This window comes from Carassius carassius, chromosome 10, assembly GCF_963082965.1.
Source record: "Carassius carassius chromosome 10, fCarCar2.1, whole genome shotgun sequence".
Taxonomy (NCBI): domain Eukaryota; kingdom Metazoa; phylum Chordata; class Actinopteri; order Cypriniformes; family Cyprinidae; genus Carassius; species Carassius carassius.
Window position 1 is genome coordinate 28,592,826 of NC_081764.1, and position 61,879 is coordinate 28,654,704.

Here is a 61,879-nt window from a genome sequence, read left to right on the forward strand (position 1 = left end):
TAGATGAGGCTGAAATCAAGGCTTTATTAAGCAGGGAGGAGTGATAGCCTACTCTTGACTATAAATCTGATATAGGTTGTGGGCTTGGAGTCTAAACTTAAAAAATAGCCCTTCGTTTGATGGTTTATCTAAAATACTATAAATGTGCATGTGGACTCAAAAGTTCACTCATGTACCTGTGAGAATCCATTCACCAGACTACCACCACTGATGGAACAACAGTACTGATGTTGAAGTCAAGTCAACATTGCAAGTGAAACGTTCACATTCTGTAATTAACATATGGAAACAGGGAAATCTTTAGTTCATTACTCTCAGAACAACATGGCTCAGAAATGTAAAGAATGTAAGGAAGTTGATTATTTACAAACAGAATTTCTGCATTACTTCTGTTAGTTCTGGTTAATAGTGACATTACTCAGACAGACATAGATTGCATGTCTTAGTGTTTCATCTGTGTGTGTGGGTGTGTGTGTGTGTATGTGTGTGTGTGTGTCATATGCAGTTGCTTGACTCCATCAATGTTAATCCTCTGTGCCGTTTAGGAAGGACACCTGTGTTTGTGTGTAAGAAGAGTGGGGTGATAACTTTTTCTCACTGAGCAACTAAATTTGTGTGTGTGTGTGTGTGTGTGTTGCAGGACCAGCACTGTGCTCAGAAGATGAGACAAGATTAGTAAAGACTCTGTTTACCGGATATAACAAGGTTGTTCGTCCTGTTAGCCATTTTAAGGATCCAGTAGTGGTTACTGTGGGACTACAACTCATTCAGCTTATTAGCGTGGTAAATTATATCTCTGTTCATTTTTGTTTCTTGAATTCAGATTCTTATTTTATTTAAAAGTTTACATTGCACAATTAAACTTTTTGTTTTCTCTCACCTTCCATTATCTTTCCTGTCTTTCTTATTTACAGGATGAAGTTAATCAGATTGTCACCAGTAATGTACGGCTAAAGCAGGTGCGAGTTTCAGCTGCTGTTTCAGTTCTTGTGTGCTGCTATCAAAGTAGATATCAGTAGATATCAAGGTGTTTACTGTGGGAAAATGTATCTATATTAACAAAAACTGAGATTTAGACAATGTTTATAACACTTAAGATTTGGTACTATAACAAAAATTATTTTCATTTGCCAAGTACTTTCAAAAATGTCATGAAACCTGACAAGAAATGTTGAGGTCACATTTCAACTTCAGCTTATAAGGAAAAGTAAGAAATCATATTTTGCAGTGACTTTGTGATTTTGCATAAATCTTTCAATTTTTACATGACAGTACCTACTTGGAGCAGTCATGAGTCATTAATACAGATATCTTTTTCTCCTTATCTGATGTTCAGCAATGGAAGGATGTGAATCTGCAGTGGAATCCTGATGACTACGGTGGCATCAGGAAGATCAGAATTCCCTCCACTGACATCTGGAAACCAGATTTAGTCCTTTATAACAAGTATGAGTCACCTTGTCCAGAACTTTCACTCTTTGCATCTGTAGTATGTTAGTGTGAATCAATCAGGTGATATAAATATCTTAAATATATCCTTGATGTGATATCTTTCTTTATTTGTGTATGTGTATGTTCAGTGCTGATGGAGACTTTGCCATCGTCCATGAAACAAAAGTCTTGTTGGAGCACACGGGTATGATAACATGGACTCCCCCAGCAATCTTTAAGAGCTACTGTGAGATTGTGGTCCTTCACTTTCCCTTCGACCTGCAAAACTGCAGTATGAAACTTGGAACGTGGACTTATGATGGCAACCTTGTCATTATCAACCCAGTAACTATAACACCACACAAACGTGATCACCAATCATGACCATCTGTAGAAAAGGCCCCAAAGTTATGTTAGTGTTGCTATTATTTAGTACAGTTGACCATATCGTGCTTTATGTTTCACGCTTACTCCGTTTATTCAGTGCTTGTAACAGGGTAGCAAAAGTGCGTGCCGGTTTGTATAGTATATCTGACGCCACGCAGTTAGTATGCAGTACGATAGAGATAGTAAGTCGGTTGTCAAACAGTTAGTATTCAGTATGACAGAGATCGTTGGTCGGTTAGATTAAAATTGTGAGTGACATTTTTCCTCAGAGTGTGCGTGAATGAGAAAAGTAAGTATATCTGCCGCATTACTCGTGATATTGCATTTCTTTGTCAGCTGTTATTTCTGATATTTGATATGGATGAGAGTTAGGAGTTTAGGGATCGCTACATGACCGTTTTGTTAATTATATCCATGTTTGTATGTTAATTTCTAGCTTTGGTCCACATATTCCAGTACGTCAGGTTTAAATCTGTCACATCGCGTTTAGATATGTTTTAATTTATTCAATACTTGTTGTTATGAATGTTAAGTACTTTATGGCTGAGTAAAATCTGCAGTGGTGTTAAATATCATTATCTGGACCGCTATTGAGGCTTTAAAGTATACCATAGACAACAGTAAGTTCTATCTACGTTATTAGTAACTTAATGCATGGTAAAAAATCTGAGAAGTGTTTGAATCCTTTCTCTCTTCTTACATTTAGAGTTTAAGGGAAATATAGTCATTTTCTGACTACTGTTTATTTTATGTTTGTAATGTGTATTAGTGCTTAAAGAGGAATAAGTGTATGCATATGTTCCTTTATTCATTTGTATTTGTTTCCCTCTTTATAGAAACCACACTCAAATTATACTCACCTTTAAAATCACTCATACAAGAAAGAGGAAGGAATAAACAGAATAATAAGAATTATTTCTCCGGTCTTCATTTCATACTCTGGAATATTTGGCCTTAAGTGGTGTTCTGGCCGACACACCTGAGTGAACCTAGTGATAAACACAGAATTAGCACCTAGACTGAGCGTCTACCCATTACCTTTACTTCACCATCAGAATGATGCAATAAATTATTATTGTATGTATCTGTGTAAACCAGTTTATTCATACTTTTGTGTGTGTGTAGGACAATGACAGACCGGACCTAAGTAATTTCATGGAGAGCGGAGAGTGGGTGATGAAGGATTACAGGAACTGGAAACACTGGGTGTATTACGCTTGCTGTCCAGATACACCTTACCTTGATATAACTTATCACTTCCTCTTGCTCCGCCTCCCGCTTTATTTCATCGTGAACGTCATCATCCCCTGCATGCTGTTCTCCTTCCTCACTGGGCTTGTGTTCTACCTGCCCACAGACTCTGGTAACCCTGTTTAATTGCATTTAGGGGTGTGTGGTATAACCCAAAATCTATATAATTTTTATTTTATACCATGGTAACTAATTTTTTTTTTTTGGAAAAGTTCTGGTAATATATTTAAGTGTATACCAAAATCAAGGGGGAATGCCTATTTTTGTATGATAAATTACAAATGAAATGTACTTGATCACATTCAGTTTTTTTTTTTTGGCGCCTGATGGGCGTTTTGAACATTACTTGTTTCTGTCTAGGTGAGAAGATGACACTCAGCATCTCTGTCCTGCTCTCTCTGACTGTGTTCTTGCTGGTGATTGTTGAGTTGATCCCCTCCACCTCCAGTGCTGTTCCACTCATTGGCAAATACATGCTCTTCACCATGATCTTTGTCATTGCCTCCATCATCATCACTGTGATTGTCATCAACACACACCACCGCTCCCCCAGCACACACACTATGCCTGCTTGGGTCCGCAAGGTACGTATGGAAAGCAGCAGCGTCTCTTTTTGTGTTCCAGGAAAAGTCAAAATTAAAGTAACATGAGAGTTTAGTTTACAGCTAATTATCTGCATGAGATCTTGATTGGAGTGACCACATTTAAACATATGAATGCTCTTCCAAAAAAAGAATGTTTGCATTGGCATACTTCTTTTAAACTATAAATAAGAGCATATACTTTCAGTCTGCTTTTTATGTACTTATCAGTGAAATACTTAAGATACAAATATAATTAGGTATATAGGTGTAAATAAGGTGTAAAATAATTTTTTCACACATACTGGCATACATATTCAAGTTTATAGTAACAAGTCAGCTTTGAAGTGGAAAAGTGTAAATAGTACATGGGTGGAACGGAACATGATCTATTTTAAACAGTGCTGTTAACCCAAATTAAGCATATAAAAATTTGGCTGATTTTATTGACATTTTTTTAAGGTGTGAGGTCGTTGTAAAAAACCTGATTCATACTGGCTTCTATTAGCAGAATAAATTATTTTAAATCTTATCACAAAACATCAAGTAAAATAGCAATAGGAGCAAGGCTCTTAAAGGGATACTCCACCTCAATGGCAAAAATCACTGGCATTAATCCAAAGGTAGTGTACATTAGAATTAAATTAAAATCTACTTAAAGTATGGTTAGAGTATAAAAAATAACAGGAACCTAGTATAGTATATATAAAGTTAACATTTAAAGGAAAATGCTACAAAACTGCGAAAAAAAAGATGTTTTTAACACTACCATCCAGAAATCTTAACCAAACTATGTTACAGACTTTTCATTAAGACTCTAAAGAATCATATTTCAACTTTTGAAAAAAATGGGCATCCTATCAGGGGCGTCATGCATTCATGATTTTTGAGGGGGCACATTTTTGGGGGGGGGGGGGGGGGGTCGGGGGTATAAGTCATTCTACGAAAGCACTGTATAACTGATATAGGCTTATTTTTTTTATTATTTTTTTCCTTTTTATTCAAAACAATTCCAAACATGCTTAATATATCAGGAAATATCTCGTTTCTCAAATGTGTAGGTAAACGCATTTTGCACCTTTATAGATTGCTATTTGATCAATATATGGAAATGTAGTGTAATCTATTAACTACACATAAAAACCTGACTTTTTACTTAAGTGCCATATCATACCATCAAATATTTTTAATACGACTGAATTTGCATTTAATGTAAATTTTAATAACAATATTGTAAGATACTTATTTTAACACTTTCATTTTACAGAGAGTAAAGAACATTTACATTATCAAAAAAACATTTTCATTCAGTCTAGCCAGAGTTCAGGCACTCTCAAAAACTCCCATTAAAATCACTGAAGCACTTTACATTATGAAACGAATATCTTACTTACATTCGTACGCACATCTGCACTTTTTGTTGTTTCTGATGAGTGAATTCGCTAAATAATTCAGTCAGCGAGCAAGTGAACAAAACACTGCGTTTCAGTGATGACTCTTCTGGACGTCTCTGATTGGCCATTGCATCCATAAGCGCAACAGAATAGTTTCTGATTGGTTATCATGAAGCGTTGTACGAACGCGTCTGTCTCTGGCTCAGCGCCAGCCAGCGAACGCAGATTTGAATTTAGCAGCTGATGCTGTGCACTGAACGATCGAATCACACCGCTGTGATTGTATCAAATATATAAAAAATAATATTCTGCAATTTTTTTTTTTTCGTTTGGAAGCTGCATTTAAAATCCACTTGGCAAATCTGAGGGGGCACGTGCCCCCTCACTTCGAATGGGCACGACGCCTCTGCATCCTATGACCCATTTAATAAAATTTACATTTTTGTAAGGGTGGATGATTTCTTCCACAGCATTTTAGTCACTTGTTTTTACCTTGAAAATTGTACACCTCACTTAACAAAGGTACTTATTTTTGGAAGTTGCATAGTTATATTAAAAATCCAGATTTTACAACCATGGGAATTATTATTTTTGCAGTCCTGTTTAGTCCTGCTTGAACAGAAATTATATAAATTTTTATTTATTTTTAGATTTTCACTTGTTTCTAAACTTTACATATATTTGGGGGTATTTTTTTGTTTGCTTTGAGCTATTGATAAACCTGTTGAGATTCTGATCAGGGACTTTCTCCTCTGTCCCACAGATCTTCATAGACACCATTCCAAACCTGATGTTTTTCTCCACTATGAAACGACCATCCCAGGAACGACAGGAAAAGCGTCTCTTTCCTGCAGATTTTGACATCTCTGACATTTCAGGGAAACCCATGCCTGCCTCTGTCACTTACCACTCTCCCATAACCAAAAATCCTGATGTACGTAGTGCCATCGAGGGTGTTAAATACATTGCAGACACCATGAAAAGCGACGAGGAGTCCAACAATGTAAGAACATTTACTTTCATCTTTTTTTTTTTTTATTCCTGACACTTTTGCATGTCTTTGAAAATAAATGTGTTTTACTCTACATTGATTTTCTACCTTTAACTGACTACTTGTGTCTTTCCTCCTGTTTGTTCATCAAGGCTGCAGAGGAATGGAAATTTGTCGCTATGGTCCTGGATCACATTCTTCTATGTGTGTTTATGGCGGTGTGCATTATTGGCACACTAGGAGTGTTTGCCGGACGCCTGATCGAGCTCAGCATGCTGTGAGAGCCCGAAGGCCCAAATGAAGCCAGGGACTGGAGTGCATTTACTCTCTGCTGAGATGTAGCATAGGGGATGCCTGATCAGACCAGATGTTAAAGGGGTCATGTTGCTAAAAATAACTTTATTTTGTGTATTTGGTGTAATGCAATGTGTTTATATGGTTTAAGGTTGGAAGAACACATTATTCTCCACATATGTACGTTATTGTTTCTCCTCTATGACCTGCCTTTCTGAAACACGTCGATTTTGACAAAGCTCACCGTTCTGAAAAGTGAGGTGTGCTTTGATTGGCCAGCTATCCAGTGCATTGTGATTGGCTGAATGCCTCAAGCGTGTGATGGAAATGTTACACCTCTTAACACTGTGATGCAAGGTGCAATGAGACAAAACCAATAAAACCCATTAGAAAGGAGGCATTTGTTGCATCCAATTGGGACGTAATTACTGATTATAATGACTTATACTGTCTTTTTACGCGTTGGGTGTCATATTGCACAGGGTAAACGAAACCATGTCTGCATTTGTAATCAGAGAAACGACAAACAACATGCACTACTCTATACTACTTAAAACTCGCGTTTGAATCATCAGTGGCAAATCCTTAATATATGAAAACGTACTTACAGACTGTGTGTCAGAAGCACCAGACTGTCATTGCAAAGTTGGAATTGCCCCACATTATAGAAACAGACACCGACATTGTAGGCTCCTTTCACAGGAAACAGTCCTCGTCCTCCGCAAAATGTGCTGCATACATTTGAATATTTGGGTCGAACTGTTTTGGAACAGTGTTGTAAAAACAACTTAACCACTGATTTCTAGCTGTGTCCTCTTTTGGAAGGTCAGACAAAGTTGTTTCACTTTCAAAACAAAACACACAGTGCCTCCACAACATGGCACCGGCAGCAACAGCGAGAATAAAAGTTAAGACTTCTTTCTTTGCATGAACATTTGGGCGTTGTTATGCAAATCTTCCCACATCGTGACGTAGAGATGTGGGGGCGTAGTATGAGGCATTTTTATGAGGCCGTGGTTGACTCTTAACTTGGATAAAAGAATATCTCTTTGGATTTGAGACCTTAGTCTTTGCACCTTTACAGATCTTCTTTATGCACCAAGAGCTTGTAACACTCCAAAGAGAAAGGAAAAATTTAAATCGCATCATATGACCCCTTTAATGGAACAGTGAGCTTAGTCAACAACTGGAAAATAAAACGCACACACTGTTTTTTTTTCTCTTCATTTAAAGCACTTGTGTTAACAGGTTGCTTGCTCCTAGAATGTCTGTATGCATATACACAACTTGTCAGAATTAAGCATGGTAACAGAGAAATATGAGAATGCCATTTATTTTACAGCATATTATAATTTTTTTCAGTTGATTGTATATGTTAGATTTGTTTTTATTTTTCTTGGTCTGTGTTTTCCATGGTAACCAATGTACTTGAATCACTTGATATTTAAAGAGAAAATAATTAATAAACTGCATTTGATTAGCTCATTAATAAAATAACTAAACCTAAATAGCAGACGAATGGTTGAAGCTGATGATGATGCTGTTGTTACATATGCCTGAAGGTATAAGCAACTGTGCATTTGGGCAAATATATTATACATACATTATTTCATGGTTCATTTAAAGTTTAGTTTTAGTTTTTGATTAAGCATATAGGCCTGATTGAAAGTTTGAACATTTGTCTTGTAATGCATAATAAACTACTGGTAAAATCACAGTGTTTGGGTTCTCTCACTCTCACTCTCACTCTCTATGTTCCACACTTTTTTGCAGACTTTTTTTCTCACTATGACCAGAAGTGTGTGAATTATTGTAAGCGAATCTATTTTAATTTAAATTTGATTGACATGCCTGTTACATTTCCCATACATTCATACAGCGCTCAAGCTTTTTCTGTCACACACTGTGCAGAGTTTGACAGTTGTTTGAGCTCACCTCGAGGCAGTCGCACACATCTGGAAACGTTGCATCACAGACGAAAGTCCCGGATAAAGGGAACGAAGTGCTGTTGTGTTGGTGGAGGAAGAAAAACTGGGTAAAGAAACGGATTAAAAGAGATCACGACTTATTCGAAACATTGAGCTGTACTTCCCTCATTTAATGAGAAGTGATACTGCTGAAACGTACTTTTTTTTTTTTGCATGCATGCATTGTTCAAAGCGATACGATTTTAATGTTATTCCTGCGAATGTGATGGGGTTGTCGGCAGCACGCGCTGGGCGGAAACAGTGGAGAGAAGTTGTGTGTGTATGTTTTCTGACATGGCATGAAGGAGTGGCTCAAAACTTGTGTTCCTCTCTTTTTTTCTGTAGATGCTTCATGATGATGATTGTTGCTGCATTTGGTTCGTAAGCGCAGGACTTGGAAAAAAAGACGCAAACCACCGGTAAGTGTTCTCGCAGCCCGTTGCTTTCTAAAATGCCCGTCTCAAGGATCTAATTTGTGACCAGATTTCCCGTGATTTATTTATTGCTGCAAACTCGTAAGTATTTTGTGAGTTTGTTGTTGTTTGGATAAAGTGTTATGTTTAAAACTACTATTTCAACCACAAAAGCGCAAACGGTGCCAACTTTCAGGGGAAGCAGAGGTTCCCCCACTTCCTGGGTTGCCAGTTTGAGCGTTAATATGTGGCAGGGTGAATGAGTAAAAAAAATCTGTTGTTTAGAGACGCAACAAATCTTAAGTGTCAAACTAATTACGGTTGTCTTGTCCCAGTTATTTAAGTCAGCTGTAGTATCAAGCAATTTCTGATTTGTGAATTAAACGTTCTCTGAGTCGGATCTTTTCGATCGAATCGGTCAAAATCGGACCGAGCGATTTGTTCACGAATAGAACTGAATCGGTTCGATCGTTTGTCGACTCGAATGCAACGGCTCATTAAACCAACGGATTGTATCATCAAAATGAGATGATCATACGAGCATAATTTGGAGTGAACCGAGGAGATGTAAAATATTTTTTGTTTTGTGTAATGTAAATGCAAACGCTATTTAGGTAAACGACATCCTTGTTAACAGAAACTAATCGAAATTAGCAATAAAACATAGATGTAAAAAGAAACAAATGGCTTTCTAGAGCTCTCCTGAGGGTGCAATTAATATATGACGTAAAATAATTGATGAGTCTCTTTTTTTAATAAACTGTTCAAAAGAACCGATCCGTGGAAATGAATCGGACTGGTACGAGCATGTGGTTCTAATTGACAGGCCACGGGGTCTCCACGGTGAAATACAATTCAAGTCATATGCTTTACCCCTTCCCTTTTTCTTTAATTTGTAAGCTTTCTTCTTGTGAATTGAAGACCACTTTTTTGCCGTTTTCCTCTTAAATGCAGTACCTCAGTGCACATTGTTGTGTGTTGAGATTGTATGTTTTCCTCACATGAAAATGTTTTGAACATTAAATAGCTGGAAAATGTTGCTAATGGAAGAAGCAAACTTGCTTCTTCCATTAAAGAATTTTATGAGCGCTGATGTCGACGTCAAGTCCTCTCGATTTTCTCATGTGGTTTTCACCAAGCGTGAAATGTGACACTATTTAGCAACCGTTTTTTTTTAAAATCACAGTGAGCTACTGTTGAGACTGTGAAAACAGGCTTGCAGTTTTTAGTGAGAACTTAAGAAGGAACAAGTAATTTTAGTTCGCATAAGTCATAAGATAGAGTTCTTTCTCTGCATTAACTTCCTCTCAGTGACTGAAGTACTGCCATAACTTCTACTTCTCTCACGTCTGGTTTAGTGTTTTATTTGATCTGCGATTTGAAGAGAGTCAGAAATCATGTGACGGGATCTGAGATCACCCATTAGATGCATGTAGCCAGAGGTGTCAACGTTATGCTGAGTTTCAGAAATGAAGTGCACAATAAAGACTGCCTACAAAGTGATGGAGAAACGGTGGGCACTTTATTTTCTCAAACATGCTCACATTATGCAAGCTGAGCATTCGTAAGCCATTTTTTTGCTTGTGATGTGTTAATTTCAGCAAGCATTGCTAAGTGCAATTGACTGAAATTCTGAACTTTCAAATAAACAGAGGTATGGTTCTCTGTGGGTGGCTCCTTCCTGTCTGATTTTGCATGGATGATGTAGCAGGTTGTGGTTGAAGGACTCCACCCATTTTTGGTTTCTTGATTTAACAATTATTTGGTGGGAACTGGAAATCTTAGATTTAACTTTTCATTGTTGACATTGGGCTTACATTTGAATTCCATAAATTCTTGGACTAATACGCCGCATTTCAGTAGAGTGCAACAGTGCAAAACACTTTTCAGTGATGTTGGTTCTGGAATTATTTTTTCAATTAATTTTCCCCATAGGTATCTAATTATTTGTTAGAGTGTTATAAATAAGCCATGACTCAAGCCAACCAACTACGAGGCGAATCACGACGATACACAATTTAATTTGAAGGAAAAATGTATTTCAAAATTGGACTAAAAGACAAAGGTACAAGACTGTGTAATGTATGTCTTTAATATGTGACTGATTATCAGCTATGTAGCTCACATTAGGTCTATCTTTAAAGGTTTATAAATTATTGTTATAATTTATATAATATATATGGAGCATATAAATGGGATTTTTACGTCTGGAACCTGACTGTTGCACCAGTTTGATCAGTTATGATGAATATAATCGGGACTATCTGCAAGGCTAATTTGGTTTCCCTTGGGGAATTCCAATGTTTTTTTTTTTTTAATAGCTTTCTCGTGGTTTGTTCTGCAATATAAATGATACATATACATCAAATGTGAAAGTTGGAAATTTCACTTGCTATTTAGAACACATAGTATGCAAATCGGGAGCAGGGTTAACTGTCTTGACTGGTACAGAGGTGAAATGCATTATGTGCTTTGTATAAAACACTGGCACTCTAAAACACACACACTTGGCATAAACTAATTCCAAAAAGAATACAATGTCCAGCCAAAGGCACTGTTTAAGACAGGATGACATTTCAGACTGCTGGATGTAAACACCATCCGGACAGGGTAGTTGTAGAGTGTATATCCAGCATCACATTCTCCATAGTCCATCTCCACTGTTCTCTCTCAAGACACTGGTATGTAAATATAGTTAATGTCCAGGAACTTTTACTTTGCACCTCTTCTCTCATGCCGTCTTCAGTTTATGCGCCATTCTTCTCCTCTCACACCTCTTCTTCTCCACTTTTCAGTTATTTACACTTATCTGCACCTCTCAGAAATCATAAAGGTGATAAAAAGGTTGCATCACCAACCATTACTGCTAAAAAAAATATGTTTGACTTCATGTAGCATTGCATGGTATCTTGCAGTGCATATCAGTTAAAATTTTTGATGTAAGCCATAAAAGTCCCACGAGAGATTTGAGACTAGCTGTTTATAAAATTCAATATTCATTCAGAATAAAGAAAGATAACGCAGGATGAGGGTGAATAATTAATTACAGAATTTTCATTTTCGGATGAACTATCCCTTAAAGAATAGAATTGGTGTACACACTCATATAGATGTTGTTCATTGAGTCAGCAGCTTTCTCTGCAATGTAATTTCCCTGAGATGCTGTTGTATCAAACATGGCATCTGAGGTCTGTTCCACTATTTTTGTTCCCAGTCATTACGGTTTGCCTTTTGCAAATATTCATTGAAACTATGGTTTTGGGAAATGTTAAATAATTGAATCATGTTGTAATGCCATAATTTCTGACCATTGGTGGCTAAAAGTGCTTTTGGGAAATGCACCAATGGTCGGGATGCTAAAACAAAACAGAGCAATGTTTTTAAGTGCCACACACAGTATTTACACTAGTTGTCTGGAGAAATAATTTTAACATCACTTTACTTTTAAAATACATTTAAAATCATTGCTCTTGAATCACATAGGTGATGTAACATTCATCAGGAAGTTTGCTTACTTTACAGTGATCAGAACGTTTGCCAAACTGACCGGATGTCCGCTTACCTCTGAATAAAATTACCTGAGAGAAGGAGAGAGAAGGAGACAGAAGAGAATTGAAAGGAAGAGCGACAAATGAAGTAGTGTGATGTGGCCATCTGTAAGACACCCATGAGAGATCCTGGTGATGAAAGAGCAGACCCTTTAAAGAGCTTGTAAACCGTGTTTTTCTGGGTATTTGTGTGTTGACTTGTTCTCTTTGAGTCTCATCTGTGTTCCCACTTGTGGTTTTTAACCTTTTGTTGTTTCTTTACTACGCTTGTCTGCAAGATATTACCTATTGGGGATGTGTGTTTATGAAATAGTAAATGAGAAGTGAAAGGGTATATTGCTGTAGCTCTTCCTGTTTATGATCTCTTCCGGATGTCAGCAGTGAGAGGCCTTTATCAAACTTGAACTCAGAGAAAACTTTTCTTTGTTGGCATTACTGTATTAGTTGTATGAGTGTGTGAGAGAATATTATGAGAACTAGCCTATTCCAGTATGCTTTCTACATTTCAGGAATTATCTTTTTTTTTGTCATTATGGCCTTAGGTTGTCATTGCATGCCCAAAAAAGGGATCTTGGTAAATTGCACAATAGGACATTTCCAGACTTGCTACTTACTTTCAACCCATTCAAAACTTTGTGGCCTCGTGAGACCACTTTAGTAGGGTCATGTGGTGTGGTTAGATTGTTACCAGTGATTTAGTGAATGTCTCAGGTCTGGGGTTTTTTTTAACCTGAAAGGTGTGATGTTATTTCTATTCATGCTACATTTGGGTTTCCTTTTAAGAGGTGTTAAAGCACCACTGTTATTATTTCAAGGTCAAAGATAATGGTCTCATGGACAACTAAGTATGTGTATGAATATTAATAAAGATAGATTTGTGCTGCAATCTAATGAGGCTTTTGTGTCAAGCAATCAAACAATCATGTGACGCAATGTCAGTGTCTCATTATAAGCTACATGTGTACAGAGGAGGCACTTATGGTATGGCATGCTTGACCAATGAATACTTCTGAGGCCTGTTTGAAGATGCAACATAACTACTTTTAGTAATATATATTTTAAATAAATATTTTAATTTGTAATTAACAATTTATAGAAATGTAAATATATTTTTCATTTTTTTATAACTATCATGAATTATTAAGAAGTAATTGGTGTTTATTCAAAGAAATAATGAACAATTATTTCAAAGGTTTTCAAGAATTACATTTGTTTTAATAATAACTTTTTATTTTTTTTGAAAAACTTTTTTAATGCAAGTAACCACCTAGAACACCCTAGCAACTGCGTAACATCACTTTGGAAACCACTAAATATTATGGCAACAAACAATGCAATTTCTTCTAAAAATCTGAAATATTTATAAGAAAATCTCTTTCTGTTTGTCAGGACTCAGTGAGAGGAGGTGACAACAAGGAGAAAAAATGCCGGTACCTCCTCCACCTCCCCCTCCGCCACCCCCCACCTTCTCTCGGGTACACACACAGTAAATACTGTACACTACATAACTTCAAAAATCTGATCAGATTTTAAAACCCTAGGCATCATACACCTACAGAGAAAAACAAGCACCTTGTTGCTAAAAGAAGCATGACAAATGAAAACAATATGTGTTCTAACCTAGCTCAAAATATCAAGCAAATAATATATGGATGGACTGAAAGAAATAATAGTCTGAAGCCAAAACAAAAACTGGATACATACACTGTGATTATTATTATTTTTTGTCAAACCTGTTAACGCGTCTGCCCAAAATCTGCACTATTGTCGACTCTTCTAGACTGCGAATTGGGGCAAAAATCTAGTCAAAAGTAATTAAGTGTGTCCCAGTCTTAAGTGGTAAAGCTGTGTGGCACCAGTGCTTTAATGATATCTACAGAAAATGTCTGTGCTTCTATTTCTCACAGGCAAACACTGAGAAGCCTGCCTTGAATAAATCGGAGCAGCAGGGCAGGAATGCTCTGCTGTCAGACATCAGCAAAGGAGCAAGGCTAAAGAAGGCGGTTACCAATGACCGTAGCGCCCCTATACTTGACAGTAAGAAACTGCATCTCATTGAGTTACACTGGCTATGTTTGTCTATGCACCAAAACAGCCACAATTAAATTTAATATGACACATATATTTAAACTGGTTTTTTTATGCTGTACTTTCAAAACTCTTTTGTATGTTAATAATTTTTGCATGTATAATGAGTAGCAACACTTATTGGTGCCAGGTTTGCACTCAAGTCCAGAATATTAAATATATGTTTGTTTTGACAGAAGCCAAAGGTGGTGGTGGAGGTGGGCCTGGAGGAGGAGGAGGAGGAGGAGGAGGAGGTGGTGGTGGAGGAGGGGGAGGGTTTGGAGGTGGAGGTGGGGCTCCAGCTGGTCTGGGTGGGCTCTTCCAGGGAGGCATGCCAAAGCTGCGTTCCACACGAGATGGTAAGAACGCACACATGTATTTTAAACATACTACTTAAGCTTGCTACACACTACTGCTGTGTACTGACACATTCCAACTCATTCATTCAACAGGGATTTACGATATAGAAATTTTGGCCAATCCCAATTATGGACCTTATATTCATAAAATAAAATATTTACTTTAAAAAACTGTGAAAAAATGATTTATAACCTTGTATTTGTTAGGTTACCTCTGTTTATTAGATTTTTTGCTATCTATTACAGACTCCAGTAATGTCAGGCCTCCACTTCTGCCACCTGGTGCTCGTGGCTCTGGTCCACGGCCCTTCGGAGGAGGATCTAGCTCAGCCCCTCGTGCTCCTCTGCAACGCAGTGAATCCGTTGACCCCCCTCGCCCACGAATGACCCCACCACGTCCTGAAACACCTGGAGGACCTCCTCCACCTCTTCCAAGTGCTCCACGGCCCTTTCAGAGTGGGGCACAGAGCAGGGGACCACCCTCACTTCCAGGGACTCCTCGTCTTGGTTCCGCACCAACCCCTCCACCTCCAAACCCTCCTGGGCGACAGTCTGCACCTCCACCGGTTCCAGCTGCATTTGGTCGTCCTCCTACCATTCCTTCGCCCTCAGCTGGTCATGCTGGACGGCCTCTTCCTCCCCCTGGTCGAGGTGATGACCGTCCTCCACCTGTTCCCCCTGCAAACCGTTCTTCTTTGCCACTCACTCGGGACACCCCGCCCCCTCCACCTCCACCATCAGCAAGTAGTAAACCAACACCTCCTCCAGCTCCTGCTCCTGCCTCTCTGCGGCCACCTGTTAGTGGAGCACCTCCTCTGCCTCCAGGACGCCCAAATCCATCTCCTCCTGAGGAGCATACACCACGCCTTCCTGAACGGAACCTGTCACTTGGCTCACATCCTCCTGCCCCTCCACCTGGGCGATCCGGACCCCTTCCTCCACCTCCTTCTGAGAGACCACCCGCATTGGGCCGGAATGCAGGTGGACGAACAGGTAGAAGAGGAGTTTCAGGTTGCTGCAGGATAATCTCAAACTCACCTGTTTGACAGTTTATATTATGCCTTTGTCTTTTTTGTCCACAGGCCCTCTTCCACCTCCACCTCTTTCTAGCCGTCCAGGAGGAGGAAGTGTGAGGTCATCACCAGCCCCTCCTCCGCCAAACAGACCAGGTGTGGAGCCTCACCGTGGTGGCAGTAGACCACCGCTACCACCAGACAGACCCTCCTCTGGACCTCTGCCCCCTCCTCCCCCACCTATGGGCAATGGATACCACAGTCAGGGACATCATATAGGTATTGTGACATTCCTATACACTTGTTAGTTTAGTTTACCAAGAATGAATGTCAATTATTTTGTTGTTTTGCATTGGTATAATTTACCAGAAGACTGTACACCATGGATACACTGTGAACCCATTTGCTTGATGAACATTTGATCTCAAAACCATTGGCATTAATGATATCATATATATGTTTTTTTTTTTTTTTTTACAAACTGACCGGTCAGTCAAATTATTTGGGGGCTAATTGAAGGCGTTTCACATATGTTGTGTCAACATATGTCGTGTTCCTTGTGATTTCATTTACTCCTATGGAGCTGTATATAACACTGAAAATAACATAGATTCATAAGTAGGTAATGCTGGAAATTAATGGTGTTTGCATTTGATTTTTTTTCCAAGATGAGTGGGAATCACGCTTCACGTTTCGACCTGTATCGGATCTTCCACCCCCAGAGCCCTACATTCCCTGTCAGAAGACCTATCCTAGCAAATTGGCCAGGAACGAAAGCCGAGGTAACCAACCACAGCTGTTTTTTTTCTCATCTTATCCAGTTTATCCGCAGCTGTCGCTTCCACATGCCAGTGAATGCTTCGAATAACATTCAGTGCTCTCAGCACAATCATGGTCTTACCCAGTTGTTTATGTGCCTGTGTGTTTGTATATTTCTGTCTGTTTCAGGTTCAGGAAAGAAAGAGCGAGGTGCACCTCCCCTGCCCCCCATACCTAGGTGAAAGAAACTGTTGTCTCAGGGCCTGACAATCCTTCCCATACCCAATTATCTTATTTTATCTGGTACTGTCTGTTTTTTGATGTTTTATGCCAGAGTCATTCATTACAAAAATTATAAAAGAACTATAAAAATAACAACATATTGTGTTATATTACAGACAACATATCTTTTATACTATGTTGTTTTTGTTTGCTTTAGAGATGAATACATAATGGCTATTATGAGTATGTCAAGTGATGAGCTCTACAGTGATACTACAGCTAAGTTTGACTTTATTTTTGAGTATTTTTCTAAATATGATTAGTTGTTGCAGCATTTCATTGGCCTTCAGGAGAGTGTGAATGTTTCGGCTTTTTGGCTGTCACTTCTATTATTCTTGCTATTGCAGATGCACTTACGTCTCATACAGAATATCATATTTTGAGAGAAAATGCAACAGTTCTCTTTAAAGTATTTTTGGTGCGTTTTGGCGCCCCCTACCTTCCTGTTTTCATACAACACAGTGGTTATATAGCATTGACATTTCAAGTAGAGGTCTGCACTCCCGCGGGAGTCCCGCGGGACCCGCGGGTCGCGACGCAAAACAGTGCGGCGCGGGACAAATTTTGAAAGGTCATTGCGGGCGCAGGCGGGATGATCCGGTGCACTTGCGGGTGCGGGCGGGAGGGATGATACGCTGCACTCCCGCAAATTAAATATTAGTGTAAAGTAAAATATATAAATGGTTAAAGTAGCGTTCATAATTTGTACTTGTGAGAGAGATTCTGTTTGTCAGCAATAAAAACGTTTTAAGCAATCTAAACTTGTGAATCAAGGAAATTATAGCATATTTTCAATTAAAAAAAGCAAAATTTAATAAATAAATTAAAAAGTTGAGTAATTTGCGTCACCGGATAGGCTACTGTCGGTAGTTGATCATTTCTATTGTAAAACAGTCAAATATTAAATTTTTATCTACTTGCATTTTACCAGGCATTCGTTCGCTTCTTTAATCATTTTGACATTGATGAGCTAGACCGCTGAACTTTTAGTCATCCTAACAACAAACAGAGCATTGCGTAATGTAGTGCATCAGAGCAGCATCAAGAATATCAAGTGCGCAACGCTGCTCAACGCTGCAAAAAAGCACATCGCTTTAATGCAAAATGGAAAAATATAAATAAAACTGTAATATGCACATGATTAGGTAATCACGGCTGCTGTAATCTTATTCACATTTCTTTTTCTGATTAATTTATTTTGCTCTATGAGAGACACAATTTAACAAAATTATTCGGGGCTAAAAACGTCCTAGCGCCGCCCCTGATCCTGCCTGCCGTCTTGCGGGCATTTGCGGGCGGGAGCGGGACATAATATCACAGATGCGGGCGGGAGCGGGACTAAAAATGACAAATCTTTGCGGGAGCGGGCGGGAGCGGTACTAAACACTGCGGGAGCGGGCGGGAGCGGGACTGAAAATTGCCTAAAATTTCAAGCCCTAAAAGGTAAGATGTCAGGTAGCTAGAACAATATCAGACTGAAAAAGTTACTTAAAATGTTAAAAGTGTGTGTGTTTGCTTTAGTACCAGTATGTGTATGTGGTGATAAGGGCCACAATGATATACAGAATGCTAAATTCTCTCTAATAAGCAGAGCTGCAGTCTGTCAGTACTCTGTTGCAGATTGATTTGTTCACATATGCAGTCTCTGATGTGAAAATAGCAAGGACTGACTTTATGTGAAGATGTAGATGTACTTTTATTAAAGACTTTTTACATCATCCCCCATTTAAACAAGCCTGAGAGCTGACATTGTATAGGACTGCGCTTTAAATGAAAGATGTTTTGCCTTAAAATCCTATGCAAGTGGGTTTGTAAGCCAAAAAGCCAAAAATGTGTTATATTTCATGATATATGTATGCACTTGCTTGCTTTGTTAATGTTAGCTCTGTATTATGTTGCCTTATGGATATTTCTCAGATGTGTGCTGTTATATTTGCCTAAAGCGCTTGACTGAAAGTATATTCAATAAGTGTATCACACCTCATGAATTACATTTCATTTGTTTTGAAAGAATCAAGAAGCTTGGTTTATGCTGCCTTATGTTTGTTTACATGAAGAGATTACTTACAAAGGCCTTTTAATGAAACATTGAAAAGGAACATTTCAGTGATATATGCAATGTAGCATAGCATCTTGAATTTATCAGAGAGGTGACCGATGATTGCACAGCCAAAAGAAACAATATTTGCCAACAACATTATTAGTAATAATAAAGTCCTCTGATTTATGTTCTGTTATATCTTAATGTGGTACTTTAGATGTTCTCTTTGTGTCTGTAGATGCACATTTCATACAACATATTATGATATTTAATTTGTATATTTACTTCATTACAAACAGTCTTTGCTATTCTGGTGTACCAAATATGTTGTTTTCTAAATAAACATGCAAGTGAAGCTGGATTTTTCCTTTCATTAAAATAATGCATTTCAGTATTCAGTTCTTTTATGCTCTTCTTGCATTTGCAGTAGATAATTCTAATGTATTTTGCATGTTCTTTATAATTTCAGTGCACTTTTATTTATTATTTTGTGCATATGTGTGTGTGTTTTTTTAATTTATTATTATTATTAAAATAAATTAAAATAAATCAATTATTTAAAAAAGAAATATGTGGTCAACAAGGCCCGGTGGGAAGGACAGATTCCTTCTTTACAATGACTCCATTCACTAGCGTGCATGACTCTGGCCAATCACTTGTGAATGTTCAGTCGATATCCGCATATACGCTAACATTTCCACCAATCAGCGACATCACCAGACGAAATAAAGGCGGGGTTTGTAACGACATAGGAGCACTCACGCGTCAGTCATTTAGTGATTTGACATTGAAAGTAACGGAGTGCTGAAGCTCTGGAGATGCTGTGAGCAGAGCGAAATAATTATGTTCCAGCCGTGTTTTTCTTCTACAACATGATATTCAGTTCATATTTCGACCGTAGAAAGTGAACACATGGTACGTCATCGACAACAGTTATATATCTGTCGTTTTTCTCGCAAGGTAAGACTGAAAGCGTTTGTAGTACAGGTGACAAATATAGCTGATTTGACTGCATTGATTCAGTGGCCTTGATTATCATAATAACATCTTTGGTAATTTATTTTAAGACTTCGAATATTATATTACTGTAATATATATATATATATATATATATATATATATATATATATATATATATATATATATATATGAATGTTTTCATATTATTTTATTATTATAATACCGTTTTTTGCCGATAATTAAAAATAATTAGTTATTATTGTAATTAATATTATTGTTGTAGGTAGTCTATTATTATTAATAATAACAATAACAACAATAATATTAAGAATTGTAGTAATATCTTTCTGATTTACTATTAGCCATTAATTTATAAAAAACAAGTTGCAGCAATACAATTTTTTGTTTATTTTATATATGAATATAATGTATTTTTATAATTTTAGCTGGAAGTCCTAGGCAGCTACAAATTCATAAACACACTTTTGCTAGAAAACAGTGGCATAAAGGGCAGCCGGCCCGTTCTATTGTTGAGCCCTGACTTTGCATCTCACACAGGTTTTTCCTCCTGTCTGACTGTTTTTTTTATTTTATTCCTAGCTTTCTGAATTGCACAGTTAGATCATCTCTCAGTGGTGCCTGTCAACCTCATCATCATGGAGGGCCAGTATGTCACCATTCATGGCCTCAACATCACTCACAGCCCTCTTGGAGCACCGGCCATGTCTATCGACAAACTTTTTCCAGCTCTGCTGGAGTGCTTTGGCATCATCCTGTGTGGCTATGTGGCGGGTCTCTGTGACATCATCAGCGTTGGACAGGTCAAAGGCCTGGGAAGTTTTGTGTCATGTTTCGCTCTTCCTGCGTTGCTCTTCAAAAACATGGTACAGCTGCAGTTTGAACATGTCGTCTGGTCTTTTCTATGGAGCATTTTGATCGCAAAAGTGTGTGTGTTCTTGCTAGTTTGTGTGCTGACGCTGTTGGTGGCAAATCCTGAGAGCAAATACAGTAAAGCCGGGTTGTTTGCTATCTTTGCCACTCAGAGCAATGACTTTGCACTGGGATATCCTATAGGTGAGGTTCTCCTCACGGAGAAATACATCTAAAGTACACGTGCACATACAGTTATGTACAAAAAATGTATATTATGTCAATAATCATGAGTAATTTCCTCATTCAGTGGATGCACTGTACAGGTCTTCACACCCAGAGTATATGCAGTATATATATTTGGTGGCTCCTGTGTCTCTGATGCTGCTGAACCCTGTGGGCTTTGCTTTGTGTGAGATTCAGAGATGGAGACACACCAATGACAGCAACTATAGCCAACTGCATGTTATCTTTACAGTGATATTGCAGGTGCGTGTGTTCATCTTTATCCAGAAGATTCTGTTAATGTCATCCTTTTTTACGTTATTCTAATCTTTCCTCTTTTTTTCAGGTTTTGAAGAACCCAATAGTCTTCATGGTTATTGTTGGAATTCTCTCTCATTTCCTGTTTGGTGGACATGTGCCTGTTTTGCTTGGAGAGTTTGTTGATGGACTGGCAAACTCTTTTGGAGGGGCGGCACTCTTTTATCTGGGCCTGAACATGGTGGGACAGATGGGTAAACTCACACGCAGCACTGGGGTTTCCCTCATCCTGCTGATCACTGCCAAACTGTGAGTGAAAATTAGCTGTATGTGGGATGTTTTGGCATAGTGGTTAAATATCTGGGACCCGAAGATTGTAGTTTTGAACTCCACACTATTTGGTTTATGAGGTTGCTAAGTTTATAACAGTTGCAGGGCCGTCGATTATAGGGGCCCACAGCAGAGGGGGGACCTCAACGATCTCAACCTACCGGCTGAGGCCAGCCTAAAAAGACGCTCACGACAGTTGACGGGCCACTGATGCGCATCGTCACGAAAGCTTATATTTTTCAAATGTTTTTAAGCCTAACCACTTGTCGATTTAAACATTAAAGCATCCAAACACAAGACGCGGAAAAGCTGAACAGAGTAGCTACTCGCGCGCTGTGTTCGGTGCGCACGAGAGAGAGAGCCACATACCACGGACAGCGACACTGAACCGAGCTCTCTTCTGCGAAGTTCTCCTCAAAGTCCTTCCTGCAACTGAACGAACAAATACAAATTTTGTTTGAACAAACAAAAAGATGTGAAAGAGCCCAATTCAACACCCACGGTGTTCTGTTGTTCAGGGCTCACGCAGACAGAGCGTCTCAAAACACTTGAACACCGAATTTGCTTCTTTTTGCTCTTGTGCCGACAAATACATACAAAATATGTCAAAATACCCTCCTTGGAAAGTATGCTCTAAAAAATTGTCAGTTATTTATTAAGTGAAAGTAAACAGTTGAGAAAAAAATGTGATGTTTATTATATTGGATTCGTTCATCATCTCTTAAAGTGACGCGCCTAATTTGGCTTCGAGCTGCTGTAATGTTAATCCACAGTCAAACCAAAACTTATTCAGACACCAGATATCATCTATCTATATATAATTGATACCAAAAATTATTAAATCATTCAGCACCTTATAAAGCACCATCTATTGCTTATGTGTTTTTTTTCTGAATTGCTAATGCAACCTTTTCACACCACAGTCTGAACAAAATTAAGCATTGCTTGGTAATTGGTCAACAAAGTATTGATAGTTGTGTAAATATTGTCATATTAACAGTTGTCTGTAGTTTTAGTTGATTGTAATCCATTTCTATCAAAGTTTTGACATTATCAAGATGAATTTTTTCTGACACAGTTTAAGTCTAAGTTCTTGTCATATTTTACAACCATTTTACAAGCGATAGCAAATAAACTTTAATAATGTGAGAAATTTTGAAGGTGTCTGAATAAACTTTGGTTTGATTGTATATTTCTGTTACACTGTTACACTGAAGACTATCCAGTGCTATTTTACAAATTATATTTTACGAATTATTCGGTTTCTCTGCCTGAACACCTACAAACTTGAAAAAACTTAAACATTGTGTAAATAGCAAAAATTTTATTGTATTAACATACAAACTAAACAATTTCAAACAGGGCCCATTGGTACAACCTTCACCGGGGCCCCGCTAACCCCAGCTACGGCCCTGAACAGTTGTAACCAATTTTACTATCAGACCAATGTGTCATACTTATCCTCAGCCGTTGTTATTATTAGCTAAAAGTAGACAGTAAAACTTTAGTTTATGGACCAATTCTCATTATTAACTAGTTGCTTAAGTTATTAGCATGCATTTTACTAGCATTTTGGCTGTTTATTAGAACTTACAAAGCACATATTAATGCCTTATTATCACATTTTACATCCCTTCATCCTGCCCCATACCTACTCTATCAGCAAATTATGAGTTTATTGAAACAAAATCATAGTTAATAGTTAGTTTATAGTGAAATCTTGTCCCCAAAGTAAAGTGTGACCTAAATTAAAGGTAAAAGGAAACATTTCAAGACATAAAACTAATAAAAATAAGCACATAATACAATTATTAAAACTTAACCTAATATAAAAAGGAATTTATAATAGTACAGTATATAAATGATACTGAAATAAGACTGATTATCAGGCTGCAGTTTTTTCATTGTGTTTGATTTTATTTAAATAATCATATTTATGCATTTATTCAAAATATTTACAATTGCGTATTTAAAACATAAATGCTTTATTAGTACTATTACATAAATCTCATTCTTTTTCCTTTATGTATGACTTTCAAATATGCATCACATTATGTTTATTACGTTATGTTTTTTATAACTGTATAATGTAAATAATGTACATTTTGTATGCTATTAAAAATGCATAAATCTTGAATATAGGCATAAATATATTTTTTGAGAGCTGATCCATAATTTAGACTGTGTGACTGTGTGTTTCTGTTTTCCAGACTAGTTATGCCATTGTTGTGTAAGGACATGGTGGAGCTGTTGGATGCTGGTAACTGCTCTGTAAATCACTCCAGCCTGTCTGATTATGCTTTCCTTTATGGAGTTTTCCCTACCGCTCCTAGTGTGGCCATATATGCTGTCCAGTACAACATGGAGCTGGAGGTGGTAAGCAATACATGAATTCCTTCAAATGTCTCTCAGACTCAGTGATTGCTATTAAAAATTCCCCCAACACAAATCAGTACAAGTGTATTGTGTGTGGTAGGTGACCTCTGGTATGGTCATTAGCACGTTCCTATCAGCGCCCATCATGTATGTGTCAGCCTGGTTACTGACCATTCCGTGGATGGAGGCCACATCCCTGGTGACGGAGCTGCAGGACGTGAGCTTTAACATCAGCATTGTCAGCCTAATAGCCCTGGTGAGTGTGTGTGGGTTAATATGTAAAAGAACGCATATCATTTGCTTACAGACTTATCCAGTTAGATATATTCTCTTCTCGTCTCTTCTCGTCTCTTCTCTTCTTCTATGTTTTCTGTGAGTTCTGATTCTATTCTGTTCTGTATGTTTACTTCTGTCTGTCTATTGTATTTTGTTCTATTTAATTTAGGGTTTCTTCTTTTTTCCTGTTTCTTATGGTTTATTTCTGATGCGATTCTATTCTATTCCGGTGCTCTTCCCTTCTGTCTGTTCTGGTTAACTTCTGATCTATTCAGTTCTGTTCACTTAATTCTATTCTATTCACTGCTTCTGTCTGTTCTATTCGTGTTCCTTTCCGTCTTAACTTGTTCACTCCTGTTTCTATTCTGTTCCATTCTCTTCTTCTGTAAATTGTATTTTATTATTTTCTGTTCTGTTATTTTCTATTCTATTGGTTTTCTTTTTCTCTCTCTTCTGGTTCAAGTCTATTCAATTCTATTCTAGTCTAGTCTAGAGTATTCCGTTTAAGTCCTCTGCTGTCTTATCTGTTTTCTGTTTCTGTTTCTATCCTGTTCACTTTTCTATTCTACTTTATTCAGGTTTTTAATGTATTATATATTTGAGAGGGAAAGATCTGGCTTTGAAAGACCTGACTTAATACGCATATGTAACCATAGAGAACATATATGAAAATACTAAGAGGATTAGAAATCAAAGGTTCTACATCAAACAGAGAAATATCTGAAATATGTGATCCCAGAAACAATGAGTTACAAAATCTGGATAATAAGAAACTAATTATGAAAAGCCCTAATTATGTTTTTGTGTGTGCGTGTGTGTGTGTGTGTGTGTTGCAGGGTTGGACCCTTGCTGTCATGCTACTGAGTAAGAGGTTTAGGAGGCTGCCGCATATGTTTGCCACAAATCTGTTCTTAGCACAGGTACATAATCTTGCACAAAAAGAGACATTCATTATTCTATAGAAATATACTGAATGAGGGACCTAAATCATAACTGTTACCCATAAAAATGATAACATTAACTTGGATTTTGTGGTTTTCTTTTCTTTATTCCACTTGTGTAGAACTCACAATATACACATTTAGGTGTGTGCGCGATCAAACACGCTGGGAATATATAGTTTAGATTAAGGGTTTTATCTGTAGTTGTTAGAACATTAGAAAGTCTGCATATGAGCATCAACAGGGCTTTCGCACTCAGATCGGTTCAGTTCAGTTTTTTTTCTTTCACTTGCGCTGCTTCCTAGGTGATCACATGAGCCCACAGAATCCACGTCCTTAAAGGGGCAGCACCCTACATCCCGGCCCCCAATGACCCAAACAGGTCATTTAAACAAAGTAAGGGTGATGTTACAATTAAACTTAATCAACTAAGAAGACTGGCTTCCAGGAGGCAGATCTTGTCCGCGGGACGGATGAAGACACCTGCCTGTGTTTTCACTTCCACAGTACGCACAAGTCCGTCTGCACCTGGATAGACTTGAGTAAGCAGACCTAAAGGCCAGTGATTGCGTGGTGTGTTCTCATGCAGAATAAGCACAAGATCTCCTACTTGAAGATTTCTCTTTGGTTGCAGCCATTTTTGGCGTTGTTGCAGTGCAGGCAAGTATTCCTTCAGCCATCTGCACCAAAAGACATCTGCCAGATATTGCACCTGGCGCCATCTGCGTCGGTAAAGGTCTTGTTTTACGAAGGCTCCCGGAGGTAGAGTTGGGCCTGAACGAAGCAACAACAGATGATTTGGTGTAAGTGGTAGAGGATCTGATGGGTCGTCTGATAGTTTAGTGATTGGTCTACCATTGACAATAGACTCAACGCAGCAAAACAGTGTTGCCAAACCTTCGTCATCTGGTGCCTGCTGCGACAGGACAGTGTTTAGAATGGAACGAACGGTACGAATTTGCCTCTCCCAAACACCACCCATGTGGGAGGCGGCAGGTGGATTGAAGATCCACTTTACATTGTGCTGTAGCAAGTAATCTGAAATCCTTTGTTGATTCCACTCACTGATGGCTTTCCGCAACTCTCGTAATCCACCGACGAAATTAGTCCCGTTATCCGATCGTATTTCCGTGGGTGGGCCTCTCCTGGAGATAAATCGCTGTAAGGCGTTGATAAACGAGTCAGTATCGAGGGTATGCGCAACTTCCAAGTGGATTGCTCTCGTAGTGAGACATGTAAACAAACATCCGTATCTCTTGAGCTCACTGCGTGCCTTCTTAACCAAGAATGGCCCGAAGTAGTCTATGCCCACACGCGTGAATGGAGGCTCACCTGGAGTCACTCTAGAATCAGGTAAGTCCGCCATTTGTTGAGTTTGTGGCTTAGCTTTTAACTTGCGACACTGTAGACATGATTTTAGAGTTCGGTTAATGACAGTCCGTCCCTTTAGAATCCAGAAACGTTGACGAATTTCTGCAAGTACTCGCTCTGGACCTGCATGACCCAGGCGAAGATGATAGTGACTGATAATCAGATGGGTGACGTGATGATTGTTAGGCAGGATCACTTGATGTTTTGCCTCAAAGGGAATTGGGGCATTTGTTAGTCTGCCTCCCACACGAAGGAGTTGGCTGTTTTCATCCTCAAAGGGTTTAAGCTTGAGAAGAGAACTGGGTTTTGCTTGAGAAGATCCGAAGGATGCAGTTTGTATGTAATTGAGAATGGCTGATTCTGCTTGTTGGAGCTCACTTACAGTAAGAGGGTCGGATAGATGCACTCTTGTTTTCTTGCGCAACAAAGCCTTGACACGCAACAGGATAGCAGTAGCCCTTTTCAATCGATGCCAACTGGAGTATCGTTCCAGTAGTCTGTCCACTGCATTTTTCATCACTTGGTTTGGTTTTATGCTAGCTGCATAGACCTCTTTGGCTCTTTTAATTTCTGCTTCATCTGGCAAATCATTTATGATCGGTTGAGCAGGCCAATGCTCCTCCTCAAGTTGGAGAAAGTGCGGACCAGAAACCCATCGTTCACTTGACAAAATCTCTCCCATGGTCATTCCTCGAGAGACATCATCCGCAGGGTTAGAAGCAGAGTCAATGTGTCTCCACTGGCATGGTTCTGAACGCTCATGTATTTTTGAAATACGGTTGGCGACGAATGTCTGGAAACGACAATGCTTGTTGTTGATGTACTGAAGTACGATGGTACTATCTGTCCAAAAGAAGGTCCTTTCAATTGGAATCTCCAAGTGGCGCTTGATATGCTGGTCCAGCTCCGAAGCAACTACAGCTGCAAGTAGCTCCAGACGCGGTATGCTAATTGGCTTGATTGGTGCAAGTCTGGACTTTGACATCACCAGCCTGCAGGTGTCACCAATCCTGATGTATGAAACAGCGCCGTAAGCCAGTTCCGAAGCATCGGAAAAGTGATGGAGCTGGGTCGCTAACAAGCAACTAGCGGATGTTGGTCTAAGACATCTTGGAATTTTCAGCGCAGACAATAGAGGCAAGTCATTTAGCCATCGGTGCCACTGTGCTGCTAAGTCTACCGGCACCTCCTCATCCCAGTCGACTTTCATGCGGCACAACTCTTGAAAGATTGCCTTTGCTTTGAGAACGAATGGACTTGCAAATCCTAAAGGATCATAGATGGAACTGGTAGTGCTCAATACTCCTCTCTTTGTTGCAGGTTTGTCCACAGCTTTGACATCGAATGTGAAGCAATCTCTTTCAACATCCCAAAGGACACCCAGTGTTCGTTCAAATGGCAAATCCTCCTGGTCAAGGTTAACCTCATGTAACGACTTTGCCCAATCATCAGTTGGTATTGATTTCATCACTTCCTTAGAATTGCTTAACCATTTGGTTAATCTAAAGCCTCCATAGGTGAGTAGATCACGGAGTTCGGAAGCAAGTTTAATGGCGACCTCCACTGTTGGTACCGACTTAAGACAGTCGTCGACGTAGAAATTTCTTTTCAAGGTTTCCAAGGTGTCATTAGAGAAGTTTCCACGGTTGTCTTCAGCCACTCGTTGCAAGGCAAAATTGGCAGCACTGGGACTCCAGACACCTCCAAAAAGGTGAACCATCATACGGTAATGCTTAGGTGGTTTGTCCGGGTCATTGTCCTCCCACCACAGGAAGCGAAGCACATCTCTTTCATCAGATGGCACACGGACTTGATAAAACATGCTCTCAATGTCCGCATTCAGAGCAACAGGTTCTTGCCTAAACTTGAGAAGAACTCCTAGTAGCTTATTGGTAAGGTCTGGGCCTTGGTAAATATGATCATTCAATGAAGTACCTTGGTACCGTGCTGCACAATCATAGACAATACGAACCTTCTCCGGCTTGCGCGGATGTAGCACCGGATGATGTGGTAGGTACCACACACAACCATCGTCTCTGTTAATGTCAGTGACTTCTTCTGCATATCCTTTCAGCAAAGAGTCTCTGATACCTTCTGTATACTTATAATGCAAAATCGGGTCCTTCTTTAACCTCTTTCCTAGAAGGTCTAATCGATGTTTGGCTATTCCGTAGTTATTGGGCAGTCGTGGTGGATGTTCTTTGAAAGGGATTGGTAGAGTATAATGACCTTCCTCTTTGACTGCTTGCTTGTTCCATAGATCAACAACTTGCTCATCGACTACTGACAGTGAGTTATTGTTCATGTGTACTGGATCATCCAGTTTCCAAAATCTTTCAACAGCTTGTTGTAGAGTGTGGTCAGCTTGAATGAAATTGGCAGAAACAGAGGTTGAACCATCAGCTACTGGCCCATGAAGTGTCCACCCCAGGCCAGTTAGAATCGCATAGGGTTCGCCTGATTCACCGCAGCGTGTTTCACGAGGAGCAAGTATGTCTGGTTGGTCTAGACCTATCAGCAGGTGAACCTCATCAGCTAGATCAACGTCAGGTAAACTGATTTCATCAGCAATTTCCTTCAGGTGCGGCCATTGGAACACCTCATGCTGTGTGACAAAGTTGTCTAGACTTATGTTCAGGTGATCCCGACAGAGCACTCCTTTCATCAGGTAAGATTTCCTTTGTTGAGCATCTTCAACTCGTAGGTCCACCGCTAAGGTGACCACGTTGAGATTTTTGGTCTCCATGGTGTTCAGTTTAATGTTCATTTTGCGTGACTCCAGTTTAAGAGCGTGAACTAACTTCTTAGAAGCAAATGTCCCATTAGAGCCACTGTCAAGCAAAGCAAAGACATTCATAGAAAATCTGTTGTGTTTGTCTGAAACCACTACTGGCACGATGGGAAGTGCAATCTTCTTTCGACTGGCTTCAATGCACTTTCTAGTGGCATGTGCTTGAATGGCTTGAGGCGGGTCAGCAGTTGGCTCACCTCCAGTAGCTTGATTAGTAGATTGGCCGTTGTCGTTATTGTTAGAAGCTACAATGGCGGAGTGCAGCCAACTGTTGTGTTTTTTCCCACATCCAGGCACCTTGCATACCCAAGTGCGAGTACAGACTGCGCTGCGATGACCTTTCATGAAACAGTTCAGACAGAGTTGCTTTTGTTGAACAAAGGCCAAACGCTCTTGAACAGACAGAGCTCTAAAGGCTTGACACTGGTTCAGAAAGTGTCCGTCAGTGCACTTTGGACACTTAAATCTTGATGTTGGTTTTGGTGTGGATGATGTGGTGCATTCATTAGTAACTGACACTGTTGCAAATGTCTGCTTTTTCTTATTGAAAGTTGACTTAGTACTTGGTTTAGAACTTGCTGGAGAATTTCGACTGGCAGAGCTAAGGAGATTCCCAAAGATAGGATCTGCTCTCTTATCAGCTTCTGATTGAACAAGACTGACTATGTCATCTAACTTTGGCAAGCGACCAGACTTGATTATCTCATAGTTTATTGTGAGCCATCTTTTCTTTATGTCTTCAGGTAGCTTTTCCACAATTTGTAGCAAAGTGCGTCCACCATTCAGCTCTTCCTCACACTTCATTGCCTTCAAAGTGTCTCGGCAGCTGCACAGAATGTCTGCGAAGCTTTGCAACTGCTTGTTGTCTTTAATATCTTTGTGATTAAGCACCTTGTCAACCCATGCTTGTGATATCGCGTATGGATTGCCAAAACGTCTCTTCAGAATAGCCATGGCTTCAGCATAGCCCAGGCTAGAGTTGGGGTTGTACAAGCAATGTGAGATAGCATCTCTAGCTTGGCCGACAGTATACTGATGCAGTCGAGTGAGTTTCTCTTGATCTGGCACTGTCTCTTTATCAATCACAGAGGAGAACAATCTCATGAACTGCCAGTACTTTAAGGGTTCTCCATCGAACTTGATGATGTCAACTGGTGGTAGATGCATGGAATCGATGTGTGACTGATATTGTTGCCTTGATAGGTCTAGTAGTTGGCATAGAGAATTCTCATTCACTGCTGAAAGTGAGGAACGGAAGTTAATGAATGGGTTACCTGAGACAGGAGTGGAAAAGTCTTTATTTATTGTTGTTAACTCAGCCTTTCGACGATTTTCCTCCATCTCAGCATCTTTGAGTTTCAGTAAGCCTTTCAGTCCATCCATTTCCAATTCTGCATGCTGAAGTTGTAATTTAAACTCTGCACGTAGGCGTTCTTCCTGTCGAGCGATGAACATGGAAAACTCTTCCTTTTCTTTCTGTCTTAGATTTTGTAGCCCTTGAAGCTGGGTAGACAGCTGGTCTACAGAAGACATTGGAGATTTAGCAGCTTCATCAAACCTCCGCTCTTCCTCTTGGAAGTCAAGTCCATCTGAGGATTCTATGTTTGGATCCCCCATTGATGGCTTAAAGTCCTCAAACCAGCTCAAGACTGAGTGCTGCAAGTCTTGAACATCACGCAGGACCGATGTTAAATAGCCCTTAGAAGCATCAAGGTCATCATCATCTTCTAATGTTTTATGGTACATGTCATGAATTTCATTAAACCGCATAACAGCCTCATCCAAAGCAGCAAGTTTCATCTCCACTTCTTTGGGCTGGTTACCGTTCATAGAAGTTGTAATCTGTGTCATCAAGCGTGTCACTGTAGCCTTTGCACATCCACGTTGACGCTTGAGACATTTTTGTTGTTGATCAGGAGTTACACTTGTTTCTGAATCTTGGTCCATGTTGTCATTAATCTTCTTAACTCCTCGTGTTTGACTTTAATGTTACCCATAAAAATGATAACATTAACTTGGATTTTGTGGTTTTCTTTTCTTTATTCCACTTGTGTAGAACTCACAATATACACATTTAGGTGTGTGCGCGATCAAACACGCTGGGAATATATAGTTTAGATTAAGGGTTTTATCTGTAGTTGTTAGAACATTAGAAAGTCTGCATATGAGCATCAACAGGGCTTTCGCACTCAGATCGGTTCAGTTCAGTTTTTTTTCTTTCACTTGCGCTGCTTCCTAGGTGATCACATGAGCCCACAGAATCCACGTCCTTAAAGGGGCAGCACCCTACAATAACACTAACACAAAAAAACACTCAGAATACCTTAGCAGCCATAAAGCAATTCCCTGGCAACCATCAAGTTGTTCTAACATATTTTTCCTCAGTATGGTATTCCTAAGTATGCTGTTTTTTGTCTCTAATGCAGCTACTAGCGTGCGTATCAATGATGTTGTGGAAGATTTTTCTGAAGCAGGGGAACACGTTTGGCCAAATTCTCACCTTTACTCTGCTTTATGGGTCTCTTTACAGTACCTTCATGTGGACTGGTAATGAATCATCACACACGCACATTAAACAATTCTTTATGGATAAGGGTAATTTCCATTGGGTGATTTTAGTTTGTAGTTGTGTTGTGCAGTTGTAGCGATGTTTAGTAGTTGTGGAGATATTGTGTTGTAGGTCTTTTGGCGTTCGCTCTTACTTTATTGGGCAGAAATGAAAACTTGAAAGTGAAACCTATCTTTTTCATCATCTTTGGTTGGGGGTGAGTATATAAGTGTATGTCTGTGTGTATGCATGTGTATTTATTATTCAAAAATAAATACATTTATTTTTTGTATTTTCCAAGTTAAATTAAATAAAATTGAATGAAACAACATTACATTAAATTATGCTTTGAAACTGACTGGAAATGAAATCGCAGAGCTGCAAATTCACTGGAGAAAGCACCTTTTGTGTTTTAATTTTGTTTTCTTAGAGTTCCTTTTCTGATTGTGGGTGGGCTACTCATGGTAGGACAAAGAATGAGTGACAACTTGAACTCTGCTTTCTTTTATGGCAAGGGGCAGGTAGGTTGGGATTTTTGACTGTGTTTATACAAAACCTCACAATGCATGTCACAGTTTCTTTTTGTCTGTCTATTAACTTGTTCCTTTCCCTTACCCCCCATCCATTCTCTCTTTTTCTTCAGATTGTGTGTACTGTGGTAGTTCTGGGGTGCAGCATCATGCTGGGTGGTCTGTCTTTGATGGGGTTGAGCCGAGGGGCCCAGGAGGAGCAGAACTATCAAGCCCTAGATCAAAACTCCATGACTGGTACAACAGAAGATGAGAGACAACCCCAGACAGAGAACCAGCACTCATCTGAGCTTGAGCAAACCTACAGCAGCCTCAACACAGGTAACTAGATCTCTGCTGTATGCATGTGCATATATTCAGTATTGGGGAACTAAAAGTAACAAAGCAACTAACTTTATTTAATTTGAAATAAAATGCTTTATTATTTGCTAACCTTTATGTCATTCCATATCTGACTTTCTTTCTTCTGCGGAACACAACATTTATTTTTAAGAATGTTTCACCTGTTTTTGTCTGAGTAATAAAAGTCACTGCAGTTCCAAACAACACTGGACCCCAAGGAACTTCTTTGTTTGGACAAAAAAAACAAAAAACACTGAAATGTTGAATAGATAATGAAAATAATGTTAAATATTCATGTTTGAGGAATAGTTTACCCCCAAAAAGAACATTTTCTGAAAATGTACACACTCATCTAAGATGACTTCACCAGAACAGATTTGGAGAAATTTAGTGTTACATCACTTGTTCAGCAATGGATCCTGTGCAGTGAATGGATGCCATCAGAAAGAGCTGATAAAAACATCACAATAATCCACAGGTAATCAACATGGTTCCAGTCCATCGATTTACATATGTTGAAGTGAAAAGTTGCATGTTTGTAAGAAGCAAATCTATCATTCATTGATTATTGTGGATTATTGTAATGTTTTTGTTAGCTATTTGAGCTCTTTCTGATGGCACCCATTCACTGCAGATAATCAATTTGTGAACAAGTGATGTAATGCAAAATTTCTCCGAATCTGTTACAGTAAAGAAACAAACTCACCTACATCTTGGTTGTTTTTATTTTGGGTGAACTGTTCCTTTTAGTAAGGTGACAGTAATGCATTTCCAATTATGTGCATACTTCTATAATGTATGTGTGGTATAACTTCTTCTTCTTTGTTGTTGACAGATGTTTATTGTAGTGAACCCATGCCAGATATGATAGTTGGGCATCTTAACGACACGCCAGTGCCTTCAGCAGGTTGAAATATTTTTTATTTCACTCTTATCAAGTTATTAAATAAAGTTTCAGCAGGCAAAATCATGTTTCTGTTCTAGAGATTTTCCTGAGAGAGGCATCAAGCTCTACACGTGTGCAGGAGGAGAGACAGATAGCTCGACATGTGCTCCTCTGTCTGCTGCTCATTGTCAGCATGCTGGCTGTATGTTCACTCCACATACAGTATGAGTAGACATACACTCCAAAAAAACACATACGTACACACTCATAATGAAGTAAGCACCGTGAAGCATTGTAAATTATACTCCGACCACTACTTTTTTATATTTGGGACAAATTATTTGTATATTTCAGAACCTGTCCAGCTGTCTGTGGTGGTTGTTCAGTGCTGATCCAGGACGACTTTACCTCGAACTACAGTTCTTTTGTGCTGTAGCCAATTATGGACAGGTGACCACAGACGCACAGTTCTCACTGCAAACTTATAACAGCTTGATACATATGAAGTGATGGTGTTAATATTTAAAATATCCTATTTCTCCATCAGGGTTTTATTTCCTTTGCAATTTTTGGGTTAGATGAGCATCTTATTATTCTTCCATTCAAAAAACGGTAAATCAGCCATATTTGTGTTATTATTCTAGACACTATTGTGACCATTTTTGGATGTAGCCTCAGCAGCAGTGTTCTGTGTTCGTAGGCTGGCCGCTCTGTGTGGTTTTGGTGAGGACGAAAGCCTCGAGTCTGCTGCTGTTCCTGAGGAAATACGACTGACCTGTACACAGTTTGTGAGGTACCACAAAGATCAGTGTGTTCAGGATATTGTTCGCAATAGAGGGTGAGTGTCAGTATTAATTTAGTATCACTGAAATACTGTTACAGTTTTAATTCATATTTTGAATTTGTCTTTATCTCTATATTCACTATTTTTATTCTAATTGTGGTGAACATTTTTGTAATTCTGATGTTATACAAATATTTCATAATGGGTTAAACTGGAATAATTTTTTATTGAAATTAATTTGAAGCAGTATCGTTGTAGTGTACTATAGATGTTTTCTGTTGCATTTTCATTTGAGCGTTTTCTTTGTTGTTTTTTCACCTGCCTTTTTCTCCAGTTGTGGATCACGAACACACATATTATTATTAGGTCATTTCTGGGCCATTTTAATTCATAGTACAGAGTGGACGATAAATTATGTGGAAAGAGATAGAAGCCCACCAAGACACTTAAATTAATATAACTCAATACAGACTCTGAAAGGACTAATAGTGTTCACACCATTTGTTAAGTCTGTTTTCTGTGAGGGACTGGTCATGATGCTCTAACAAACTAAATAGTGCCACAGTCACAGGTATACATTGTTGAGGGAATCAAAATTAAAGATGATTTTACATTAAAAAGGTCAAGTGTGTAAAACAACAACAACAACAAAAATCAAACACTCCTGTCCATTTTCTATTTGAACTGTTTCTCTCACTTTCTTCCTAGTGCTTCTTCTGAATCTCTCAACGGACCGGTTGGTGAATCCTTTCTTTGATTGACAGGTATACTCACTGGTATATGAGTATGGTTTGGTATACAGGCAGTGAGTTCATTGGCTCCTGTGTGTGGGCGTGGCTAAAGATAGAAAGGTGTGGCCTTGCTTTCAGGACACCGCTGCAGAAGAACAGTGTCATACTCCATGTGACCCATCTGTATGATTTCCAACTCCCTGAGATATTGCTTCAAATGTACCTCCATTTTGTAATGTGACACGAGCCCAAGCAAGAGCTAATTAGACTAAATTATGACTGAGCTAAGAAACAAGCTGTTCTCTCATCAGTTTTTGTTGCATATCTTGAATTACTATGCTGGCATGCAAAGAGCACAGAACTCTCCCTTTATCTCATTCAACAGCCCTCAATTTACACACACACTTGCTCTGTTCCAAAACCTAGTGTGCTTTATGGAGGATAGCACAACAGCCTAAGATTCCTAATTGTACGCCAATTTTAAGGCAGCATAGAATGTATCCTTTGTGAAAAGGCAATTCTAGAATACACTGATACAATCTTGAGTGAAAATAAGTCCAAGATGGTGGATGAGACAAATAAAAAAAAAAAACGTTATTTTATCCTGTATTCATGTGTGCTATGTATTTATGGGTATTATTCTTATATATGCTGATGTTGAACACTGTTTAAATCTATTGCAAGTTGAGTCTCCTATGCAGTACCCTATTGGTACAGTGCATAGAGTTGCTGTGTTTTTTAATTAGTCGCTTAGGGGTTTCAAGATGACACGGATGGTGTCTTAGAAGATTTTGGAACAGAGTATGTGACACATTTGTAGAACTCTGAATGTGAACTAATTATTATAATTACATTAATTATGATGCAATTGTTACTGAAACACTGAAATATGCTATCTACACAAGTGCTGTAAAAAACTTCTGACTGGGATTTTAATTGAATGCGTTGTGTTACTTGTGAGCCTTGTCTTGATGACAAGACTATGGCCTTGTAGCAAAGCAATACAAGACATGTTTACAAACCTGAAAATGATCCTACACAGTAAAATTTTTAGATCCAACTAAGCAGAAATATATTACAATCTCTGGAATTTACAGTAGGGTCGCACCATTTTCTACAGCATTATTTTATGAACCTTAATGTTGACTGAAGTGTGAAAATTCCCTAATTTTGCATCTTTTATCTATGGAATTTGTTTTGCTGGTGTTAATCTATATACTATAGGTGATGTCATTTATGTTTCTATGACTAAGTATTTATATCTAGATATGTGAAATGATATAATAATGCAGGAGGACAGTTACTGGTGAAAATTTACTGTTTATTCTTTGTTGAAGTTGAATAAATTGTTTAGTTTCTGTAATACTGTTCATACATTAAAGTCAAAAACAGTGTCAAAAGTTGTATCTATTAAATGGCAACTGCAGCGCAGGTTTTATACATATAGGGTGATATTTTACAGGGCAATTTGATGGTGATTTATTTATTCATGTAAGAATTTGGCACACTAAGCTGACAATCTCAGACGAGTTCTGAGAAAAACTTGACACTATTAAACTCAGGATGATCGTCAGTGTATATAATGGCTAGTCAAAATAACACTGTAGATATTTTCAGTGTATATTTTGACTATAATTATGTTATATTCATAATCATAATTACATAGTTACATTTTAGATGCCTTAATTATAATTACAATGAGGCAAAATTATGGAATAGATATCTGAAATTGGAATTGTCACTAGTCAAAACGAAATTGTGGCTAGTGGAGCCAGATGTATTAAATGTTAAAATGGCTTGCCATATCCATGTGGGCTTCAAATAGTAAATCGAGGGCCACATCGTGTGTCTCCTCTTTGAGATGCTCTTTACGTGGTATTACTACGCACTATTAGTAAGCAGATATGACCTGTAATATCCTAGATACATGTATATTAATCGGATATCAAAACTCTTTAGGAGTGTTTGATCTGGTTTCAGCTTTGAATTTTCCTCTCTCAATTGGCTCATTAATTTTTTTAGTATAACAAAATATTACAAGTTTACAGAACAAATTGGAATACAACTTTCATTCAAGGACATAGGTTTTAAGAGGGACTTAGACTTACACAGAATACAACACACACACAAACATTCTTTAAACCATCAACCATCTATATTAATAAATATATATTAAACGGGATACAATAAAGCATTATAATAAATTCTATTTATCAAATAAATCTAACAAGATTCCTGCGTTTATTTTTTGTTTTTGACAAAGTTTTTGAGTATTGTCTCAAATAATTATTAAATACTATAAACATATGAGGTGATATATTAAAAAACTACATTTGGGCTTATTAAAACTTTTCTCAATGGCTACTTAGGCGTTTACTTCATATTTTTTTTGTTGTTGTTTGATTTCGTTTTTTTCTATTTACTTCATCTTGCATGCGTTTACCCGAACGTCATTACATCATAGCTCGTTTCGACCAATCACAATGTGAGGATTCACGGCTCTTCCGGAATGCGCCTTCTTTCGTGTCATCGGCCGACGTGTGGAGCAGCGTGTTTATTTGAACACAGTGAAATTCCTCATCTCCTGACAGACATAGTCTGATATCAAGGTGATATAAAAATACGTTTTATCTTATTTATATATCCATCGCTTTGACATTCTAGTTGTGTTTAAATTGTGTATTTTTATCGCATATTGAACTCTTCATATGACTGGCATGCTAACCAGCTATACTATACACACGAAGGAATAGGGGATGAGGGTATTGATGCTCTGGATGCACATGTGTCTCTCTGTTGACTTCCTAGCGAGTAATGAAGCACCCTACCTCTATTAACCCGGCTGTCAGTTGGCAGTGGTGCAGGGATTTATAAGTAGTGATATGATACACGTATGCCTTCTCTTACTTGTCCAGGGAGGGATATATATTTAGCCTCTCTTACCGTGTATAAAGCCGGTCAGTTTACACTCAATCCGGGGGCTATTTTGGGATCCTGGTGCCACTGGTTTCACTGTCGTGAAATGGTAACTAGTCACTGCAGTTAGCCAGGCAGTTAAGAAGTTACACATTGCCTGGCTTCTACTGCGTCTTAATTATGCAATATAAACTCAGTGACAGCATTTAACCATGGCTCCTAAAAAGGTGTGGCAGCTGCATGACTGGTTGTTTTACTTGGTCAATTATGCAATGCATTAAAGCGAAAGTATGTATTATTGTTTTCTCTCCACAGATGCCTCCAAAGAAGGGAGGAGATGGACCAAAACAGCCCCCCCTGATTGGCCGTTTCGGGACTTCCTTGAAGATTGGAATTGTTGGGTTACCAAATGTAGGGTACGTGTCACTCCCAGCTGGTATTCTGGCTGTATGCATATGCGCCGGGTCTTTAGTTCGACATCACCAGTGGAATAGTGTCAGAAATGATAAAGTGCAATGCTTGACCCAGTTGGGTTTTATTCATGCTTAACGCAAACCTATCCTTCTGTTTTGGGTGAAATTATTAGAAGGATGATTAGTCATGATCATGGTGCATTATGAGAATGACATCATCCTGCTACAGAATGGGCAGTCATTTTTGGGCTTTGTCTGACTTTGCCGCCTTCCATTCTATATAGTATGCAAAAAAGGTTAATCAAAAGTGTATACATCAAATTCATCAGTATTGACATAACAGTATGTAATAAAAAAACGTGAAGCAATGCAACTGACCCTGGTAGGTCATGTGACAGTGACAACATTGTGGCTGTAATATGTCCAAATTTTGTTCATACTATATGGGATAGCTTTTTTTAAAGAGATGCAGTAAGTGTAATATCTACTAGATAGTTTGCAATATTGAATGCAGCTTGAGTCTCTGTATATATAGCAAGAATTTGTTTATTATGCATGACAAAGTTTCAGTGATCCATGTTCTCGTTACTTAACTCAGTTCATTTGTTTGTGATTTCAGAAAGTCAACCTTCTTCAATGTTCTGACAAAGAGTCAGGCAGCTGCTGAGAATTTTCCCTTCTGCACCATCGACCCAAACGAGAGCCTTGTGCCCATTCCTGATGAGCGCTACGACTTCCTCTGCCAGTACCATAAACCAGTCAGGTGCCATGTCTACATAATGCAATTATCAGCAGCTTCTGTTTCTAGACATCAGTGAAATTATCTTAATTTCTCTTTTATCTTCCCTTCCAGTAAGGTTCCAGCATTTCTAAATGTGGTGGATATTGCTGGCTTAGTAAAAGGGGCTCACGCAGGCCAGGGATTGGGTAACGCCTTCCTCTCCCACATCAGTGCCTGTGATGCCATCTTTCACATGACACGTAAGTAGATAGCCATTTAAAAGCATTTCAGAAGATAATTTTTTGATTTTAGGAAATTTCTCACATCTGTTATATGAAGAATATGGTTGCACTTTATTTTACAGTACGTGTACTTACAGTGTATTTATCTAAGAATGTTCTGGTAATACAAGTTAACTATATGGGTTAGGGGTAGGTTTAGGGGTAGGTTCAGGGTTAGTATCTAGTTATTACATAGTTATTGTACTTACTATAATAAGTACATAGTATGTACATGAGGAACAGGACTGTAAAATTAAGTGCTACCAAGAATTTTTCTGCTAGTTACCATGTAGCTGAAAATAAGAAAGAACGAATTCAACAAAATTTGTCAAAATATTTATAAAAAGCCTTGAAAACTTATAGTTATAATATGTAAACTGACATTGTAATAGTTATCTAACATACATATGGAAATATGTGTCCTCTTTAAGTCTTGAAAGTTAAATTGTGTGAAAATGAATGCCTGTTCCATATGTATTTTAAATAAAATAACCCTGATAATGTGTATATGCAATGGTTTATGTGTAGGAGCTTTTGAGGATGAAGATATTATCCATGTTGAGGGCTGTGTTGATCCAGTGAGGGATATAGAGATTATTCATGAAGAACTGAGGATGAAGGATGAAGAGATGATTGGGCCAATCATTGATAAGCTTGAGAAAACCGCTGTGAGGGGAGGAGACAAAAAACTCAAACCTGAATATGTGAGTGAACTATATATCCCAGTATACATCTGACTACCGCAGAATTAAAACATTTTTCTTACTTTGTAACATTTTGTAATGTTTTCTCTGCTTGCAGGACATCATGTGTAAAATAAAGTCCTGGGTTGTTGATGAAAAGAAACATGTCCGTTATTACCATGAATGGAATGACAAAGAGGTTAAATTCTTTTTAAAAATTTTTTATAAGTATTAATCTATATAGAGGCCTGCAGAAATGATTCCTAACAAGTTAGCATTTTTGTACTTCCAGTCCATGTGTTTTTGAAAGGTTTTTCGATTAAATGTCTGTGATAAACACAGGCTCAAGATATTGTCACATTCTTGTCAAAGACATAAAATACATGAGTAATACACACTTGTGATTTTGTCTTGAAAAAGGCAGTTGCTAATGACTGGCTAATGCGGAAGAGGATTAGGGCCAAACAAAAATAATAGAAAAATAAAACCATCTTGAGATTAAAGTCTTTATAATGTAAGATTAAACTTGTTAAATTTCAAGAAAAATGTTGAAATAAAATGTTGACAATGGAAACATAAAATTTTGAGAGAAAAAAAAACTCTCATTTCTACTTTATTCTTGTAATTTAATGATTTTATTTTCAACATTTTATTAAGACTTTATTCTTGTAATTTAATGAGTTTGTTCTCAACATTTAATGTCAACTTTTCTTCTTGAAATTTAACGAGTTTTTTTTCTTGAAACACAAAACACCTTTTTTTTTTCTTGTAATTTAATGATTTTATTCTCAACATTTTATTTTGACTTTATTCTCAACATTTTATTTTGACTTTTTTTCTCAAAGTGAAAAAAAAAAATATATATATATAGATTATATATATATATATATATCAACAATTACTTTTTTCTTGAGTTTAATCTCACCTTATATTGACTTTAATCTCAAAATGGTTTTATTTTTTTTATTATTGCTTGGCCCTTATCCTGTTCCTTACAAAATGGCATTACAGAGGTTGTTATCATCATGCTAAACAGAAAAAAACTAATCTACTCACTAGTTTGCTTTTAAAGCCTCGTTATGCTTATACTAGCACTGATGTGAACTATTTTAAGATAAGTGGAATAGTTTGTTTATAGTTTATTTAACTTTTCAGGATTCTAATTGACGTGATTGTTTTTACTCTCCAAAATTTATAAAAATCCTATCCTATTCACTTTTTATTGAGGGAACATATTTGCTCAGATTACGGTTTCGGTTATATACTAACTGTTTTTTCTTGATCTTTAGATTGAGGTTTTGAATAAGTATCTGTTCCTGACATCCAAGCCGATGATCTACTTGGTAAACCTCTCGGAGAAAGATTACATAAGGAAAAAGAATAAATGGTGAGATAAAGTGTTAGCTGTCCATCTGCTATGTATATACAATGCAATGTGATTTGACAAAACAAGATTGCCTATAATGTTGTTGCATTTGTGACTCTCTTTTTCCTTGTCCAACTAAAATTAAGTTGATTTACAAATGTCATGTGTGTAAATTAAATGCTATGTATAACTTTAAACAACCAACTGTAATAGCAAATACTGATAGATATGTGTCTGGCCTCTTAAAGGGATAGTTCACCAAAAAATGAAAAATGTCATCATTTACTCACCATAATGTCATTCCAAACAGACTTTTTTATTTTTCTGTGAAAAACAAAAGAAGATATTTTGAAGAACTAAACATATTAACTAAAGAAACATTTATGCTTCCTATTGACTTCCATTACAGTATATGGACAAAAAATAGTTTTCATCAAAATATCTTCTTTCCTGTTCAGCAAAATAAAGAAATGCATACAGGTTTGGAACACAATGAGTGAGTAAATGGTGACAGAATTTCGATTTTTGGGTCAAATATCCTTTTAAATAGCACTGCTTTCTGATTGATTGTGAATTGTGATTTTCAAGAAATGAAGTCTCAGGTGTCATTACTCCAGGAAACATGCAGAGCAGTAAACTAGGTATAATGGAAAAATAAGACACTCTAAATATCTTATACTTTTGATGGATGCCTTTTGTTTTGTGGCTGTCAGCCTCTATGTAATCCGATTTTAGGGCGGCTGATTGAAACTTTTTTGTTTTTTGTAGGTTGGTGAAGATCAAGGAGTGGGTTGATGCTCATGATCCATGTGCGCTGGTCATCCCATTCAGTGGGGGATTTGAGAGCAAGTATCAGGATATGACTGATGAAGAGAAACAGAAATATTGTGAGGAGAACAAAACACAGAGGTTGAGATTTAGTCTCCTTCTTTTTCCTCTTTGCTGAATTTAAAAGAATAGTTCATCCAAAATGAATATTTGCCAGCACAGATGTAGATGAGTTTATTTCTTCATCAGATCAGATTTGGAGAAAGGGGATATTACATCACTTTCTCACAAGTAGCTTCTCTGCAGTGAATGGGTGCCGTCGGAATGAGACCCCAAAAAGCTGATAAAACCTTTAGAATAATCAACATGACTCCAGTCCATCAAGCAATCAATAAAAAGCTTGTGTGGATTACTGTTATCAGATGCTTTTATCAGCTGTTTGAACTCGGTTTGATGGCACCCATTCACTGCTGAGGATCCATTGTTGAGCAAATGATTTCTCCAAATCTGTTCCAATGGAGAATGGAAAAAAATATATGCATCTTGGATAGCCTGCAAATGCTGTAGTCAGTCATGCTTATTCTGTAGTGTTATCATAATTTTTCCTTTCATGTTTTTCATATTGTGAATTTTTTATTCTTTGTTTCAGTATTCTGACTAAGATAATCAAGAGTGGGTACGCAGGCCTGCAGCTGGAGTACTTCTTCACAGCAGGACCTGATGAAGTCCGTGCATGGACCATCAGGGTGAGCAAAGCACATGTTCAGAAACACATTTAACACCGATATTGGGGATATTTGGGGAAGTCGTGGCCTAATGGTTAGAGAGTCGGACTCCCAATCGAAAGGTTGTGAGTTCGAGTCCCAGGCCGGCAGGAATTGTAGGTGGGGGGAGTGCATGTACAGTTCTCTCTCCACCTTCAATACCACGACTTAGGTGCCCTTGAGCAAGGCATCGAACCCCCAACTGCTCCCCGGGCGCCGCAGCATAAATGGCTGCCCACTGCTCCGGGTGTGTGCTCACAGTGTGTGTGTGTGTTCACTGCTCTGTGTGTGTGCACTTTGGATGGGTTAAACGCAGAGCACAAATTCCGAGTATGGGTCACCATACTTGGCTGAATGTCACTTCCCTCATTATATTCTGCTGGACCTCTGAAATGTTAGGCATGTGTTTGAACACCTTACAGAAAGGCACCAAGGCCCCGCAAGCAGCTGGAAAGATCCACACAGACTTTGAGAAAGGCTTCATCATGGCCGAAGTCATGAAGTTTACAGACTTTAAGGAGGAAGGCAGTGAAAACGCAGTTAAAGTAGGATTTTAATGGCATGCTTGATGACATAAAACAGCATGGGTTGTTAAAGGTTGAATACTGGACTGATAATGTTGTCAAATACTTGCAGGCTGCAGGAAAATACAGACAACAGGGGAGAAACTACATAGTGGAAGATGGTGACATCATCTTTTTCAAATTCAACACACCTAATCAGCCCAAAAAGAAGTGAAGACAGTTGGATGGACAGTACCGTCTATGACTTCTGCTCAGTCTCGTAATTTATGGCTTTGGAACATTTAAAACACAGTCACACCTTAGTGGCGTTGAAGTTCATTTTTTATTTTATTATTTCGGCTGATGGTTGAAATAAATTTAATGGCTGGTCTGCTTACAAAAGCTGCATGTCACACAGCAGTTTATTCTAATAAAACACTTTCTTAGATCAGAGTGTTTTCTGTTGAAGGTTCTTTCCCAGTTGTCTCGCGCATTTCTAGATGTTCAGCCAATAACTAATCAAACAGTGGATGGGATTTTTTTTTTCATTAAATATGTTTTCACCATAGAATTAATAAATATAAAGATAATTGCAACTTTTCTTCTTTCTTCCTACTTTTTTTATTTTTAAGCAATTCTGAGTTTATATTTTATATTGCAAGACATTAACTAGCAATCACAAGAAAATTGTCAGAATTGTAAGATAAAATGTTGCCATTATCTTTATTATTTCATGTCAGCAACACACACAAAAAAAACAGATTTAAACTTCAGAAAAAGTCACAATCACCTTTTTTTGAGTAAAGTCTAATGTACTTTTGTAGTATTAAGCTGCTGTGAAACAAAAACATTTATAGAGGTGTAGTTAACAGTTTTTAGTGGTTGATTTAAGGTTATTTTATATTAGTAACTTAATATATGATACTAATAATATATTTTCTGAGGGCATCAGGTAGAATTTTTTTTTTTTGTCTTTTTTGGTCAAATTAATTTTTTAGCATTGATGTTCTATTTGATTTCACATAGTACCTCCCCCAATACTCGTAAGGGCGTGGTCTTCTAATTTGATTGACATGCGGATTTTTACTGTGACGATTCAGAAAAAGGTCGAAAAATGTGCTTTTCGCAACACTGAAAGCGATAAAAGCCGGCTAGAGGTGTTGGGCCGACCATCAACCACCGATACCACCAAGTGTTTATAACTGCAGACCGGAGATATCCAAAATTGGGCAGAACCTCCAAAATGGGGCGGGGTCTGCTTACGCAAAGACTTTCACCATTGGCTGTGGCTTCAGCCAATAGTTACTGACTTTCATTTCAAAATAAAACTTTATAAATTCAACATTGTTTCTAGTTCATCTAAAATAAAATATGTTATATACATAAATGTTCTTCATGAGAGCAGAGCTCAAAGCTTGTGGCCAGTGGTGTTTGGACCCAAGTTTGAAACTCTGCTTCATGATGTAAACGGGAATCACTCAGGAGCCGTCCCAGTGGTGGGGAAAGATTTTACTGTATCGTTTAATTCCAAGCAACAGGGCCGTCCCTTTGTTGTGCCCAATTCTGACCCCCTACCAAATTATTACCCCCCTAGTATTGGTAGGTTTAGGAGTAGGTTTGGGGGAGTGGTTAGGATTAGGCAATCAGGTAGTGATTTGAACGAAGGGGGTAATAATTTGGCAGGGGGTCAAAATTGGGCAAAACACCGGAACACGAAATTCGCAAGCTAGGAGGGGATAGTGATGCTGGGTGTAACTAAAAAAGTGCCATTGTCCAGTGAGTCTCGTATCGCATAATCTTATTAATTGTTTATTTCCTGAATTGAAACTTTCTTTACCACGCTATTCAGCCCCAATCCCTCCATTCAGTCAATTTCAATGGTTAAGGTAAGGTGTAGGGTAGGTTTAGGGGTTAGCATTTTTTGTTGCATAGTGTAGGAAACACTTTAACTGACACAACCAATAAAAACTTCAGAATCAGCTGTGGGGCGGAGTTTGCACTGAAGTGGATTGGGGGAAATATTGTACATTCGTGTCATGCGCCTGTCTCTCAATGGGAAGCAGCCATGCACTATTTTGGAGTTCCTGCCCCTATTTGGAGATCTCCAGGCTGCAGTTATGTGGTGGAAATTTTTATTCTTTCAAGAGATTCGTTCATTTTCAGTTTGTTCACCAAAATGATTCGTTCAGATTTGTTAATTGATTCGTTCAGTGACCATTTCTTCATATTACACAAATACTTCATAATATTTCATAAGAAATAAGCAAATCTACTGTAGCCCCGCTCCCCATTGTCACATAACGTTTTACGACGTATATGAACGTGTTGGGCATGGAAAATTGGCTTGTAACCCGATTGAGGGTTCGAGTGCGGCTTTTGCCCAGCTAGTTTTTCTCACTTTTACCATCACATATCACATTAGAATTTATTTTCAATAAAAATTAAGAAAATGTTAATGTATAAAGAGCTTACAAAACACATTTGCGAGGGGGTTGGGTTCTATTTTAACTTAAATAATTCAGGGAAAATTTTGAGTAACAATGTTTTAACCATTTGTCACTATTACTTTGTCTGTTACAGATTGTTTGAAACGTAATGAGTTTTTATAAGTTTTCAACCAAAATGACCCATATTTTTATACATATTTAAAGAAAACTGTTACCCAATCATAGCAGTGGGTGTTTACTTCTAAGTCTTGACTGCGGCAGGCCTATCAAAATAGAGTTTCAAAGAGTGGGTCAAAAACAGGACAGAAAATGGCATATTACCTCTAAATTAAAATTAAAATTAGGGCTGTCTTTGTATTTATTGATGTATTGATTTTCTTTTTCAGATTAGTCAGTTTGTCTATTTATTTTACTCCCTGATAAATCTTTCACTTATTTTGTGATTAGTTGATTAAACCTTTGGTTTAAACATGATCTCATAAAAATCCTTACTTTACAAATAAAACAAATCTTGCTTACATTATAAATTGACCTGAGATTTTTATAAAATGTAAAAAAAAAAAAAAAAGATAATCATTTTGTTCTTTCAATGTGTTGTGCAGTCAAGCTGATTTGTCTTGTCTTAGTTTACTATGGTCAAACAGACTTTATTTTACAGTGGATAAAGAAACACATGAACATCTAATAGTACGGTATCAATGATAGCTAGATGTTTTCTATAAAAAAAACTAATTTGAAATTTCCAAAACAACCAGATTTATTTAATCAAAACAGTTTTTGAAACAGTCTTTAGTCAGAACCGTTTATGATTAAATCATTATAAAACAAATTTATGCCTGGCTGGATCTCATTTAACTTATACAAAGTCTAAGTTTGGGTATTGATGCTGATTTTGTGTTAACAAACTATATTTGATTCTTATTTGATGTTGATTCATTTGGCCTGTTTTAGTTTCATTACCTTTATTTTTAAGTGTGCAGAATTGGAAATGAAAGGTCACGATGAGCGTTGCACTGTGGGATACAGTATTTGCAGTAAGATCTATTGTGTAGTGCTATTTTTGGCAATTGTAGCTCATCCGTGCATATTTCAAAATATTTCCATTCAGGGCACAATATATGCATTCTGCAAAAATATTATTAGTATGGCTGTGGCTACTTACTCTATATCATATACTGTTTATTTATTTTCTTATGCTTTCTATTCTATACATGTTAAAATCAATCTATCTCTGTATTGTCAGCCCAAGGCATGTCGTGAAATTGGATGCCAGACAGAGGAGTCCAACACCAGAGAGAGAATGCCAAACCATCCAAGACTTGAAGCAGTACAGCTGGAAAGTTGAACCAAAGACTAAAAGTGTGTTTTGTTTTTTTACTTCATTTTATTTATTTATTTATTTTTTTTATTGCCTTTAGTTATACAGAATACAGAGACTTTTGGTAGAAGCTTACAGCTTTTTTTTTTTTTTTTTACATCAATGCCCCAAAACTACTGAATATTTTAAAGGGGCTACTTTTATATGTTCTGTATATATATTTTTTTATTGGTAACAATAATTGTAAGTGCAATACTGGGTGGATCTGTTTTTACTAGTGGACCTGACTTTACTAGTATCTATTAATTACATGCTAATGCTTATTTAGTTACCAATTGTAATTCTTACTAAAAAACAATTATTTTTTTACCTTTCTATTTTCAAATTGGCTTGAGAAGCATATAGTTATTATATGGATAGATTGGCTTTAAAGTGAATTTATTTGTTGTATATGAACTTAAATGTAGAAACTTGATTTAGGTTATTCTTGCTGGACGGGGTGCATCCGGTGGAAGAGGTTGAAAAAGACTTTAACAAGTTGTAAAAAGAAACTTAAGTAAAACATTTTAATAAATTAATAGCCCGGACTTCGCGGTATTCTCTAATTGTTAAAAGCAGCCATGTACAATGTAATTCTTATGTTAATTTACGTACAGGACAAGTGGGAGATGAGCTATATGAGGAGGTAGATTGTTATGATACATTTGGGCCCTGAAGACAAAACACACAGCTGTTTCCGCAAAGCTCTGTTTACGCAGGTGGTTAAACCGACACGTAAACTCGGGCAAGCGTTAACAGAACTGTACTGTGGTTCAAAACGAAACTAGTTAATTTACATACACAGCCAATTGCTTAATCTTATCTTTCATCTTGTGTGAACTATGAATTATATTTCGTGAAACGTTTTAATGTGAACATAAAACAATGTTTTGACACTGCGCAGACTGTACTGAATGTTTCACGATACGTCTAGTGTAATGGCCACCAGAGTTGCAACTAACTTCCTGTCATACGTGAACAATTCCAGCTAGATTTCCAAAGACTCCGCATCTGCGAAGCGAACAACAAACAGGAAACGCTCATGCCATAAAATTGACAGACGTACAGCTTTGACCACTCCGCGTCCAGGGGGTCGAATCCCACAGCCAATCACGGCGTAGAAGAAGGGCGGGTCTTCCGTTTACGTGACGAAAATTTCAGTGGTAATCTCCGAAGCCCCACCTTTTGTGTTTCCCGCACCGTCAATCAAAAATAAGAAAAAAAGAAATCGACCCGAATCTCCGATCACAGTCCGCCTTTGATTAAAACAATCATGTTGGGAGTTTAAATGAACAGATAAACCTCCGATTTTTTACCTTTTCACGCTATGACTGGTACGTAACACTTAGTCCGATCGAAGCACAGCACCGCCGGTGAGTTTGGAGAGCCATTAGCAAAGCGAGCTAGCTCAGTGTTTAATCTTTCTCAGCAGCGACGCTAACCGTTAGCCAGCTAGCCTCACTTTAACAAAGTAAACATTCGAAAAGACTGTTGCTCAGACAACGTCAAAGCAAAAAGAACCGCCTGGTTCGTTTAAATTCCAGGCGGTTTGGCGGCAAATCTCCGCCTTTTCGAGGTGGGGGTTCGTTGAGCATGAATTTGTTTTGAGTTTTTTTCTCTCGCTGTGTCTCCGTAGCCCCAGAACAGCCAGCGAAACAGCAGGAAATGGCTGCCTTGGACGTGGACAGCAGTCAGAGCGACTTTTTGCAGCCGGCCAGCGGCGCCCAGGACCAGGTATGAAATCCCCCTGTTGGTTTGTCGGTTCCCCGGCGCTGCCTTGCGGGGTGTTGTGGTGTTTTGGTGAAGTTCACACGTTTTAAAAATAGGGTAAACGTCGAACACTTCCTGTGAGCCTTCGCTTTGTACGGCCACCCACTTTCTTACCCTTTTAAACCCGCCCATTGTGGGTCGGACAGACTCGCCACCGTCGCCTTGCCCGCTTTACCTGCGGTGATCCCCGGTCACCCCCACGATATGGGAGGACCCCGCCACCGGGGAAAGCCTCCACCCTCTACCTAGGCTGTCACATATCCTCCACAGCTCCACCATTCCCCCTGGAGCGGTTGGGTGCACAGACCTGACAAACAGAAGCTCTTTGTCACCTTTTGTCATGTGCCTTTGGCTTTAGTAGTATAGATGATTTATTTGCAGACGTACAGTCGCTGAAAGACGTTATTGTTCCCTGTTAAATAGATGACTGAACCAAATCCTGAATAACACAACAGATGACTGAACCAAATCCTGAATAACACTACTTAAGTCGGCATGAAATGAAAATTCACCATATCTGTTTTTAAAATTAATGTCATAGATCTTATTGTGAAGAATTCATCCCTGCATATAGTTACTTATAAATTATATAGTTTTTCAGAAGTGTGATGCTTTGACCTTGTACTGTCTAATCAACTTGTCTTAACTGGATATTCTGGTGAAAGCAACAGAATTCTCTTTTGTGACTTCCCCACTTATTTAGTCTGCTTAAAACTCAACTCTGCAAGCTCTCATTCATCTGCCTCTATTTTTTAGTGCAACATCTACATCTCAAAATAAGGATGGATAGAACCAAGTCTCTGTCCTATAATTTTTTCTATTTATGTATTAAACTCAGAAGTGTGTCACAATAAGGAAGAAACGATCTGATGTTACTTATGTTTCATCTGTATTTAAGTAGTGATCAACCGATATAGATTTTTTTTAATCACAGATTCCAATTATTTGCATGTTTATGTGCCTGTACGGCGATATGCGGAACTGAAATTTATTAACTGTTATAAAGTAAATAAATGACTGAGTGAAGTAATAACTTCTCTTTGGTTTTTCCTCTCTTCAGTCATCTTTTTTTATGTTACATTTTCATGTTAATTTTAATCTTTATATTACAACATTTAAAAAAACCAATTTAATTTATAAAAAAGCATCAACAGAAACAACACTAATATTAACAATAAGCAAAATAAATGTAGAATGTTTTCAAATGGAGAAAACAAATAAAGCACTGGAGTAGGGCTGGGACAACGCGTCGAGGTCATCGATGACGTCGACGCAAAAAATACGTCGACGCAAAATATGCGCATCGATTCGTCGAGCTGTTTTTATTTCTCTAAAAAAACTTTTGCAAAACGTTTACCTTATGTGCGCTGAATATACGCGATGGCCGGATCAACATTCTGTCCAACGTTATATAACCAATCCAGGGGTTTTTCTGCATTGATCTTTTTTTTGGCGGCTATCAAAGCGTTATTTGATCGGTGAGTGATGTAGAATAGAATGACTAAGGCGCCTGACAGGGCGTGTACGAGAGAGAGCCCCGGCTGTGCGCGCGCACTCACAGTCTTCAAACAACACGAGCGCTTCTTGCTCTCTCTCTCCCTCGTGCATATTAATCAAAATCATTAAACACGATAGAACAAAGGCAAAACACCAAAGTTTCACGCGCGCTCGCGCACTCTCAGTCTTCAAACTACACGAGCGCTGTCTTGCTCTCTCTCTCCCTTGTACATATTAACCAAAATCATTAGACACGATAGAAAAAGGGCGAAATGCCAAAGTTTCACGTGGAGCATTCAGAGATTTTTTTTTCTCCATGACAGGCTGCTGGCTCCCACTGTTATTTATTTATTTATTTGGAAAAGCACTCTCTGTATTAGCTTAAAGCCCTCAAGTTTACATTGGTTACTGTATTCTTTCAATTGCTCTAAACAAGTATTTTGGGTGACCTTTTTTATTGAATGCTAGACATCAAGTTGTTGTTATTTTCATCTGAAAGAAGAACTTTTTTTTCAGTAAGCTAGGCCCTATTGTAACGCTGTCAGAGTTTGCCCAGGATGAATAGAAAAGACAGCGCAAACGGATGGTAGTTTCACGAGTCTTTATATAATTCCTCTCCGTTAAATGCGCTCTTCCCATACATGTCATAGAGCGAATATTAACAGGGGAAAAACACTCTGAAAACACGCTACAAATAAGAGTAGAACGTAAACACAGTAAATCAAAGGAGCAGTCGGTAGAGCGGTCATCTCTCTCCTCGCGAGCAATACTCTTCTCTCACTGCGCACACGTTCACTGGAACAGCGCGCATACAATAACGTGTCATCTTAAAGGCATACAACATTCATGTCATAAACACTATAACATTAGGTGGCCGGTACACTAGGTGTTCAGTAAGCTTGTTTCAGTAAGCTATGTGTTTTCAAGGCTTCAAGGTTTTATTGAATGCTATCTCTATACAAGTGCAAAGTTATGCATTCTTAGTCAGTCTTTTATTTTGTAATTTTAAGAGCAATAAACATATATTGCAATGTTAAGGAATTCATGTTTTTTTCATTCAGATATGTAAATCAACATGTATAAATTGTTAGTAGTCAATTAATGGGGAGATAATCGAAATCGAATCGGTCTGGAAAAATTAATCGTTAGATTAATCGATGCATTGAAAAAATAATCGCTAGATTAATCGTTTAAAAAATAATCATTTATCCCAGCCCTAGACTGGAGTCATCATTTTAAACTACCGTTTTAGTAGGTTTAAGCTGTTTCATAGCTACAGAGTCAATAATTCACTGGAAAATGTTAATTCACTGAATAATATTCTCTGGAATGTAACAAACAAAACATCGTATTTTATTGCATTTCTCAACTGGATGTTATATCAAAATTATTGGCTTCACGAGACCGAGCAAATTTACAACAGAGAGAGAATTAAATTCAGCACTTTTATTTCCAACATGCGCTCATTCATGGCTGTATTATTTAACTCATGCAAAGTTACGTCTTTATTGGTAGAGGATCTTGACGGATTATCTACGTGACTCTGACTTCACGAGAATAACTATGAGCATAGATAACAGAGAGAGAGAATTAAATTCAGCGCTTTTATTTCCAACATGGGCTCATTCATGGCTGCATATTATTTAATTCAGGCAAAGTTACGTCTTTATTTTGGACGGGACTTGATAGATTATTTAAGATAGCCCTAAGAAATAGAGACTAACTGGCTGTTATGTTAAATTAAGTTTACTAACTACAGCAATTCAAGTACCTGCACGCTGTTGTTTTGTCTCGTCTCCCCTCAGGCGCTCTGCAATGGCGATTCAGCACACAATTCTCAAAACACCCAGCAGATGGCAGCATTTATCGGTGAATCTGATATTACAAAAATGATACATGATTATGGTAAAATGCTCAAATATCGGGTAAAAATATAGGTAAATTGATATATCATCGATCTCTATATTAAAGTACTGTGTTTAACATAAAAAAATGTTTTTCATACTATATTTATTAGTTAAAAGCATTAATCCTATATTGCCCTAGGAATAATTGCAATATTCGATATTATTGTCTAGAGCCAAACCGAAATGTAGTTTTGCTAATATTATTGGCCGATATAAGCCTGCCCCCAATATAATTATTATTATTTTATTTTTTTACAAAACATATGATACAGATAAAATGCTTGAAATGGTGCAATTACTTAGTTTGCCCAGCAGAGCACGCTCCATTGTTTGCTACTGGCGACCTGGATGAAACGCTTTAAAGCTTACAGGGTTCTGGAGTTACTGGTGGTTAAATACGTAGTCTGGCGCTGACAGATTTAGATTTCAGGGAGCATTCAAACATTTTCTTGCCCTGCGAAGTGGACTTCACATGAAATTCTGCCTTTATTCCAGTTCCAAGAGAACTTGCATGTTACAAATGCATTAAAGTACGCAAGACATTAATTTATATTGTATTTATTTACAGAGGTATATTATGTCGTACTTCTCTAGTAAGTTTCGTCTGTGTGTGAAGACCATAGAGCAAATTTGTGAGTGAATGTTTTGAAGTAAAAAACGTAAAAAGTAATAACAATAATAATAAATAATTCATGAAATAAACTTCAACGGAATAAAGCTGAATGGAATTGAATTGTATTAAAGTTGAATAAACTTATATATATTTATTCTGTTTTTGTATATACAGTATTCTATATATTGTACCAGTCAAATGTTTGGACACACGGATGGGAAAGTGTCCAAACTTTTGACTGGTCCTATACTATAATATACACACAGAATATCGGCCGATATATCAATATATATATTTTTTACATCCTAAAATCAGTTTCAGTATCCAGTGCTTGTCACACATAGACTTTACTTGGGCGGGCTGCCCAGGTATATTAATGGCCACCCAAGTATATATGGAGAAATATTTTTGCTTTTATTATTTTTATTCTCATACTTTTTAATCCGACCAAAATAATGAAACCATCCGTGATCGATTAACTAGTGTTAAATGTCTGTAACATTTCTGTAAAATGTTATTAATTTTTCTGTGAGAATATGGAAGTCCACACCACAACTATAACGTTAATGACACAGAGGAACAATATCTAACAATATCACTTAGAGGATAATTTCTTTCCAGCTGGGAATTTAAAGCAGCAGACAGCCTAATTTTAGCACTTGTTGCTTATAAACAGAATGTTATCATTCATTGGTTTGAACAATAATTTAGTTATCATTTTTGGTTGAGTCCAAATTGCTCTGTGTGTATGATTAAATTTGTCATGAAGCACTAATGTAATAGTAATATCTCCACCCCACAGCAGACCACAGACCTCACAGCCATCCAGTTGACGGGCTCCTCTGATCGCTGGGAGGTTCTAACGCCTGTGAGCTCAGTGAAAGACGAACCAACAGTAGTGCAGGTACCCAGCGGAGGACTTCTGGGCAGCAACGGGCAATATGTGGTGCCACTACACACTATGGCAGGGCAGACCCAGCCTGTTTTTGTGACTGCAGGGGTTGATGGCACAGGGGCCAATGGGGTGCAGTACCAGGTCATCCCTCAGCTGCAGGGAAATGATGGTGCGTCACTAAGCTATGCAGCACCCACTGCAGATGGAAGCACACTGGGTTCTGACATTGCTATCCTTCAGGATGGAACGCAGGGCATTGCCACATCCACCAATGCTAATGACCTCCAGGGCCTGCTGAGTCAAAGTGGGCATGTGCAGCAGATTCCCACAGTCTCTCTGGCCGGCTCAGGGTTTGGCGCACAGGGCCAGGTTGTCGCTAATGTACCAGTGGGGCTGCCGGGCAATATCACATTTGTGCCGATAAATAGCTTGAGTAACGTGGATCTCGAGTCTCTGGGATTGGCTGGTGCTCAGACCATAGCGACAAGCATTACAGCAGATGGCCAGCTCATCATGACAGGCCCCACCACCTCAACAAGCGATAACCAGGGTGAAAGCAAATGCACAGAGCCACTTAATGCCAACGACGCTAACGCTAATGCCTATGTGCCAACCACCACCTCTTCCACAATGACGTCGCTCCCTGAGACGATAGACGGGACTGGTGTTCTCACCCAAGCCACTGCTGTATCAGCCGGGCAGCAGGATCCGTCTTACATCCAGCAGAACCACACGGCTGGCGGTGAACCGGTGGTGCAGCTCTTACCAGCGCAGACAGCAGATGGAGCGGCGCAGACACTACAAAGCGTGCAGCTGTTGAATGCTGGTACATTTCTGATCCAAGCTCAAACCGTCTCTCCCACTGGCCAGATCCAGTGGCAGACCTTCCAAGTTCAAGGGGTTCAGAACCTGCAGAATCTGCAGCTGCCGGCTGCTGGGGGGGTCTCATCCCCCCAAATTACCCTTGCCCCTGTGCAGACCCTTTCTCTTGGGCAAACTGGCACCACAGGTGCAGTGGGACATATCCCAAACCTTCAGACAGTCACAGTCAATTCTGTTGGTCAGTACCAGCAAGATGAAAACACGGAATGCCACTCAGGTATGTAGGAACACACACACTTAAAGGTGACATTGGATGCCATTTTCCACAAGTAGGTATTATTCTTTAGGTTCTTCATGGAATGTCTGCAACATACTCTGGTTGAAATTATTCAGTGGTCATGTAAAACAACGTCCTTTTTATCTTGTTAAAAAAAGCTCTGATCACAGCGACCCGTTTTGGTGCATGTCTCTTTAAATGCTAATGAGCTCTGCTCACCCTGCCCCCCTCTTCTATATATCTATATCTATATATATATATATCTATATATATATATATATATATATATATATATATATATATTAGTGATGCGCGGGTCGGGTTTTTTTCCAACCCGCGGGTCCCGCTTTTATGAAATTATTTTGCCTGCCCCAGCCCGCCCCGCAAATAAAGTAAAGCTTCTTGACCCGCCCCGCGCATCGGGGACATCACGGAAGTTACGTTGCTACCTAGACCTTCGTATCGTAACCTTATCAATATAGGCTATAGGTAATTGCACTATGATGCACAGCAGTGCGCGAGCGCGGTGCTATTAGCAGCGCATGCGCAGCTCGTGAACAGCTCTGTGAACGGTTTCATCCTGTCAAAAAGAGTTACTCAAGATGTGACGGAGCATGTGACTTGTTGAATGTACTGAACGAATACGATCTTCTCGTAGGTGAAAGAGTTGAATGAACTGATACATCTCGTTCCTGAATGAAATGAATGAGAGTATACAGGGTCAATCGGCCAAGCATGTAAATCTCGATCAGCAATCAGCGGATACAAAGCACAGTTATTGGTGCACATACGCTTGTTTTCATATTTGGAATACAGAACATAACTCCACGTTTAATCCCCGATAAAACCTTGTGCTTTGTTAATCTGAATTTTTTATTTAGACTATTTATTTAATGCGATCATGCACACACTTTAATAAAGCCAGTTTCAGATCAGTTTTTGTCACAAGTAAATACGTTCGTTGACTTAAGACAACACATAAGACACTCTTTTTCACAAACTGCTGGCGTTAGGGCTGGGATAAATGATTATTTTTTAAACTATTTTTTCGATGCATCGATTAATCTAACGATTAATTTTTCAGACCGATTTGATTTCGATTATCTCCCCATTAATTGACTACTAACAATTTATACATGTTGATTTACATATCTGAATGAAAAAACATCAATTCCTTAACATTGCAACATATGTTTATTGCAACATATTGTTAATGCATTACTTTGCACTTGTATAGAGATAGCATTCAATAAAACCTTGAAACCTTGAAAACACATAGCTTACTGAAACAAGCTTACTGAACACATAGGGCCTAGCTTACTGAAAAAAGAAGTTCTTTCAGATGAAAATAACAACAACTTGATGTCTAGTATTCAATAAAAAAGGTCACCCAAAATACTTGTTTAGAGCAATTGAAAGAATACAGTATGTAAATGTAAACTTGAGGGCTTTAAGCTAATACAGAGAGTGCTTTTACAAAAAAAAAAAAATTAACAGTGGGAGCCAGCAGCCTGTCATGGAGAAAAAAAATCTCAGAATGCTCCACGTGAAACTTTGGTGTTCCGCCCTTTTTCTAATATGCACAAGGGAGGGAGAGAGCAAGAAGCGCTCGTGTAGTTTGAAGATTGAGTGCGCGAGCGCGCGTGAAACTTTGGTGTTTCGCCCTTTTTCTATCGTGTTTAATGATTTTGATTAATATGCACAAGGGAGGGAGAGAGCAAGAAGCGCTCGTGTTGTTTGAAGACTGTGAGTGCGCGCGCAGCCGGGGCTCTCTCTCGTACGCGCACTGTCACTCACCGATCAAATAAGGCTTTGACAGCCGCCAAAAAAAAAGATCAATGCAGAAAAACCCCTTGATTGGTTATATAATGTTGGACAGAATGTTGATCCGGCCATCGCGTATATTCAGCGCACATAAGGTAAACGTTTTTTAGAGGAATAAAAACAGGTCGACGAATCGATGCGCATATTTTGCGTCAACGTATTTTTTGCGTCGACGTCATCGATGACCTCGAAGCGTTGTTCCAGCCCTAGCTGGCGTATTTATGTAATATGAAGAAATGATCACTGAATGAATCAGTGAATGAATCATTTTGGTGAACGAACTGAAAATCAACGAATCTCTTGAAAGAATCAAAATTTCCACCACTAAATTCCATGCAACATAAATTGATTTGTAAAAATTTTGTTTTTAGTGACCCGCCCCGCAATAAAGTGCCAATTTCTTAACCCACCCCGACCTGACCCGCGGGTTACCCGCGGGGCCCACGGGTTATGAGACAACCCGTGCACCACTAATATATATATAAGAGAGGGGCAGGGTGAGCAGAGCTCATTAGCATTTAAAGAGACATGCACCGAAACGGGTCGCTGCACATTTTGTTAGTAAAGCTGGTTCTGTAAGCAGCAGTAAATCATCATCACATGCTTTCAGATGGAGCAGCATTTATTACACCGAGCTGTAGTTCACTGACAATTTACGCAAAAAAAAAATTTGATTTTATTGCACAATTATGAAATCGCTTGTGGTAATGACAGCGGTTTGCATAGCTTCTTGGTGAACTACAGCTACTTTTGTGTCCAATTTCCCCTTTAGAAATAATAGTTCATAGAATTAGAATGAAATTTTTATATTTGAATGTTATAAATATTTATCTTCAAAATTTCAGAAATTTTCATCTTCAAATATAGCTTTTGTGAGTGTAATTGTTTATAAAATCCTTTCAATTTCATTATCTTACATAATTACTTTAAATCATGGAAATTCATTGTTTGAAGCAGGGGGAACTTTCTTTGAAATAAATAACTAAAGTCATTAAATTAGTCTTGATTACTTTTTTAATATATTGTGTAGTTTTATTTTGGGGGCTTTCTTGATTGTCTTGGAATCTTTTTTTAAACGATTCTCCCCTTTCTGTTTTTGCAGATATCCAAATTAAAGAGGAGCCAGAGTCAGATGATTGGCCAAATTCCACCCTGAACACCAATGATTTGTCACATTTCCGTGTTCGGTTGGTTGAAGAGGATAAGGAGGGGACAGGCCTAGAGGGAAAGAGACTACGTAGAGTAGCCTGCACTTGCCCCAATTGCAAAGAGGCTGGAGGAAGGTAAGGCACATGTCAATAGAGAAGCACAAATCCTGTTTTAACAGCCAATTTATTATTATTATTATTTTTTTTTTTACCATTTCAGAGGTTCAAGTATGGGAAAGAAGAAACAACACATTTGTCATATCCCAGGGTGTGGTAAGGTGTACGGTAAGACGTCTCACCTTCGAGCTCACCTGCGCTGGCATTCTGGAGAGAGACCCTTCATTTGCTCATGGAGTTACTGTGGCAAAAGATTCACCCGCAGCGACGAACTCCAGCGTCACCGCAGAACACACACTGGTATGGGCACACTGGAAGAGATCAGGATTCCATCATATATTTCATTTGATCCTATTATACATGAGAATCCAACACTTTCTGTAAATGTTGTTTGTTTTTCCAGACTGATAGACTGAAGAATAGCTCGATTTTGAAGGTAGTTTTACATTTACATTTTTGTTTTCCAGGAGAGAAGAAGTTTGTGTGTCCAGAGTGCTCAAAACGTTTTATGCGCAGCGACCATTTGGCCAAACACATTAAAACTCACCTGAACAAAAAAGGGCTAATCTCCAACACTGGGGCAGGTCAGATAGATGCTGCCGCCCCCTCGGATACCATCCTCACTGGGGGTGGAGCCACTCTCATCCTCACCAATCTACAACAGGCTGGCACCCAGGACCTTCTTTCAAACTCCGACCTTCCGCTCCAGCTGGTCACTGTGTCTGCCAGCGAGGTCATGGAGTGACCAAAATGTCGCCCACTTTCACAGCACGTCTGCTTTTCACTATCAATTTATATATATATATGATTAAAAAAAATATATATATATATATATATATATTATAAATATATATATTTTAAAATGACTTATCCATTTATGTTCAATAGCAGTCTTTTGTACAAACAAGGCAAAAAATGACATTAAATGTGGCTCCAGTTTCCACTGACACATATTCGCACCTAAACCTACATGCTCAAATGAACTCGTGCTCATACAGAAATACATACACAGAAATGCCTTATTTTGTATCATAATCTGTAGTATAAAATGCTGGAGTTGCATGTGTTTTTACTTTTGCTCATGAGTATGTTCAGTGGACGATCATTTGAGAGAGTGTGATTGTGTAATGGATGTTATGGTACATGGAAACCAGGATGTGTGTATGTGTGTGACTAAAGTGAGACTGTTCTGTGAGAATGACAGCAGGGGAAGGACACAGTCTGCTGTGAGGGAGACCTACTCATGATCGGTCCATTTTTATCCTCTTCCCTCTCGGCTGGCCTTCGTCCAAATGTGTCTTCACTCTTGCTTTGAATTTTATTTGATGTCATGTTAGTGGTCTTTGCGCTCTCGGTCACGTGTCCTCTGGATCTTGTTCGGGGATGTTCTGATTTCATTGTTCTGGTGCCCACATACAACTCGAACAAGACATCTGGTGCACAGTGAAACAATCGTGTAATAAACTTTATTTTTCTTGTATCGTTGCTCTTAATGCTCTCCAGATTATCCCTGTAACATTGATAATGTATCTTTAATTTCTTTTTGTTTTCTTCAGCCCCAAGCTGTTTATAGCCACACTTTATGTAGTCTAATACTGATTCTTTTGTATTAAAGACTCCTCATTTTGATTACTTTTTAAACATGTAAAATTTGATGTTACTTTTGTACAATTTTTTTTTTTCTTTTTCAAATGCAACACAATTAAAGTCGGAAACCTTCCTATGACTCGTCCTAACTACAAGTTTGTTTCAAATATTGATCAAAATTATTCACTTGTATGGTGTTGGTATGTATGTACTGAATGAGAAAATTAAAACTATGCCCAAATACTTCATAATAATGACTATTAAGAATAGCATACTGCCATACATTTATTTCAACTGTATGTATACAGTGCACAGTCTGTGGATGACAGAATGCCTAGATGCCTTACTTTGCAGAAACTTAAATGCACACTGTGCTGGGTATATTGTATCCCACAATGCAATGTGTTCAACTTAATCTTACAATGAACATTTAAAGTTTGATGAAGGTCCCAGAAGTAATTTTTTGATAGTTTTTTACACAGCTGGGCACATTTTTATTAAATTAACTATTAAATGCAAAATAATAGTCTTTATTTCTGAGCTACCGCTGGACCACATTCACTGAATTATTTGATGAAGCATACGGCTGTTTGAAACTTGTCACTGCATGTATTCGGTTTATAACATAGGCTGTATACAGTGTATACTGTATAGTATTCTGTAATATATTAGGCTGTCTGGAATGGAATAATATTAGCTCACTTTATGCTAAATAGTTACTACCTACTGTAAATTCAGGTTCATTTATCAATCTGAAAAATAGAAGATCACGTCATTTACATTTCATTATGGGAAGCAGTGGTGCACAGTGTTTCGTTGTATTGTGCAAAATTTGGGAAATGTAAGAGAAAGTCAACATATTGTGCCCTGTATCCATACTATATACTTTAAGAATAGTGAGAATTGGTAAAATAGAATGGAATTAGTAAAATACCAAATATCCCCCAGCCATTAACCCTGTAAAGGCCTCTAAATGAAAAACCTTTATAGTTTTGACTGATAGGTTATGCTAATCGCAAATTAAATGGCATTTTAGTATACTGTAATTCTAAAGTAGACCTCCTTCAGGTTGTGGTATGCATGCCTTTTTACTTTTTTAGTTTGTTTGTTTGTTTGTTTTTGTTAATTATGTCCCTCTGAATAAAATTGGAGAAAAAAGTTGTTCCACCTCAAGTGTGAGCTCCATATTCTTCTGTATCTTATAAAAGATTTTACAAATATTTTGTTAATTATCTACTGAGTATTTGGAATACTATGATTTACTGCCACCAACTGGCTGGACTAAAACTTCATTCTTTCTTAAAAAAAAACAAAAAAACAACAACAACAGGCATAAACTTTGGCAAGTCATTATGCTTCATTTTATGACAATATTCAGAAAGTAAACCATGGTAATCACATCTGAAATGTGTACTCACACTCTCGTTCTAACCTGATTTTGATGTAAACAGCATTATATTTTTATTAATTAGTGTGACCTAGTAGGTAAAATCTATGCTGTTAAGTGAAACTTGCAGGTTCAGATATCACTTACAATAAATGTACTGCTGACTCATTGATTTTCTAGTGGCGATGGGGGTAGAGGACATAGACCTGCACTTAAGGACCTCACGGCGGGACATAGCTGCATCCAAGGAGTGGAGTTTCGCCGATCTGGAGCCTATGATCCCAGCTCTGTTTCACACACTCACTCTCATTTGGACACACTCACACTTCTACCTCTGCCGGTGCATCGTCACACATTACTTGGAGAGGTCTGCAACCTATGACAAGGTGTGCTTGCTCATTGATTTCAATGATCTTAATTATGTTGTTTGATGTGTTGATTGTATAATGTGTGTATTTTTTTTTTTTTTTTTTAATATTGACTAGTTGATTGAACAGTTAAAGCATTTTGCTGATAATCTGCCCATTCTGTGTGTGCATGCCTGCTTCAGGAATTGTTTGCCTCAGATCTGGACTTTCTAAAGCTGGAATGGATTGAGCGGGGCGGCTCTTGAGGGAAGATTCTCAGTGATATGGTGTACAGCATGAATGATGAGTTCCTGGACTGCTGGAGAATGCTGAGAGAGAGCAAAGAAGTTTTGAAAGAAGTCCCTTATGCTTACCAAGTTGCATTTATTTGATTAAAAATACAGTAAAAAGCAGTGATATAGTGAAATATAACTACAATGTTAAATAACTTTTCTATTTTAATAAATCTTAA

General features: G+C 38.2%; 5 protein-coding genes across 13 annotated transcripts in view; all 5 read left to right on the top strand.

The window, feature by feature from the left end:
- Positions 1 to 6,696, top strand: part of LOC132152082 (acetylcholine receptor subunit alpha) — a 7,324-nt gene extending 628 nt beyond the window's left edge. The window contains exons 2-9 of the mRNA XM_059560759.1: positions 641 to 783; positions 915 to 959; positions 1,337 to 1,446; positions 1,581 to 1,776; positions 2,944 to 3,181; positions 3,430 to 3,653; positions 5,808 to 6,047; positions 6,188 to 6,696. Of these exons, the coding sequence (XP_059416742.1) occupies positions 641 to 783; positions 915 to 959; positions 1,337 to 1,446; positions 1,581 to 1,776; positions 2,944 to 3,181; positions 3,430 to 3,653; positions 5,808 to 6,047; positions 6,188 to 6,316 (1,325 nt within the window). The 3' untranslated portion in view covers positions 6,317 to 6,696. The remainder of the gene's footprint in view (positions 1 to 640; positions 784 to 914; positions 960 to 1,336; positions 1,447 to 1,580; positions 1,777 to 2,943; positions 3,182 to 3,429; positions 3,654 to 5,807; positions 6,048 to 6,187) is intronic.
- A 1,602-nt stretch (positions 6,697 to 8,298) lies between these two features.
- LOC132152083 (WAS/WASL-interacting protein family member 1-like) lies at positions 8,299 to 17,219 on the top strand. Of its 5 annotated transcripts, none has more exons than XM_059560761.1 (10): positions 8,299 to 8,364; positions 8,642 to 8,715; positions 13,647 to 13,732; positions 14,165 to 14,294; positions 14,522 to 14,683; positions 14,930 to 15,676; positions 15,766 to 15,975; positions 16,365 to 16,478; positions 16,645 to 16,693; positions 16,895 to 17,219. In XM_059560761.1, exons 3-10 carry the CDS (start codon positions 13,682 to 13,684, stop codon positions 16,998 to 17,000), a joined length of 1,569 nt encoding a protein of 522 aa, XP_059416744.1. In that variant the 5' UTR covers positions 8,299 to 8,364; positions 8,642 to 8,715; positions 13,647 to 13,681; the 3' UTR covers positions 17,001 to 17,219. The 5 variants fall into 5 exon arrangements, 4 of the variants coding, with proteins under 4 accessions (XP_059416744.1, XP_059416745.1, XP_059416743.1 ...); XM_059560762.1 differs by having other exon boundaries at positions 8,337 to 8,452; XM_059560760.1 differs by lacking the exon at positions 8,299 to 8,364 and having other exon boundaries at positions 8,527 to 8,715.
- Positions 17,220 to 19,535: 2,316 nt separating this feature from the next.
- On the top strand, positions 19,536 to 36,397 carry gpr155b (G protein-coupled receptor 155b). Of its 3 annotated transcripts, none has more exons than XM_059560764.1 (17): positions 19,538 to 19,738; positions 20,339 to 20,812; positions 20,919 to 21,097; positions 21,180 to 21,400; positions 23,632 to 23,797; positions 23,898 to 24,053; positions 24,910 to 24,993; positions 31,603 to 31,723; positions 31,857 to 31,941; positions 32,155 to 32,245; positions 32,368 to 32,575; positions 33,432 to 33,503; positions 33,581 to 33,684; positions 33,837 to 33,932; positions 34,030 to 34,094; positions 34,183 to 34,320; positions 34,975 to 36,397. In XM_059560764.1, exons 2-17 carry the CDS (start codon positions 20,395 to 20,397, stop codon positions 35,021 to 35,023), a joined length of 2,253 nt encoding a protein of 750 aa, XP_059416747.1. In that variant the 5' UTR covers positions 19,538 to 19,738; positions 20,339 to 20,394; the 3' UTR covers positions 35,024 to 36,397. The 3 variants fall into 3 exon arrangements, 2 of the variants coding, with proteins under 2 accessions (XP_059416747.1, XP_059416748.1); XM_059560765.1 differs by having other exon boundaries at positions 19,549 to 19,693; XR_009436473.1 differs by lacking the exons at positions 34,183 to 34,320; positions 34,975 to 36,397 and having other exon boundaries at positions 19,536 to 19,738; positions 33,581 to 33,757; positions 34,030 to 34,073.
- Positions 36,398 to 37,495: 1,098 nt separating this feature from the next.
- On the top strand, positions 37,496 to 43,863 carry LOC132152085 (obg-like ATPase 1). 2 transcript variants are annotated; one of them, XM_059560767.1, is made up of 11 exons: positions 37,496 to 37,606; positions 38,229 to 38,329; positions 38,946 to 39,089; positions 39,180 to 39,307; positions 39,857 to 40,032; positions 40,130 to 40,210; positions 41,301 to 41,398; positions 42,146 to 42,286; positions 42,795 to 42,891; positions 43,332 to 43,454; positions 43,546 to 43,863. In XM_059560767.1, the coding sequence occupies exons 2-11, from the start codon at positions 38,229 to 38,231 to the stop codon at positions 43,645 to 43,647; spliced, it is 1,191 nt and encodes a 396-aa protein (XP_059416750.1). In that variant the 5' UTR covers positions 37,496 to 37,606; the 3' UTR covers positions 43,648 to 43,863. The 2 variants fall into 2 exon arrangements, with proteins under 2 accessions (XP_059416750.1, XP_059416749.1); XM_059560766.1 differs by lacking the exon at positions 37,496 to 37,606 and adding an exon at positions 38,116 to 38,140.
- Positions 43,864 to 48,353: 4,490 nt separating this feature from the next.
- LOC132152086 (transcription factor Sp3-like) lies at positions 48,354 to 59,822 on the top strand. Of its 2 annotated transcripts, none has more exons than XM_059560769.1 (6): positions 48,354 to 48,589; positions 48,853 to 48,950; positions 53,806 to 54,997; positions 57,924 to 58,104; positions 58,190 to 58,386; positions 58,554 to 59,822. In XM_059560769.1, exons 2-6 carry the CDS (start codon positions 48,882 to 48,884, stop codon positions 58,829 to 58,831), a joined length of 1,917 nt encoding a protein of 638 aa, XP_059416752.1. In that variant the 5' UTR covers positions 48,354 to 48,589; positions 48,853 to 48,881; the 3' UTR covers positions 58,832 to 59,822. The 2 variants fall into 2 exon arrangements, with proteins under 2 accessions (XP_059416752.1, XP_059416751.1); XM_059560768.1 differs by having other exon boundaries at positions 48,354 to 48,550.
- The last annotated feature ends 2,057 nt before the right edge of the window (positions 59,823 to 61,879 follow it).

Excerpts from the sequence above, each read along its gene's own strand:
- LOC132152083 (XM_059560761.1), top strand. The coding sequence starts at position 13,682 with ATGCCGGTACCTCCTCCACCTCCCCCTCCGCCACCCCCCACCTTCTCT. Across the intron at positions 14,295-14,521 it reads TAGCGCCCCTATACTTGACA|AAGCCAAAGGTGGTGGTGGA; the intron begins GTAAGAAACTGC and ends TTGTTTTGACAG. Across the intron at positions 16,479-16,644 it reads GGCCAGGAACGAAAGCCGAG|GTTCAGGAAAGAAAGAGCGA; the intron begins GTAACCAACCAC and ends TGTCTGTTTCAG.
- gpr155b (XM_059560764.1), top strand. The coding sequence starts at position 20,395 with ATGGAGGGCCAGTATGTCACCATTCATGGCCTCAACATCACTCACAGC. Across the intron at positions 32,576-33,431 it reads CTACAGCAGCCTCAACACAG|ATGTTTATTGTAGTGAACCC; the intron begins GTAACTAGATCT and ends TGTTGTTGACAG. Across the intron at positions 34,095-34,182 it reads ATTCTTCCATTCAAAAAACG|GCTGGCCGCTCTGTGTGGTT; the intron begins GTAAATCAGCCA and ends CTGTGTTCGTAG.
- LOC132152085 (XM_059560766.1), top strand. Across the intron at positions 38,330-38,945 it reads GTTGGGTTACCAAATGTAGG|AAAGTCAACCTTCTTCAATG; the intron begins GTACGTGTCACT and ends TTGTGATTTCAG. Across the intron at positions 42,287-42,794 it reads GAGGAGAACAAAACACAGAG|TATTCTGACTAAGATAATCA; the intron begins GTTGAGATTTAG and ends TCTTTGTTTCAG.
- LOC132152086 (XM_059560768.1), top strand. Across the intron at positions 58,105-58,189 it reads TGCAAAGAGGCTGGAGGAAG|AGGTTCAAGTATGGGAAAGA; the intron begins GTAAGGCACATG and ends TTACCATTTCAG. Across the intron at positions 58,387-58,553 it reads TCACCGCAGAACACACACTG|GAGAGAAGAAGTTTGTGTGT; the intron begins GTATGGGCACAC and ends TTTGTTTTCCAG.